Here is a 72,089-nt window from a genome sequence, read left to right as displayed (position 1 = left end):
TTTTTCTTTTCTTTTCTTTCCTTTCCTTTTCTTTTTGAGAAAGAAACAGCATTGGGAACATAACTAATTCCATGCAGGATTTGGACCCATTCCAAAACTCAAGGCTACTCTTCCTTTTCTTTGAGACCAGGTGATTTCTCTAAGTTTTATGCCAACGATACCATATCTTGGGACCTATTGAACAACTGTCCATGAAATTTGGTGCAGGCAATTCCAGAGCACATCAGTGTTAAGTCCGCGTCGTTGGGTTTCCTGGGAGAAGGCGAGGCCTCGCAGCTCTACGACGCCCTTCACACTGGCGCTGTCTTGCCAGTTCTTTGCCGTGTGTGTTCCTATATCCCTTGTGGATGTGAAGGGAAGAAAAAGAATGTGCTTCACTCCCTGATCTACGATCAGTTTTGCACATACTTTCTATTTTTTAGGGATTTATTTTTCTTAGTGCTGGGCTTCATTGCAGAAAGCATTGGGGTGGCTCTCTGATGATTTATTTGTGTAGAAGAGTGAGGTTATTGGTTTTTCCTCATTTATATGTAGGGCCCCTCATGGAGAAATATTTTTGGAAACATTTTTATTTCTCCTCATATTTTTTCCAGTTACGGTGTATTTGCTTGCTCTGGGGGCCGGCTGCCTGTAGCCCTTTGGTGTGCCGAGTTAAAAATTTAAACAATAGGAAGCCTTCGTGGCCCTTATCACAATTTCATTTGTGTAGGTGTCATCTGATTAATACCGGAGGCGTCTCGAGCTGCTTCCTGAGGTGGTATGGCTTTCATGGACGCTGAGGCCGAACATGGATGCTAAGAGGCACTGCATTCCTTCTACACTGTTCTACCCATCTACATTCATGGATGAACTGCACTGTTGACAGGTCTGATTTTCTTTCTGCCACAGTCAGCTCTATTATCCTGCCTCAGGCTTGAACCTGCAGCAGCTGAATCTTGTATTTGCTCTGCCTGGGGCCTTAACCTACTGCTCTTCCCTTCATCCTTTATTTGTTCCTTCCCTGTGCCACCTGTTTGTCTCATCTGGCACTATAAGAAAGCATCCCTCCATCTCCTTATTTCACCTCTAGTATTAAAAAAAAAAAAATCCCAGGTGTCTTTCTTTCACCTTGCGTGTGTTTGAAGCTGCCCCAGCAGCTGTCGAGATGAGTTTTCTTCAGGCACATGAATTCCAAAGCCGATTTCCATTTGTTCTGTAAGAACAGACCTCGCTACAAGACGTCAGAAAGGCACACGAGTACTATGTAAACACTTAAAAGAAAAATTAACAAACAGAAATGGTGATGCGTCCAAAACCGATGACACGGAAAGGCAAAGGCCCTACTAACATTTCCTTTTGAGTAGACTCGAAGCATAGCTCTTACCAAGGCCAACAGATGCCACCTTGCTGCCTTTCTAACGCACAGTCCCCGCACCCCTTGCTCTAGAACCGTGCCGTGCAGTCTGGTAGCCACTCGCCACATGAGGCTACAAGCAATTGAAATGTGGTCGGGGTGGGTTGAGATGTGCCATAATTGGAAACTGCACAGCAGATTTCAAAGACTTAGTATGGAAAAAGATGAATATGGAATATCTCGTTGATAATTTTTTACACTGATTACATGTGAAACGAAAACATTTTGGACATCCGGGTTAAACAAAATATGTTACTTAAAATTAATTTTGGGGGCACCTGGGTGGCTCAGTCAGTTAAGCGCCTGACTTCGGCTCAGGTCATGATCTCACGGTTCATGAGTTCAAGCCCCACATCAGGGTCTGTACTGACAGTGCAAAGCCCACTTCAGATCCTCTGTCCCCCCCTCTCTCTCTGCCCTTTCCCTATTCATGCTTTCTCTCTCTCTCTCTCAAAAATACAGAAACATTAAACATTTTCTAATTCAAAAAATTAAATTTGCCAGTATTTTACTTTTTTCAATGCAGCGAATAGAAAATTTAAAATGACATGGCTTGTATTATATTTCTATTGAACATTGCTGTTCTAAAACTTGGTTAAGAAATGACACCAGATTTTTGTTTTCTACCACTCTGAAAAATAATTTTAAAACACTGACATTGAGGAATATGTGATTCTTTAGTTTCATTTCAAGAGATTTGGCATGATTGAGTCACTAGAATCAGTTTTTATAAAATTTGGACATATTTATAATGAAGTCATTTATTAAAAAGATTGCTTTTCGGGGTGCCTGGGTGGTTCAGTCAATTAGGCGTCTGACTTCGGCTCAGGTCATGATCTCACAGCTTATAAGTTCAAGCCCAAATTGGGCTCTGTGCTGACAGCAGCCTGGAGCCTGCTTCAGATTCTGTGTCTCATCTCTGCCCCTCCCCGCCTCATGATCTCTCTCTCTCTCTCTCTCTCTCTCAAAAATAAATAAACATTTAAAAAAATTTTAAAGATTGCTTTCCACTTTTATGCACTGGTTTTTCCTTAACATTGTCTGGTTTCTTTCCTTAAAACACTGCCTGTCCAACACACTCAATCTGTTTTGAGATTCGTTTAACATTTATGAAGTGCTCCCAGTTTGCACAAGAACTTATAAAATTATATACTCTCTGCCCTCAAGGAGAATATACTCCTAATGAATAAAAACTGGCAAAGTGGAACTTCCTCTGTTTATAGAATTTTAATAGACCAAGTTTTAAGTATTATAACGAAAAAAGGGGCATGATATAGATTATATTTCCATCATGTTTTGTATGTTTTTTGGAAGTGACTTTTCTACAAAGTTTAAACTAAGGGAACACTATGGCTTCATTGCTAAGAAACCCCTAGGCACAAATCACTGAGTTGTGAAGTCCTGAAAGATATTTTTCAGGATTTGAAAAATATTAATAGTGAGCATTTATATAGCACCTTCTACGTACTAGATACTGGTAAATACTTTGCATGTAAGACATCATATAACACAAGAATTCCATGAAGCAGAAACAGTATTCACGCTCACGTTACAGATGGAGAAACTGAAGCATAGAGAGGTCGAGCAAATTTTCCTAGGTCACACAGCTAACAAGCCCGTAGGGAGTAGTGATCAACGCAAGCATTCTGGCTGAAAAGACTGACTTTTAACCCTGTGCCTCACTGTTGCACGGAAGTGATATTGGACAATTCACTATGACAACTACATCCTGATTTTGCCTGCTAAACTTTGAAGGCCACCTGAAGTTTGAGGGACTAAATTTTGCTCTCACTTTGATTTTTATCCCACTACATCCTTTACCACAACTTAATATGTGACAAAATTATTCACCTTAGTTTCACCCTGTTTTCCTTTGCATTAGTACTAACTGACCCTGAAATAACTAAAACACAAGTGAAAAAACAGTGCCAAGATGTGGCCTAGACTATCCATCAAATATCTAGAATCTTGTTTTCTTTTTTTTTTTTTTTTGCAGCTCTTTAGTGAACATAGGCCAAATCTTACTCTTATTCATGGATTTCTATAGAAAATCCATTTGCATATCTGAAGAAGGAATGTGGCTTTTAATGATCTTAATGGAAACTAGAAATATATCATTTTCCTGATAAGTTGTCATTTTGGATGTTCATCTCCCTGGCACCAGAATACAAGCATGTAAATCTATGAGCCACTTGCCTGTCATTAAAGGAACTAATGTGACATTCCCAACTCCTGCAGTCTGTCCCCACACCTGATTTTTGTACTACATGCTGGTTTGAGTTCATTTTTCTCCCCTCTGGATTTTTGTTCTCAAAAGCTAATTTCCAATGTCAGCTCGTAATGATTCATGTAACTCGTGACACAAAAGTGCATTATTTACAGATAACACTCCCTGGTTGATCCAAGGATTCTCTCCAAACAAGCCTCTGAACTACCCTGTGCAATCTTTAGCAATATTCCTGGAACCTTCTGACATTATTCTTAATTAAGGTTTACATGTTAATATTGAACGATAAAATGAGGACCGCATAATAACACATACACACACACAAAACAGAACCAGAGTAATTAGCAGCTATGATATTTCTTCATTGAATTGTATCATTGCACATATGTGTGCTTGGCAATTTATAATTTTTTCAAGTTATTAATTATAGCTTCTGAAGCAGTATCTTTTAAAATACCTCAGGAGCCATCTCCTAAACGTCCCTAGATTTAATGAAAAGCTGGTGATTATTGCCTTAAATAGCAGTAGAGATGCCTCCCCACCTTACTGAAATCAGTTAATCTCTAATTTCTCTTGTCTGTGTGAACAAGCAACTATTATTTCTCACATTTTTCCTGAAGTTCATTACCAATAAATTAACTTGGCTTTGTTTACATATTCCCTACAACTCAGATGGGATTTTTTTTTTCCTTGTCTCTGGGTTGCTTTCTTTTTTTGAAGAAGAAAACAATACCAATATCTTTTATGGTTGAAAACTATTAGGAAAAAATCTAATAGATATATTAGAAATAGAAAAGTTGTTTAAAAATGTGCTAGCAAGTGGGGGAAAAAAACCCAAGGTGTGTGAGACACATAAAAATTACTTTACACATGTCCTTCAAAAAAGTTTAATACATAGTCAGGTCACATTACTGCACATCAAATTCTCTAGGTCTCTGGCTGCCAGTAGCAATTATCTGTAAAAGAACATGTTTTCCCCAGTGACTCGCTATCGGGAATTTTTGAGTATACCTAAGCATAGCCTTGAGCAAAACTCCTACGGGGCATATTTGGAATACAGGATTTCATTTGGATGCAATATCAAGGTTTCAGTGCAATATGTCTATCTATATATTTTTACATCTGTTTTAACATATTGATGTGTTTATCTGTTGGCTTTAATTACATGATATAAGTATATATAAATGTAAATAGTACTCCTGAGCTTCCACTCAACTTTTGTCATGAGGTATACAAATATATTTCCCTTGATGCCTGGATGATTTTATATTATAATGATGCCTCCTGAATTTTCATGATTACTTTGCTAAAAAGGTGTTGAATATTTGCAGATTGCTGAGGCATCAGGTCTCATTCTATCTGACCAGGTCACATTTCATTCGTTTCCAATGATCAGGGGAGTCTCAGCTAGTAAAATCTTTGGTGTCCATCCCGATTCTGTTCCAACTAATGATGATGTCACATTTTAAAGGCAGTTAAAATATGAGGCCGATTTTTTCAAAACATTGCTGTGCCATTTTGCAGAGTCACTGAGAACTGAAAAAATAGGTGTTTTCAACTGATAATTGTGAAGGATTCATATAAGCAAGTTCAGATACTCAGAGGTTTAAATGTATTAATGCCATCCCAGGAGTTTCAGGCATTGACTGTGCGTGCTGTGGTTTGGATCAGGATACCCCTGTAAAGAGATAGCAGTTCCCAGAAATATATTTTTTCTAATATATAAGTCAGTGTTGGGGTGCCTACTGGGTTAGGATTTAGAAAGTAGCAAAAAGGTGTCATTGGCTGGCAAAAAAAAAGGGGGGTGGGTGGGAGGATTTATCTAAGAATCACCTTTAGTGATCAGCCTTTTTCTTAGCAAGCTTTTGAGTAGGGAAGACTTTCTCTACATTTGAGGCTTTGAGCTAGCCCAAATGAAACAATTCACATTTACATCTGTTTTCACATGGCAGTACGTGTCACTCCCTATGTCCCCACCAGCCCACTCAAGGTGGCCTAAAGAGACCACAGTCCCCCCCCCAAGAGCAGCGATAAATATGTTGCCGGATTGGTAAGGCACTTCATTTGTAAATGGCTCACTGATGGAGCCCAGACACTGGTGAGTAGGAGCTGGCTCAGGTGAGCAAACGGGATGAACAGTGATGCTCTAATACTTGAGTTGGGCCACATGTCCACCCAACTTAGCTGATGCGAAATCCAAAAAGGATCTTATCAACCCTTCACCGTGGGGACTTTCCCAAGAGATTTATGAAGGGTGAGAATCTGGAAGGTAGGTTTATAGGTAGCCTGGGATTTATCAAGAATATATCATCTGAGGGCTTCAGGTGATCCTTCTCTAAGAAAAAAGTTTAGAGGCCAGCATTTCCTGTAAACCCACAATAGTTGGGGAAAGCTGGAGAACATCAGTTTTTACCCTAATACATTAGGTTTAATGTTTGCAAGGGCCATGTAAACCATTCGGGATTTTTATAGAGCCATATGCACTTTTATTACTGCAAAAGACAACACTGTTACAGTCATGATAAATAAAATTATTTGCAGGCCTTTGCAGCTTGGCCAATCCAACAGTACTGCATTTTAACTTCTGCGGCCACAAAATGTAAATGAAGTTGAAACGGCAGAAATTTTCATCTTTTCCACTTGTAGTAATTCTCACAGAATCATGAATGCCTTTCTTCCTCCTTCCTGGATCTCTCCAAATAGATCCCATTTATCTGATTGGATTTCTGTCCCATCTTTCTACATATTACAGCTAATTAGTACCCCCTGATGAGAAACAGTCCACTGATGGAAAAAGCAGTTAGATAAGATCTGCATTAACAAATGTAGTTCATTTAATATCATTTGTGCTGCTGCATTATTAATAATACATAATTACCCTGCACAGGCTGGAAGGGGAGAATAAAACTGTTCTTTAATTTCTTGGCCTTTGCAGAGAAACAGTATATTAGAGAGAATAAAACAGTATTGGACTATTGGTTGCCATCTATCATAGAGCTTTATGTGTCACACAATTTCATTAACTTTGGGTCTAGCTACAGTTTCTATATTTCAACACAATCGCAGACTACCCAGAGACAACGACTTTGTGGGATTTTGAACCGTCAGCTTCTTGTTTCAGCATGTGAAATTGGGAGGTCCAACCGATGGCTATCAGAAAGTTGAGATTTTCCGCCTGTCATCGAGAGTATTTGATAGCAGTAGTTAATGAACGCCATTGTGGTCAATAACCAAAGCTCATGAAACCTGATGGAACACGATGGAGGGACCTGACTTCCTTCTCCCCATTCTCCAGAGTTAGCTGGATTAGAAAGATGGTGGCATAAGGCCTGTCTTAAAATAATAAGACAAGCAGTGGTGACAGCATCAGAAGGAGAATAGCCAGCATTGACTGAATGCGTGCTTCACACCAAGTTTCAGGCTAAGCTTTTTATGTGGATTCATTCTCATGATAATCCTATGCTGGGGGTTGTTACCATCTTTATGGAAGAAGTCATCCAAATCTGGCAAGACCTCTCTCACTGTCTTGAAAGAAAAGTCTTTAGAAAAGAGGCCACACTCCCTGCATTTTTCTTTGCTGTTTCATCCTCCCTAGTGAAGCCAAGCCTCTTGAACACGGTTTGCCAGATGGGACAGTGTGAGCACGTGCAGAGCCGTTGTAAGTGTGTTTGTTTGCACAGGTGAAGCAGGCCAGCTATGTAGGCAGCTGGCTCAGGAAACCAAGGATCCTCCAATGTCAGGTCTGGTTTAACCCAAAGGAATGAGGTGTGTTTGTTTTCTCTAATTAAAGTAACACGTAAACCACTCTACTGCATTCATCAGCCCACTTTTTTATTCGTCAAATAGTTCCTGAGCCCCTACGAGAGCAGTCATCTGATAGGGGAATAATTCCTCAAAGGAGGAGTTTGAAATATTATATGGGGATCAGAATATGGTATCAGAAAGCTCCTATGCTGATCTAAATTATAACAATCCAGTGTATTCCAGATACAATGTGGGCACAAAGGAGGGAATGCTCAACTTGGCCCAAGTGGGTCAAAGGAGGTATGACAAAGAGATAATAAACTGATTCTTGCAGAATGAATGCTGGTTTCCAGGTAACCTGGGAAGAACTTGTTTTCTCTCTTTTCAGTGATCTCATTATCATGTTAAACAATAAGCTACAAATACCACGCGGCCTAATAGTTGACTGTATGGAAATTCTGTTGCTTAGTAGAACAAGGTATCTTCCTTCTGAGAATCATGATTACCTATCAATATTTCAATATTGCTTTGAAATATTTTTAAACTGGAAGCAGGGAGGAATGGTTTGTGTATATGCCAACAATCCTGATAAAGAGAGAGAGAGATGGGTAGTATGTGGATTGGTAATGGGATTTATAACATAACTAGTGGAATATTAGTAAAGCAACTTTATCCATGGTGGATTTTTTTTCATGGCACATTCTCAGATGAATCACAATTTTGAAATACAAACGATTGTGTCTTTCCCTCCAAAGACTTTTGTGTCTACAAGGTACTACAGAACAGAATAAAAGCCCTCTGAAAGTTAAGACAGCATCTGTCCCGTCAAAGCAATTAGTTCAGGTTTTAGTGCATCAAAAGTCATTTCATCTGTGATTTTCTGTGTCATCCACTTCCCCTTGCTAAAAAGTGGACACCTGGCTCTCCATTTCAGACTAAAGGCACTGCCACACTCTGCCTGGGGCATTGCACAGAAATTCACTAAATTCACTAAACCATAGCGAAGACTGCCAAGTCTTCACCCAAACTCTTTTCCTTGTGCGAAGGCAGCTGGACTACATTCGCGCTCTTCCCTGAAGTTGGATAGGGCATCTGACTGAGTTCTAGCCAGGTAGCTGTTGAGCGGCAGGGATGTGCCCCCCACCAAGGCTCAGCCCACAAAATCTCCCGCAGGCACGCTCCATTCTCTGTTCGTCCTCTGCCTGGAAGTAAAGTGGAGAACTCTGTGGAGAATGGAGGCTCAATATGGACGGAGCCCGAGCCTGCATCCCTGCTGAGATGAGAGCAGTTCAGGAGCGCACCAAACCAGGAATGCCTATTCTTAATTGTTGCATAAACAAGATATCAACTTCTATTGTGAATTTTTAGCTTGTCATTTGCTTTGGCAGTCGGCCTATGCGAAGACACACAAGCCCTTTGCTTAGATGACCAAAATAAGTAAGATATACAGTGTATGGAGCAGAAGATAACTGAAGACTTCACATGAAGCACTGTGACCATAATGCAGATGAGAGGCAGAGGTGGGTGGCATTGAGTCCTACCATTAGAGGTAGGGGCTAGAGCGGCACTGGTCACCACTCCCATGGGGGGTGTGAGAGGGCACTGAACAACTGCCATGCAGGGGGACTGGAGATTTCTCAATTTAAATGTCACATCCTTTTATAAGGCTTTCCTAATCCCACTCAAGTTGGGTCTCCTGTTATATGCCTCCTTAGAATATTGTACTCTTCCTCCGTGGCACTGTAGACACATAATTAAATAATTGATTTCTTTGTTGTTGTTGAATGACTGTCTTCTTCCCTAGACTATAAACTTTCCTGAAGACTGGGACTACTTCCTGTGTCACTGCATCCACCTTGTCAAGAATTGTGCCCGATACACAGCTGTTTATCAAGTATCCACTCGCTGGCTAGTGCCTCACCGTTTGGTCATTTATTCCAGCTTAGTCTTTCATCTTCCCAATAGACAAGAGATTTCTGTTTGGGAGGTTCCACTCAATGACCTGCAAAAACCCCTGTGATTATCAGAGATGATGATTTCAAGTGCTCATTCCCAATAAACACCCACTCATACACCCATAGAAAACAAATACATATACATAAAATGCTACCACCATAAATGCACACAGATATCCGGCCCCCCAAAGATTTTCCCAGATGCTCTTCAAGAGCCATCCCCTTACCACCTGCACAGCTACCGACATGCATCCCAAAACACACACAAAACAGCCAAAGACACCGAGACCCGAACATACCTCCAAAGACACCCCCCTCTGGTACTGACACATGCTCAGACAAATACATGCACACACGTTAAAAGCATTTAACACCTGTCATTTGGGTGACATTTATTCTATGCCTTTCTACCTCATCCAATAAAAGAGAAATGCATAAATCTAAAATTAAAATAACATTCTCACCTCTATTATCTATTCTGTTTTTGGAGCTGCTTTCCTTAAATCAGTGTCCTCTGTGGGAAGACGTACACGGGGCACAGAGGGGAACAAATGTCTCTCCCAAAGTCTTCCATTATTCTATCATTTACATTGCAAATGTCATCAAAAATGCAAATATATGTGACATCTCTAATTGTTTCCAGATCTTATGCTACAATAAACATTGGCTTGGTTAAATCATATTTCCAAGAATAAAAGAGATGGAGGTTTTGTTGTTGCTGTCCTCTATATTTAAAGGTGCTTAGAGAAGACTACAATAATATTGTTTTTAAAAGTTATCCATCCAAACTAATATATTTAGCACTCAAGGGATACAATATTTAGATTAAAAAATACTATAGACAATGTCACAAGTCCGTTGGCAATCTATGAGGATTATCCATGAGTATTTAGCCTGCTGGGGAAGGAAGAAATCAGAAGATATGAAGTATAACAACAATAATAAACAAGTCACTACAGGGTACCCCCCAGGGTACCCCAGGGTATATAATCGGCTCTGTTTTTTTCTTTCCATCTGGAAGTTTATAGATATGGCTGCCCCACCTCAGAATAGAAATTATTGTTCTGTCCATTCCCTGAGTAGTCCCTGATGCCCAGTCCACAGACAGAATAATATTTAGGAGAACGTGGTCAACCTCTTTCAGATGCTGAGTAGGCAGGTCTTGGCAACATGAGGAGAACCAGCAGTCAATTGTGCCTGGTCTTTTGCCCCACATACCCTCTTTCTTTTTCCCAATGAGTCTCATCCATGCATGTCATAAAGTTGCTAGGATGTAGGCCAGAGCCAGCCTGAATAGGACATAGGTGAATCAGACTGTTGTTCTTTTCATCATTGCTGCAAATTAACACACACGTCCAGCGTTTTATGTAGGGAGACCAGGGACAATGAGCATCGAGGGCAGCACTCAAGCAGGTGGCATGTGAAAGACAAGTGGTGGCCCCACCCTTTTGCTGGTTAGAGTTTGACTATATAAAAGACTCCGTGCTTTATCTGAATATCAGTTTCTGAAGCCACTTTCTCCCCACCTTCTGTGTTTCTCCATTACCATCTAGCAATAGATTTGCTTAGAACTGTGCTTCCCAGTGGGCCTGAGAAAATACATATTTAGAGCAGTGGTAATGCCAAGAGGAAATTATCCACAAACACTCTAGGGAAAAAAACAGGTCTGCACTGACAGAGCTTTCATGAGAATTTGATGAAAGCTATAGATCCTCTCTCCAGAAAAAGAAATGCATATATCAACACGCAAGTATACTTTTGCATTAAATCTCATATGTTTTTTTTATTCTTAGTCAACCCTTCCATAGATTCCAGAACTCAAGTCCCTAGAGTCTGTGTCAACCTGCTCCAGTAGTCAAGCTTACTGCTACACCTTGTGGAAAGAGCATGGGCCTGGCAGCTAGACCGGCTCCACGAGATTAACCAAGTCCGTTAACTTCACTTAACGTTCATCCCGGCATTCCGTAAATAAAGACAATAATAATACCACTACATAGAGTTATTGTTAGTTCTAATAGAACATATCTTTTTCACCACCACATCCCTGCTGTTTTATGACTCACGTGGGGCATATCAGAGGCTCAATGCATGACCTTGAATTACTGAATATGTGTAAACCCCCAAGTATAGTGACTGACATCAACTAGGTACTCAATGTTATTTTCCATGTCTTCATTGCAGAAGCAGGAAATAAATGTTGATTCCCGGGTGCGCTGTGGCTGAAAACCTCATCCCTCTCCTGGGTTGGCCATTCTAGGGCACATTTGAGCAGAAGCAGTTAAAATGAAGGTGTCAGAGGGTTCTTTAAATGACATCATTGTCAGTCATACCGGAATATTTTTTAAATGCTTTCAAATATACCTTCATCTTCCATTTATCCCATTGTCTTGTGAATTCCCCTCATTGAATTAATGGTATTTATCCACTTGAGGGTCATCATTTCAAAGCTTATTCCTGTTTTGAGTCAGCAGACTGGAAATAGACTTGAGAATCAAATTTATAGAGACAGAAAAAGGAATCCTAATTTTATTAGGTTTTAATTAACCAAGAAACAGTGTCAGACATGAGCAACTTGACAATAGAGTATTACATAAGGGAGGTGCCTTCCGGAAAGAGAAGGAAGAGGAGAGCTTGTCCTATCTGGTTGGTGGAAAAGGGAAATGGGAGACACAGAGTCAAAGTGATCTTGGAGAGGCATGGCTTCAGGCTGACGTCTGGTAGTAGAGTGAGGGGAAAGCTGAATCCAGGCAGAGAAGGGGCTTTTATCCCATTCTCAAGGACTGTCCCAGCCGTCCTACTGGCCACCTGCAGCATGGGCAGACAGACAGGGAGTCTGAGTTGGAGAGTGAACCAAGTTGCCCTAGGCTCTCCTGCGGCCTGGGAACAACAACAAAGTAACAATGATAAGGCTTCTTTTGTGCCAAACTGTGTTCTAATTTCTTTACATATTAAGTCATTTAATTTTCAAAGAAAGCTATGAGGGAGTTATTATGATCTTTGTTTTACATATGGGAACACTTAAGCATAGAGAGGTTAAATAACTTGCCACATCCTATTTTCTAGTTTTCTACTAGCTAATACTTACTAAGCATGTACCCTGTGCTTACCAAGCACAATTCTAAACACTTTTCATGTAGTCACTCCTGTAACCCTCATAAGGCTTCTACCCAGAAAGTAGGTATTATGAATAACCCCATTTTACAGAGGAGCAAATGGAGGCACAGTTATGTTAAGCAGCTTGTCTTAGGTTACTAAGCTCGTAAATGGCAGAGTTGGACATCAAACCCATCAAACCCAGGTTGGCTCCAGAGTCCGTGCTGTTAATGAAGGTTTCTTTAATTACTCTGATGAAGGACACAGAACTTAGCTGAAAATCTGGCTGTGGACTTGAGCAACAGAAACCTGTTGAGTGAGTGTCATTTGAGTGACCCTGTGGCCAACGCATACAGACTGGGCCTCTGAAATTGAGACCTGATGAGAGTCAGAGCCAGACCTTAGAGGGTGCACAGAGCCAGAGCGGAGTAAAGTGAGTCCAAGTTGACAAGGAAGGGGACCAAGCTCTCTGAGAGTCTTATCTATGCAAGAAAGCAGACACTGAGTTGTGTCAGCTATTAACTTCAGTGTGGACAGCAGGGTAGAGGCAGAACTACCACACCTCAACAGGCACACTCACCAGGGCACACTTACTAAACTGAGCACCTCCGACTACCACCATAGGAGAGACCAGCCCAAGGACCTGCACAAGGTTAGGAGGGTCCAAGCCCTTTAACCCAATTCTACCAGGTCGCATAAGATTCTACCAGGTCACATCTGAAAAAAAGAGCCGGGACGAAAGCAAATCCGGAAGGCTGAGCATTCACTCCCTCCAGGCTGCGTTCAAACCAAGACCACTTAACCACAAAAAAAAATGAGATATTTCAGACTGGAAAGTTTAAAATAAAGCTATTTTCATCTGCAAGGCACTGGGATGAGAAGCTCATAAGGAAGATTAGATCGGTTTTTGGAAATAAAGGAACTACATTTTCTTTGAACATCTGAGTGCCGTGTGAATGCATGTGAGCTTACAGCTCCAAAGGACTCCAAGAGCCTGTCTAATGAAACACCTGCAGTATATTTATTAACAATTAGGATGAGGAAATGGACAACATACTGATCAAATTTGTGGTTGATGCGAAGCCAAGAGTTACAGTGAATGCATTAGGTGGCAGAATTCGGATCTCAAAAGCTAGCCACCAGTGAGCCACGCCTAGCCAGAACAGATTTTATCTGGATAGAGTTAAACCGAGGTACAAAGAACCAATTGTACAAAAACAATGGCTGAAAAAGAGTGTCCAACTCTTTGAAAGTTCGCCCTATAGAAGATGGATTAGATTATAAGGTCCAAGGGAAGACGAGTAAGAGCCATTTCTTGAGTCCTTACTATGTGCCAGGTGTACATATACACCATCTCACTTAATCCTATGAAGTGCGTAGTAGTATTTCTATTCTACCGCATCAGGAAGCTGTGGTTGAGTTTGACTTCAAAGTCTAGGTTCTTTACACAAAACTGCCTCCCAACATATGGCCAACGAACTTAAGGAGGATTCTAACAGTCAGCACTTTGCCCTGAAACTAAGCTCTGGGAACAAAGTGTGACCAACCCCAGGGGTACTGTGGGTACTTGCCATAAGCAAGACTACTTATTCTGAGACTTCATGAGTCCTATCTCTGGAAATTTGCAGAAGCCATAGTCTCTGTATCAGGTGGCTTTTGCTGCAAACACCCCCCCCCCCCAAATCTGCATCTCACAACAGAAAAACCTTTATCTCACCCAGGGATCTGGGTGCCAGTAGGGTTCTGTTGGCCTCACCTCGCTTCTCATTCTGGGCTGCAAGTTCAGGGAGTAACCGCTAGCTGGGCATGTTGTTCGTGTGAGGGCAGGAGCTCCAAAGCACATGTAAAGCCTCTGTTTCAGATGTGAGCATCTTCGTATTTGCTTGCACTCAGTTCTCCGCCAGAGGAGGCTCTGTGCCCACTCAGTAGCCTGCATTTGAACCGCGGCAGAGTTCAGCCATTCCCCTGGTAGAGGAAAAAATCAGTTCTTATGAATTCTCCATTGCCCATGAATGGTACTACTCCACTGAGACTTTGTTTCCTTTTACTTTTGGCTTGTTCATTTTGTTTTGCTTTTGTTTTACCTGCGAAAGAAACTATCAGAGGAAATGGCAATCTCAGAACAATCTAGAATAAAGGGGTGAGTGAAATGAGGTGAAAGGAAATGTTCCAAATCTCCCCATAGCGTCCATGCTACGATGAGTGTAGATTGTTATGTGATTGCATCTTTGGCTATGGATGCTTATTATTTACGTCTTTAAACTTTGGATACATTTCTCACATATAAGCCCCAGGGCACATTTACAAGCACTGTTGAAAGAAAAAAAAAAAAAAAAAAAAAGATTGAGAAAGCTGTGTTATCTATTTATTCCAGGGAAGATTTACTTCATTTTTTTCTTTATTTCTTTATTTATTTCTTTATTTATTTATTTGATTTATACAGCTGGGTCCAGCACAAGCCCCTGGGCACATTCACATCAATTAAAACCACAGATAGAAGCAGAATGCTGAATACAAACAAAATCAACAATTAATGGACTATCCCCAACTGTAAAGCACTTAGGCAGAAACTTCAAATCATTCCTCCCCACGAAACCCCTTGGGCAGGAGGCTGGGTTAACAGATGGTTAAACAATGTTAAGAGAAGACAATCCAACACGAGTACTGAGTACCGTATGTGGAGGCTGGAAGAAAGACTGTACGTGAAACCCACTGAAGAATTTATCAGCAGAGCTATCGCTTGAATTCATGAACTTGGAGCTGGAGTTGGATGTAGCAGTAGCAGTAATCTGGCAAAAGTGAGCAGTAATCTGGCAAAAGTGAGCAGACAGCACAGTCCTAGCAATAGAAGGAGGAGAGGGAAGAGTCAGACATTAACTAAAATGAACTTAGTGGGACTCTAGCCAATGAGAGTGATCTGGTCAGGATTAGTCGTTCATTACAGACACAATCAAGTTTTTGACTAAGCCACAAGTTAACTTTCCTTAATCACGTGCTACTTCACCTGAGCACCCACGTAGCTGCTATATACTGCAGTGATATCTTTGGACGGGGATGAGAATAAGGCACGCAATTTTCGTTTTTGGTGTTACGCTTTAGTGAAAATTGGTAATATGAGATTAAGAAAAACCTACAATTGTTGTTATTATTTTGAGGTATAACACATATACAATAAATACAAATATCTTAAGTAATAGGGCAACAAATTCTTTACTTATACATTATGGAAATATGGAACATACACATATACATACATATGCATATACAAATGAAAATATGGAACATTTCCAGCATCACCAAAGTCTCCATCAGGCCCCTTCACAGGCAATATTCCACCCCCCAGAGATAATCACTATTCTGATTTCTGTCACCATAAGTTAGTCTTGACTGTTCTCAAACTTCATGTAAATGATATACAGTATGCATTCTTTTGTAGCTGGCTTCTTTCACTCAATATTGTATCTGTGTTAGTTATTCATGTTGTTGCAGGTAGCAATTGTACATATTTTTATTGCTATGGGGTATTATATTGTATGAATACACTGCAATTTATCCATTCAATTATGGATGGACTTTTGGATTGTTTTGTGTTTTGATGATGATGATGAGGAGGAGGAGGAGGAGGGTGGGAAGGAGGATGATAGAGCTGCTATGAACAGAGTAGTGCATTATAGTACATGACTATATAGCACAGGATAGTCTTTGGGCATTTATCTAGGAATGGCATTGTTGGGTCATGAGATAAATGTATGTTCGGTCTCAATATGTATTGCTAAACAATTTTCCTAAGTGGCTGTACCAATTTACCTTTCCATGAAAAATATAAATGTTCAAGTTGCACCACATCCTTGTCAACACTTGGCATCATCAGTCTATTTAAGTGTACCCATCATGGTACATGGTGACATCTCACTGTAGTTTTGATTCGCATTTTCCAGATGATTATTGCACAATCTTTTATAGCCCTGTTGACCTTTTTGATATTCTCGTCTGTGAAGGCTTACTTAATTTTTTTGTCCAGCGCTTTATTGGGTGGTCCGTCCCTGTCTTTAAATTGAATTTGTAGGAATTTATAATACATCATGGATATAAGTTCTAGCTGCGCGGATGTATTGTCAATTTCTTCTCTTTGTGGCTTGCATTTTCACCCTCTTAATGGTGTTTTTGATTAAAAGGAGTCTTAAGTTTTATTGAAGTTCAATTTATCAATCTTTCATTTATATGGTTAGTGAGTTTTGTGTCCTCTTTAAGAAATCAGAGCCTATTCCAAGGTTGTGAGATTCTCCTGTGTTTTCTTCTAGAAACTTTATTGCTTTACCTTTCACATTCAGGTCTATCCATGTCAAATAAATTATTTTTCCATACTGATATCCCATTGCACCCTTCACTGAGAGGTCCATCCTTCCCCTACCAAACTGCAATGGTGTCTTTGTTGTAGAGTAGGTGGCCATATATGTGTGGGTATGTTTCTGCATTCTTTATTCAGTCTCTTTGGTCTATTTGTCCACCTTTGCACAAATACCACATCCCAAGTCTTGATACTTCAATTTTAGATCCACTAATCTTTAAATTTTTTTTAATATTTATTTATTTTTGAAGTACAGAGACACAGCACATGAGCGAGAGAGGGGCAGAGAGAGAGAGCGACACAGAAGCCGAAGCAGACTCCAGGCTCTGAGCTGTCAGCACAGAACCCGACACAGGGCCTGAATTCATGAGGTGTGAGATCTTGACCTGAGCCAAAGTTGGACACTTGACCGACTGAGCCACCCAGGCTCCCCTAACTCCACTAATTTTAATATCTTTATACGATTATCTTTCTCCTTTCTGTGATTTTGTTGGTTTTTCTTTTTTGTCTCTGGATCTGATTCTTGACTGAACCTATCTCTAGAGCCTAACTATTTCTCTTCCATGACTTTATTTCTTTCTCCCTGTTATGTATGGGGGTCCCCAAAGCTACACAGTGTATGTATGATATGGGGCTTACTTGGAAAACACTTAGAAGCAGAAAAGAAGCACACTGCTCCTGAATCCATGTCTGTTCCATAAATACGTTTACATGAAAACAACAAGCCTTCAGTGAAGCAGGGCCTGCCTCAGCCAGCAGGCTGGACTTGCTCCCAGGAGCACAGCAAGACAGAACAAGCTCTGCTCCACACTGTGATACATGTTTATGGGATAGCCTAGGAAGAGCTAAAGAACACCTAGCTTCTCTAAGTGAGATCTCTAACAAAGATAGGGAAGGATCTCCAGGCTCAGAAACATTGCTAAGAAGTGTATGGACCGTTGGGCGCCTGGGTGGCTCAGTCGGTTAAGCGTCCGACTTCAGCTCGGGTCACGATCTCACTGTCCGTGAGTTCGAGCCCCGCGTCGGGCTCTGGGCTGATGGCTCGGAGCCTGGAACCTGCTTCTGATTCTGTGTCTCCCTCTCTCTCTGCCCCTCCCCCATTCATGCTCTGTCTCTCTCAGTCTCAAAAATAAATAAACATTAAAAAGAAAGAAAGAAAGAAAGAAGGAAAGAAAGAAAGAAAGAAAGAAAGAAGTGTATGGACCGAGGGTCAAGGTCTTTATTCTGAGGTCCCTGGGAACAGTTTTGCCTGGCAGGACCACCAACAACCAAATGTCTTTTTTCTGATCAAGCTGAGGCAGCTCTCTGCTAAGCTACCTAAAGGAGGAAGAAAATTTGCCTCCAGACCATCTGGATTTATCTGTCATCACTCCCCACTCCCTACATTCTTTACTGTTTGTTATATTTAAATTTTAGTTAGTTAACATACAATGCAATATCAACTTCAAGAGTAGAATTCGCTGATTCATCACTTACGTAAAACATCCAGTGCTCATCACAAGTGCCCTCCTTAATACCCATCACCCATCTAGCCCATCCCCCACCCACTTCCCTCCGTCAACCCACAGTTGTTCTCCATCACTAACAGTCTCCTGTGGTTTGTTTCCCTCTCTTCTCTTTCCCCCTGATTTCCATATGTTCATCTGTTTTGTTTCATTATTATTATTGTTATTATTATTATTATTATTAAATTATGTTATGCACCAACATTCCTTGAACGCCTACTATGCAGTTGACATGCTACCAAGCTTTCCAGATATAAGGTTACACGATATGGTCACTGCCACGAAAGCATCCACATTCTCATCAACAAGCATAGTATAGAGATCTAATTGCGAGGATAAGCAGTTGCCATTAGGCCCACTCCCTCTTTTAAAGTAAAGCTCAAACTTTCATTATTCTAAGATTTCAAATGTATTTATGGCTTGTACATTTGTAAAATAATTGAAGTGAGTAGTTTTTAAAATTACTTGTTGCATTATATTTGTGTCTGCTAATTTTAAAAGCAGATGTATTTATCACTGCAAAATTTAGAAACACTTTAAATATCCAGTAGGAAGGGAATAGTTAAATAAATTATGGTAAATTAACGAGATGGAATATTAATGTAGCATTAAAAGTGATCATTAAAAAGACCAAGTAACAAAACGGAAAGTGCTCCAAATTGTGTGTATGCAAAAATACCAATATTTATGGACAAAACATGATGAAAATACAAAACGTGTTGCAGTGATAAAATTTTAGCAAAACACAATTGTTTTCTCCTAAAATTTCCTTTAATACTATTATTTTTTTTTTTAATTTTTTTTCAACATTTTTTATTTATTTTTGGGACAGAGAGAGACAGAGCATGAATGGGGGAGGGGCAGAGAGAGAGGGAGACACAGAATCGGAAACAGGCTCCAGGCTCCGAGCCGTCAGCCCAGAGCCTGACGCGGGGCTCGAACTCACGGACCGCGAGATCGTGACCTGGCTGAAGTCGGATGCTTAACCGACTGCGCCACCCAGGCGCCCCAAATACTATTATTTTTATAATAAATTTAAATCTAGGAGAAAAAGAAGCTAGTCTTTATTTCTTTCTCTTTGCCCATATATATTTCCACTGTATATTGATATAGACATAAAATAAGCATTATTTTTTTACTTGTGTGAATATGTATACATGTACGTCAGTTCTCCTCCATTGAAAATAGATCCTATATGGGGCGCCTGGGTGGCTCAGTCGGTTAAGCGGCCAACTTCGGCTCAGGTCACGATCTCGCGGTCCGTGAGTTCGAACCCCGCGCCGGGCTCTATGCTAACAGCTCAGAGCCTGGAGCCCGTTTCAGATTCTGTGTCTCCCTCTCTCTGACCCTCCCCCGTTCATGCTCTGTCTCTCTCTGTCTCAAAAATAAATAAACATTAAAAAAAAAATTAAAAAAAAAAAAAGAAAATAGATCCTATCAAAATGGACACAGGAGCAGTGCCACTCTGGACGAATAGCAAAGGAATTCATCCTGGAGTCTTGAACTTAAGCACTGAAAATTCTCTTTGGTTCTGTGCTTTCCATTCCTAAGAGAGCAGTAGGTAATTGCACCGTTTCTTTTGTACAATAGAAACAAATGTCAAAAGCACATCCACTACCCTGTAGTACCCTGCAAGAACTGTGGCCTCTCTTGCTCCTGAAACCAGGAGCTTGGCTCTCTGGTCGTGCTACGGGAGGAGAGGGCTGGGAGCCGCTGCCCATTCCTGGTGTTCCTCTCACAGGGAGGGAGTGCCACTAGGGTAACCATCCGGCCTCTTTCTGCACCCCCTCACTCCTCTCCAAGAGCAAGCCAGGTGTAGGATCTGAGCATGCAGGATCCCTCTCTCAAAGCCCTGCTTTGCTGTAATTTACAGGATGAGGCTTTGTCTCTGTGGGGTGAGTCTTGCCCAGCCTTGTGCCACTGGGGAATACATGGGTGTCAATCTATTATTCAGGATGAGGCAGCACAGTTCACGGTTGTATTTCACATTTTGCAATATCAGTTTTATCAGTAATAACAATGATATTTTGGTTTCCAATCTCTTTTATTCTTTTGTCTTATTTTGGGTATGCTCAGAATTCAAGCAGGTAAGACGATGCTATTTATTGGGCCCCTTGAGCCTGCTGCCAGTTCCTTTTGGGAAGCTGACTTTGAGATAGAGACTAGTGTACAAGAAGTTTATTAGGGAATGCTATTGGAATATCACCTGTGACAGAAGAGAAGGAAGCCAGATTGGGCAGAGGGAAAACAAGGCCGTCAACCAACTATACGAGGAGCTCAGGCCCTCAGATGGTCCCTTCAGAGTTCTACTTAGTTGGGATGAAGGGGCTGAGCCTTTATGCCTCTGCTTTTCACCACAGACCAATTATTGGATGCTAAGGAAGGGGGGTGACCTTGAGTGAGACTGCTCTCTTCCGCCAAGGACACTGCACTGAGAGGGCTGAGGCCTGAGGCCTTCAAGGAACAGATTTCCCAGAAGCTGGGGGAGACTCATTCTTTCCGCGGGAGATGAGGCTCCAGATTTAGCAGTGTCTGCTACAAAGCCAGTTTCCTGAGTCGTAGGTTCTCTCAAACTAGCCTAATATTCGGCAAACAGTTTTCAAGGTCATGTGGCATACATGTATGTGTATTAACTAAATTCTCTCTGAATATGCATATGTACACGTACGCACATTTTATCTGGATATTACAGAGCCCTTACACTGTTAAAATGAGTTGGCAGAAATGAAACTCTAAGCAAGTCCTCAAACTGCCACTGTGGTTGTATAGTACATTCAGTCGTTCATTGGTTCCACGAGCTTTTACTGAGTGACTGTCAGGTGCTATGTATGAAGATACACGGTGCATAAACCGTTCTGCCTACACCGAGGGTTCAACTCTCAGCTCGAACATTTGTTCCTACCTGAGGCCCTCTCAAAGCCCTGAATTACATTGCCCCTCCGCCAATCTATGTTCCCATATGTGATATACTTCTTCACGCTAATTTAATCATTGATACTTTTAAAATCATCTATGCCTTTGATCATCGTTATCGGAAACTATATCTGCCTTATTCACCACTCTGTTCACAGTGCCCTACAGTGGTTGGCACACAGTAATGAATTAATGAAACCTGTTGAATCAATGAATGAATAAACAAACTGAAGAAATGTGTCCAATACTGTGACAGATCAAAACAGGAAAGCAAGCTGCCTGAGGGGCTCAGAAAATCTTCACAAAGGGAAAGACAATCGAACAAGCTCTCGGCAGCAGTGTAAGAGTCTGCCTGGTGAGTAAGGTGCAGGGCATTTGAGGGAAGAAAAAAGCTCTCAAGGATGCACAATCACATCAAGGTCTAGTAGGTTTAGTGATCAGTTGTTAATTCAGTGTGGCCAGAGCACAGGGTGATGAGGCTGCAGATATTAGATCAGGTTAGGGTCACGAGCTGCATGAATTAAACATTTCCGAAGAGAAAACTGGGAGTCAAATGAATGAGATCACGGGCAGAGTCAGAGCCAGGGGAGCGAAATACACAAAGGCATGAAAAGCACAATGTCCCTCGGCTGATGCTGCAGCCCTCATTTCACATAAGGCAAGCCCCTCAGGACATTTGGCACTAGTTCAGAGCAGAGGGTAGAATAGCAATCTTGGAAAAAATGAAATAGAACACCCTGGTTCTGATGCCCAGCAGCAGATGGCCTATAGGGCCCATGCACCTTTTCTTTCTGAGGCGGGAATCCAGCCATCATCCCCATGAAGATTCCTCTTGCCATTGTCACAGAAAACCATCTTTTTTTCTTTGGTTGGACCAAAATTATTTTCTAAATAAACATGAGCAGATTCAAGAGGTGCTGAGCAAGAAGTCTGTTGGCAGCCAGGTGAGACAAGGACTTGACATGATCCAACCTCTGCACAAGCAGATTCAGCAGAAAGCAAGAAGCTGGCAGGTCACGAAGCTCCCTGGAAGAGTTCTCTGGAGGAGGAATCAAAATAAATAAATAAATAAGTAGATAGATAGCTAGCTAGATAAATAAATGAATAAATAAATAAATAAATAAATAAATAAATAAATCAGGCTTGGGTTCACCGTTAACCAGGTGCAGCAGCCCCAAAGCTGAAGGGCCATCATTAACTCCATTAGCCATGCACACAAAATAAACCCAGGGAGGTAGAGGCAGGCGAAAAAAAGAAACTGGAACACCTGAGGGAACGTGCCAAGTTTCACACACTTTCTGGCCAAACCTTTGACCATGGAGATTGAAAGCTGAATCTGATTTTTCAAAAGTGTTTGTCTAAGACTGCCAGATTAAAAGCCATTAAATTTAGGATAAATTGTGGTTAAATATTTAAAAAATATTTTTAATTTATGATTATAATTAGATGCCTACATATGTGATAGAGATCCAGAGAGATTAACTCCAGTTATCAGAACCGAGTCAAAACAAAACAAAACAAAATTTAGCAAAGTCGTGGTCCTTGATCATCATCTTCCAAATATAATTTTAAGAAATGCATTTTCACTGCCATTTTTAGAAACTCCAATCAATTCCTACCTCTAGGCTTCTGGAGGTTCTTATAGATCTGGCGCCTTCTCTCCTCTTTGCTTGTATGCCCTAGGTTTTATTAGAATAAAATTTGTACTTAATTTTTTTAACATATATTTATTTGAGTCTCCATCCTAATCATTGTTCACACACACAGAATCTGGTTCAATACTCTTATTTTTGGAATTCTAACCAATGAAATGACCTGGGGAGGTACAGGTTTTCAAAGATCTTAGAACTGCCTTTCAAAATAAAATCATACCTTCTCACCGTATTTATAAAACAGAGGAGAGTTGGGTCACTTGGGTGGCTCAGTCGGCAAAGCATCTAACTCTTGATTTCGGCTCAGGTCATGATCTCGCAGTCTGTGAGTTCCAGCCCTGCGTCCAGCTCTGCACTAATGGTTTGGAGCCTGCTTAGGATTCTCTCTCTCCCTCTCTCTCTGCCCCTCCCCTGCTCATATGTGCTCTCTCTGTCTCTCTCTCTCTCTCTCAAAATAAATAAATAACCTTTAAAAAAAAAAAAAGAAAGAAAAGAAAAGAAAAGAAAAGAAAAGAAAAGAAAAGAAAAGAAAAGTAAACTCTTGTTGAAAGCAGGATGGGGAGGTGAGGGGTGAGAGCCAACAGGAGCACTGCTCACTCGGCGTCCCTTTCACTCCAGAAAAGCTTTCAGATCTCTTCGAATTCTCAGACTGGTTTTGTTGAGAAACCAGTCATGTGGCAGACAGAGGCCTGGACTAAGAATCAAAAACACTGGGCTGCAGTCATGGTGTATCACTAGGAAACTGACCTTAACCACTTTTGTAGAGACTCTGGGCTCAGTCTTTCTCAACTAAAATAACAAGAGTAGAAAAAATAAATCAGAAAGCTCAGTCTAAGTAAACAAATCTTAGTATCCTGAGAACCGAAGTTTCATTCATTTGGATGAATTATGCCTCTTTTATTAAAAGCCCAAATGAAAACTTGGGCTTGTCAGAAACTTTCTGTTCTCTGATTAATAAAAGTCTCCCTTTTTTATACTCTAAGATCATTTGAAATGGCACAGTTTTTATCCACAATGGTCTTTCATCGACAGATGAATGGATAAAGAGTGTGAGGTGTGTGTGTGTGTGCGTGATGAAATATTACCTGTCATTTCTTCTTTTTTTATTACCTATCATTTATGACAACATGGATGAATCTGGAGGGCATTTTGCTAAGTGAAATAAGCCAGTCAAAGACGAATACTGTATGATATGACTTATACGTGGAATCTAAAACAACAAAAGTTGAACTCCTAGAAACAGAGCAGAAAAGAAGTTGCAAAGGTCTGGAAGGTGGGTGAAATAGGGAGAGGCTGGTAAAAAGGTGTAAACTTTTGGTAACGTGAATAAGGTCTGAGTATCTAACAAGGTGACTGAAGTTGATAATATCGTGCTGTGTAATTAAAGTTTGCTATGAGATTAGAGCTTAAATGTCAAAAAAAAAAAGAGGGAAAAAGAGGAAAATATGTGAGGTGATGGATATGTTAATTAGCCTCATGGGGGAAATCCTTTCACACTGCATACATGTATCAAATCATCAAATTGTCTACCTTAAATAGCTTACAATTGTATTTGTCAATTATACCTCCATAAAGTTGAAGCTGCATAGTTAGAATCCTATGCCTGAATGTTTTCCAGTTCTCTTAAAATTCCTTCCCTTTCACAGTTTTGCTGTGGAATTACATCTGTCTGTTCTCCTCTCCTGTTAAGATGCCAGTCCTTCTCAGATCCAGGGAACACATCCGCCAGGCCCAACCTCCTCACTCGTGGTTATCACTTTAGGCTGACACACCATGGACACTTTTCCCCCTCAGTTTCAATCACTTCCACTTCATCAACCAATTCCCCCTTGTGGTTCAGAATTAGGTCCAGACTAACAGTTTCTCCATTCCCTTTCTCTCCCCTCCAGGAGTAGGAATTATCAGAAATTGTCGCCTCCTTTAGACATGTGGGCAGCGAAGCCAAAACCCATAATCTTCCTGGGGCTTAAAGTAGCTCACTGACCACCCCTTATCAGTTGAATGGGAATGAAAATTGGCCAATTTCTAACTTCTGAATTCTCATCAGGACAAACCCATTAAAAGCATTAGCATATAGAGTGGGGCTTGCAGGAGTCACTCAGCAGCCTTCCCCTAGCCCTCAAGGATGTACTGATTTGGCTGTCATTCAATGGTCCGGACTGGCCTGTTGCTTCACTTGGAACTTGTTGTGCAACCCCTGGGTGCCTGGCACATTCTTTCTCTTAAATACAGGCGAATGAATGGGGACAAGCAAATCTGTGACGTTTATGAGAGGTCCACAGGTACAAAAGATGGCCATGCCTCCCAGATTTTTCATCACATCTTTATTTCCCTTCATAGTTCCTAATGGAGTCTCCATTTGGATGTCCCCAGTCACTTCAAATACACCATATACAAAATCAACATCATCTTGGTACCGAAATAGTTCGCTTTCCCAAACTCCCATTCACTATTGCTCCTGTTCTCCAGCCTCTGTGGCTGGGGTTACCTAAGACCATTCTCTCCTCCACGACCTTTTAGTTAAAACTCATTCTGCTAATATTATTGGTAATATTTATTATTGGTAAAAATAACTTTGTTATTGGGAATAATTTATTATTGACAATAGGTCATGGGAAAATGTACCCACTTTAAATGTGTTTTTTTTTCTTTTAATTAAAAAAAATTGTGCAAAGCAAAGTACAAGCTAGGGAATTTTGAAGGATTCATGCATTTTGACGGTTTATTTAACTTCTCATGAGTTCCAACACAATCTGAGGGTTAAAGAACTGTAATTAGGGAGGTTGCCTGATAAATGGTTTTTCAGAGAAACAATTTTGAATGTCCATTTGCTAACTGGTTTTTCTTTCTATGCCAAATGCATTAAGAGTTTGTCATATTTTAAACATAATGTAACAGGTACAAATTCCACAAAAAAGTAGACATTAGAGAAGTTTTGACCCTAGTTTTCTTAGAAATTATTAGTAGTTATTATTTTCTCCAAATCGATATCCACAACCTCGTGTGCAAAGCCACAGGGATGGCCTGGCATCTAGTCTGACTGGGGGCTAAGAAAGGAAATAGCATGGAGGCCGGGATCCCCGCTAAGCTTCAGGGTGCTCAAGGAAATCTGTGAGAACCTCTCCCTATATCTTTCCAACAGAAAGCTGAATTATTCTAAATCTCACACTGTGAGAAGGATACAAAATAATGAAGATTTTAAAAATCAACCCAGGAGCAACAGGCAAAGATTACTGCAGAGAAAGAAACCACATAATGGGCCCAAGTGGTTTCCTTGCTTCCTGGTGTCGCTGGGCGAAGCTTTTGGAAGCACAAAGCCTGCTTTGGTTGCTAACATCCCACATTCAGATGCAGAACCATGCACTCCATTGGAGGCAATGCAGATTTAGAGGAGTAAACGGAGGTGCCCAGGGCTTGAGGAAAATGTGGACTTCGTTTTTGAGAGTAATGGGAATGAGAACGGGAGCCATTTGAAGTAGCAGAGACCTGAAAGAATCCTAATTGCCAGGCTCAACCTAAGATTAGAACTAGCAAAATTACTTTCCAGGTTCAAAGAGAGGGTGTCTTCAGGAATTGTCACACAGGGCCAGACCCCACACTGCTGGGCAGATTGTGTTTTAATTTCAGAGCTGTGCCTCTGCACATTTTTTATGCCTGATGAGATCTTAAAGAAAACTCTCCATTTATATGGGCCTTAGTTGTTTTCCTGTTTGTTTTTAATTGTTGTTGTTTGCTTTTTGGTTTGTTTGTTTTTGTGGGGTTTATTTTTTCTTGTTGCTGTTGTTAGCTGTGGGGCAAATTATTTGGTGTTTTTTTTCTGCGATGTGCAGAGAGGATTAATTTGGGGGTTTGGTGTTTTCCTCAGTCACTGTGGCTATTTGGAGGCAGAATAAAAAATTGCAGTATCTGTTCTTCAAAACCTTGGAAATGATCACATTTCTGATGATCTATGGCTTTTTTTCCTACCCCCAGCAGTGATCGCATTCCTGACATCGTAAGCCACACCATTAGAAGAACTGAATCATTTGTTTGTACATTAAATCTGTTCTTCTGAGAAAAGGGGTCACTGTGGACATTAGGTTAGGTGAAGCTGCTTGGGAATAACTTGAGAAAAAAAAATTTTTTTTTTTTTGAGACAGAGAGAGACAGAGCATGAACGGGGGAGGGGCAGAGAGAGAGGGAGACACAGAATCAGAAGCAGGCTCCAGGTTCTGAGCCATCAGCCCAGAGCCCGATGCGGGGCTCGAACTCACGGACCGCGAGATCGTGACCTGGCTGAAGTCGGACGTGTAACTGACTGAGCCACCCAGGTGCCCCATCTTGAGAAAATTTATGAGCGAACCAGAAGAGGTCAGACTGCAGATGGAGAAGATGGGTTCTTGGGTTCTATCATGTTTGTTTTCATTTTGTTTTCTTCTGCTGTTTTGTTTGTTGGGAGTTTTTGTCCCGCAGGTGAAGGTGGTGAAAGATGCAATTGGTTCCCTGCTCATATTCCCTCTACCGAATGGATCCACCGGTCCCAGGCATCTGTGATTATGGTGTACGGTGATTCACAGCGGCCCAGGCCCTAACTTCAAGACTTGTCCTTAGCAGACAAGAACCCCTTCTCACCGAGGAAATTACACTCACACAGCCCTCTTGGCCCCAGCCCCCAGGAGGCAGCCCACAGTGTCTTACTTAGAGCAAGGAGGTGGGAGAGGCTTGTGCTGCCCCTTCTGGACAACTCTGCACAGTTATTAATGCTCCAGAACTCCCTCTTTCAAACAGGTCAGGCTGCCAAGGCCAGACTTGCCCTTTCCCCATCTCTAGCCTCACCCTTTCACAGGTTGTTTGTTTTGTTTTGTTTTGTTTCTTGAAGAACACACTCAATAAATCAAGGGCACAGGAATGTCACAGGCACTGATCCTTGAAAACCCAAATTAAGACAGGTGCTGGGTTGTTTTTGTTTTTCTTTTTCCTTTCTTGCCATAGATTTAATACTCTCTATAATATAGGCAAATCATTTCATGACGATGAGAAACCTAAACCAGATTATTAACTACTTAAGGGCTTACTGCTTTAGGTCCTGTGGGAAATCACTATGAGAGGCAGTTCCAGCCCACAGGGGAATGACATTTGGATGGAAAACCATAACAATGTATAAACAAATTAAATGGTAAAAGTAAATCTTTGAAGATGACACCAGCTATGTCAAGACAGCACATGATTAATCACCAAATGTGGAGACAGTTGCTACAGAATTCGGTACCACCAAAAGTCAGGCGAATTTGGTTCTGTTTTGCTTCCTGTGGGAACGGGCACTAGTTGCTTGCTTTCTCTGGGCCTCAGTTTTATTAGCAAAATGAAGGTTAATGACTGGATAACCCCACAGGCCCTTCTCAGCTCTGTACTGTGTGACCTGGTAAGTGTGCTGCCTGGGGCTAAGGTGGCTTCAGGGACGAAGTCTATGATGTCAGAGAAGGACAGAGTGCATTACAGATAAAGTGAGAACATGTACAAAAGAGCAGAAGTAGGAAAGCAAGTCCATTTGGGCGACTGGCATTACAGCATTTTGGTAGAGCGTCTTGGGGGGGTGGTACCACCAATGGGGGCCAAATGGGAAAAGTATTTAATGCCAAGGTTAAGAAACATAGATCTTGTGCTATAAAATATAACATCATCTCATTAGCAGGGCAAGGATGGCACCCTGCCGACCTTTTCTACACCCTTAAGGCCACCTGCATATACTCTATGCAGGCATAATGTACCATCTGCAGTTTCTGGAAAATACCAAGGCCTATCATGCTCCAAGGCCTTTGCACATGCCATCCATTAGCCAAGAACACAGCCCCCTCCTTACCTCCTTATTAACCCATTTCATTAAGATAGAAAGAAAGAAAGGAAGAAAGAAAGAAAGAAAAGAGAAATCTCCTTTCTTAAAACTCAGTGTAACCACCATGTGCTGTATGAACCCGCCTCCCCCATGGCCACCAGGCACAACTTGTTACTGCCTGCTCAGTAGCCCCCTGGCACTTTGTCTTTATCTATAATACCACTTGCCACATTGTATTGTAATGATCCATTCTCATACTTTCTTTACTCATTAGCAATTCACATGTTCTTTGAGGTTAAAAACTGGGTCCTCTTCCTGTACCATTTCACCCCACTTTCTTCCGCCCCCCACATACGTCGGCTCTAGTGCAGTCCCTGACAAACAGCAGGGAGCTCATAAATCCTATTAGAATGAGTGAATCTGGACCACATAATATCTTGCATGGGCCCTGGGCACTTTTGCCCTCTTGGGTCACTTTTTTCCATTTTTTTTAAATTCTATCTTATAATCATATTGGTATAAAGATGAATATATTAGTATCATCTATTAAAACATTTTCTTTTGTGGCGCCTGGGTGGCTCAGTTGGTTAAGCGTCTGACTTGGGCTCAGGTCATGATCTCACAGGTTGTGGGTTTGAGCCCTGTGTCGGGCTCTGTGCTGACAGCTCAGGGCCTGGAGCCTGTTTTGGATTCTGTGTCTCCCTGTCTCTCTGTCCTCCCCTGCTCACACTGTTTGTCTCTCTCAAAAATAAATATTTTTTAAAAATTTATTAAAAATTTTTTTCTTTTACCTAAGTTAATTTTTTCCTTCTGATTTTAAACTAAAACATTTTTGTGTGCTCCTGAAAATACTGTGGATACCACATACTATGCATACTGAGCCTAACAGATAAGCCACTCCTGAAATAAATGGCCAAATTTTTTAATCAATGAAAGTCATCTTACAAATATTAATCTTTACTTACATATGCTGATTTAGGTTTATTTCATCTGTTCTAAGATATTAAATGTTTGATTATATATTCCTTTGGCTTTATTTTCTTTTCCTTTTTTTTTTTTTTTTTTTTTTTTTGCCACAGTAGTTATTTTTTTAATCATATGTAACATCATGGGAAATCTAATAAAAATGTTCATGTGAAACACTACTCAGTCTGTTTTGGGTAGCAATTTAAAATGAATGGTCAAAATTATCACTAGGAGGGCACCCTACCATTCTTTGAATAGAACAAGAGAAATGTATTAAAAATCAAAAGGGAAAAATTAATTTCATAGTATAACATAAGGAATGATGATTTCAAACAGCACTGTATATTATTAGTTCATAACGACTAGCTACAAAATGTCAAGAAAATTAGATTTCAGATGGTAGATGAGGTTTGTCTCACTGAAAAAGGGGTTTTAATAAATATTAAGCACAGAAGTATTGGGGGATGATGAAGATTCGGTAATTAAGCATTGAACATTCAGTGATCCATTTGACACCAAAGAATTAAAGACACAAAAAATTGGTTAGCTAAATGCAACTGCCAAGGGGGTTGAACTCACTATTTTTGTGCTCTGAAGAATAATAATTCATCTAGTAGCAAATCTTTCTTCCCCACTTACAAGTTAGAAATACTGCATATCAGGATGAAATAGGATTTTTGAGACACAGATTCTTAGAAATGAGGCAGGTCTTTAGCCACCTACTTCCTACTCTGTATAGAAATAACATCTTCAGCATTCCTGGAAGATGTTAGTGATGGCTACGATATTCTCAGAGATGGGAAACCCACTGCCTCACAAAGCAGCCTGTTTGCTGCTATAAGTCTTACTTTTTAAAAAATACCCTGTTCATGTCAAGCAGAAAAATATACTCCTCTCCCCACCAAAAAGTACACAAAGATTAACATTTCACTTATGTGTTATTTTGGGGGAATTATGGATAGAACAGGATTGATTCAGTTTCCAGATTAGCAAACTATACCCTTAGGCACTAAGATACTTTTTTTTTTTTTTTAATCTTAAACAGTTTTTGATTGGCATCTTTCAGGTTGTGTAGAATAGTGGACAGAGTGGAGATTTTTCAATCAGAGAAATCTAAGTTTGAATCCTGGCTCACTTATTAGCACTTGTATGACCTTAAGGAAATGGCTTAAACTCTGGAAGTTTCATTTCCTATCTCCAAAACCTTGAGCACTGAGAGGATTAGAGATAATGGATGTAAAGCACCTAGCATGGTTTTTGCTACAAAGTAAATACTCCAAATATGCCAGCTACACTTTGTTTGTCTCCTTAAACATTTGACATTTTAATGATTTTAATAAATTATGAGCATTTATTATTATAGAGCATTTTGAAATGAGTCACAATGTTTATTATTGCTATAAAAGTATCCTAAACTGCTTTCTCTGGCTTTATGGTTGCTTTTAAAAATACTTCTCTAGCCCTCCTGGCTATCAGATAATTCTGTCCCTGTGTCAGCCTTTCTCATTACCATTTCTGTGTCTCCTCACTTAGTTTTTTCCAGTCTTGGAAACAAACAAATTAACAAACCCAAATTTGTTAGAATTGTGTTTTTTAAAAGTGCCTCCGGGTTCTGCACAGAAAGTCTAAGAAACTCTTAAAGAGTTTAGGATTACCATTTCAGAGCCTACGTTTTAGCTCAAGTGTCTTTGGCTCATATTTTAGCCAATGCCAGAACATTTTCCTACCTCCAGGCTCATGACTGTCTTTCAGAAGGTTGCAACTGTCCGATAACTGACCTGTAGATAAGTACTGAGGATAGAAAGATGGTGGGTGAGTGAATAGATGGATGGATAAATAGATGATAGATAGATGATAGATAGATGATAGATAGATAGATAGATAGATAGATACTTGTCTTATGAGGTACGAACTAAAATTTTCAAATTGTTGCAGTGAAAGATGGTTTAGTCAATCTGTATTCCCAAGGTACTGGAATCACATCTCTATTTTTCATCTGTAAAATGGAGCAAAAAACATTGAATCTGACCTATTTCAAACTGAACTATGAAACAGCATAGGTCATATAGGAAAGATATAAAGAACAGACATGAAGGTGCCTTATAAATACAACTTGTCAATGCTATTATGTATTTTGCACCTATCCTTTAAAAGGTGGATGAGGAATCTATTTGCATTTTTATCTAGTAGAGTAAAAATTAAATATGTTGGCTTTCAGTTATATGGCTCCTTCTTTTCTTGAGATCCCACTGTTATGGTTTCTTTCCAACACCTTTCTTTTTTTTTTTTTTTAAATATTTTATTTATTTTGAAAGAAAGAAAGACAGAGAAAGCAAGTGGGGGAGGGACAGGGAGAGAGGGAAAGAGAGAATCCCAAGCAGGCTCCATGTTCAACATGGAGCCCCATGCAGGGCTCCATCCCATGACTGCAAGATCACACGACCTGAGCCGAGAGGAAGAGTCAGAGGCTTAACCGACTGAGCCACCCAAATACCCACTTCCAACACCTTTCTAAGCAGAGTTCCACGCACAGATCCCGTTTGTGAGCCCTCCCCCTAAACTGTGTTGTGATTTCGTACTGTGATATGCAAAGTGTTTTTTAGCAATGCCATGTCATGCCTGACTTGTTTACTAGTGAGTAAAAATAAAATATCTTTGCTTATTTTTTTCTTCTATGAAGTCTAATAATATTCCATCCAATGATTCTACTAAGTAAAAGGAAAAATTCATATAAAATCATCCTTTGATTAGATCTCCTCTTCTTTTTTTAATGGTGTAGGCGATACCTGAGTGCAAAGACCCTCGTGAAGAAATAAAACGTTGATTTCCACTATCATGTGAAAAGAACAAGTTGAACGAAGTGTAAATATCCCTGTGGGAAGTACTTACCTATTGCTGTGTGACAACTTACCCCCAAATTTAGCAGCTTAAACAACCACAGTTCATTACCTCAGAGCTCTTGTGGGTTGGGAGTCTAGGTGTGGCTGACCTGAGTGCCTGGGGCTCAAGGCGGGTCAAGCTGTTGGCTGCTGCTGCAGTCACGTCAAGATTCAGCTGGCAGTGGAGGACCTGCTCCCAGTCCTGCTCGAGAGGCTGTTGGCAGGAGGCAGAAGTACTTCCTATCCACCCGTGTGGGCCTCTCCACGGGTTGCACACTGTCCTCCCAATCTGGCAACTGGCCAGTAGAGAAAGAGACAGAGAACAAGGGGAGAGAGGCAGATGAGAGTGAGTAGGAGAGATGCCCCAGAGAGTAGTCAGGAAGCAAGTCACAGTCTTTTTGTAACTCAGCCTCAGAAGGGCCTTCCCACTTCTGCCGAGTTATGTGCATTAGAAGGGAATCACCTGGGCGCGCCAGAGCGTCTGACTTCCACACAGGTCATGATCTCGCAGTCCAGGAGTTCGAGCCCAGCGTCAGGCTCTGTGCTGACAGCTCAGTGCTTGGAGCCTGCTTCGGATTCTGTGTTTCCCCCTCCCTCTGCCCCTTCCCCACTCATGCTCTGTCTCTCTCTCCTTCAAAAATAAGTAAACATTAAAAAAAGGGGGGGGGGTAGAATCACTGCATCCTGCCCACATTCGGAGGAGGCAGGAATTACACAAGGGTGAGAATACCAGGAGATGGGACAGGGCAGGGAAGGGGGGGCGGTCACTGAGGGAAATTTTAGAGGCTGCCCTACTGCGGTGGGATAAACTGTCTGGGGTTTATAATTACTCAATTTTTATTTACCTTGAAGGTTTGGCTAGCACATAGCTTTCTTTTTTTTTTTTTTTTTTTTTTAGCTTAGCTAATGATCTTTCAACAGAATGGTGAACTGGGTTCTTGTTGTATTTACTACAGAAACATCCTGGTTAAGCTAACACCAAAAAACATCCCAGCAAACACAGTCTTTTGTTATATACAACCCTCGTGGCATATATCAATTTCCAGTAAAATTATCTGTGTGCATGTCTCCCTCTGTCCGAGGGAGCAGGGCCCTGTGAGCTCAGGGCCGTGATGGAAAAGGGAGCTAACGTTCACTGAGCCCCTTTGAAGGGGCAGGCCCTGTGCTAGATGTGTTTACATAAATTATTTTTAATCTTTACCCAAACCTGCTAAGAAGGCCCTCTTACCCACAATTTATGAGTGAAGAAACTAAGGTTAAGTCACTAGCCCAAGGCCACACAGGTAAAAAATGGCAATGGAGCTGGAATTAAAACCAAGGTTACAGATGTCCAAAGCTCATACTATGTCCACTGATAAACCACACTGTGCCCATGTCATTGTGCCAAGGCCTTAATTGTCCCCAGGAAATATTTAATGAACAAATACCACATTTTGGAAATTTGAAACAGGAGATCACAGACGCCACTACTTCTAAAAGGCTTATGAGCAAAAAATTTAAAAAATAACAAATCAGTAGTAATAAATATGTTGTAGCCTGACATATATCCCCCTCATAATTCATGTGTTGGAGTTCTAACCCTCAGTACCTCAGAATGTGACTGTATTTGGAGATAGGGCCTTCAAAGAAGTAATTAAATTAGAGTGAGATCATTAGGGTTGGCCCTAATCCAACCGGTTTCCCTAATCTAACTTGTTGGCCCTAATCTAACTGGTTTCCCTAGAAGAAGAGAAAACTTGGACGTGCAAAGAGACGGCACACAGAGAAAAGCCCGTGAGAGGACCCAGAGAGAATAGGGCTGCCTCCAAACCAAGAAGAGAGGCCTCGGTAGACAGTAAATCTGCCCACGCCATAGTCTTGGGCCTCTGGCCTCCAGAGCTATGAAAAAATAAATGTCTGTGGTCTAAGCTACCCAGTCTGTGGTATTTGGTTATGGCAATCCTAGCAAACTAATGCTTCACATCTATATACACCTATACACCTTTGCTCACACATTCATATGTACAGGCAAATACACTAACATATAAAAATAGAACATATCAAAGCAGAGACATGTACTATAAACATATTATGTATATGTTTGAAATCCTTAAAATGCAATTTTATACAAGATACTAAGTAACATTTTCCATATCGGGATTTGTGTTAGGTTAGTTAACTAGGTATTACGCTAGATTGCTTTACCTGTCATTTTCCAAGAACTTCTGAGGCGCTCTGGTGGGTGGCAGAGAAGCAGTTAGGGCATGAGCAAAGAGAATTGGACTCAGACAAACTGGCTTTAAGTTTTGGCTCTGTCATTTATTTTCAGCTCTATGACCTTGGGCAATATGCTTAGGCTTTCTAAGCCTGTACTTCCTTATTTTTCCACTTCAGCTAACATTTCTTGAGTATCTACTACAGGCCAGACTGTGCACCGATCGCTTTTGCATAAATCATCTCAATTTGTAAAATGTGATAACAATGCCACCTAGCAGAGCTGCTGTGATGATCAAGTGGGATAATGCGAATGCGAGAGCTTTGCAAACTGCGAGGGCTCGTGCAAATATCAGGGTGTGTCATTTTTCTGTTTTCTACATCAGTGCTTCCAAATGATAAAGCTGTAATTTTGACCTTAGCAACAACTGCTCATCTAGTTTTATTCTCTAGCTAAATGATCCAAAGGTAATCCAGGAGTTATATTAATCATTCCCAAGCTCAGCTTTAAACCTATCACTCCCCTGCTGAATAAACAAATAAACTTCAAAACCCTGAATCATATCCAAAATGCCTGCATAATGTGTGAATTTTAGGCTTTCCATGATCTAGCCTCAACCTACCTCTCCAGCTTTACCTCCCATCATGTATTCTGCATCAGGTTTCCAACAAAGCAAAATGATTAGCCAGCCACCTATTCAAACCCCGAACTTTGCATCCTTATGTCCTGTATGGGGGATTCCCTTCTCTGGTTTGCTATTGCTGATACATACGAAACATTAGCACACAGCCTGGGATGTAGCGTGTTCTCAATAAATGGTACCTGCCGCTATTTTCACTACTGCTGCTACCATCACGCAAATCAGTGAAATATTTCCTCCACTACAAACCTTGCAAGTTACAGATGATTTTGCTCTCCTCTGCATGTCCGGAGCACTATATCTTAAACTTTTGGGGGATTTTAGTCATTTTCTATAATATACTTAAGTTACATATCCATCCATTCAAAATATATGTGTTAAGAACCTACTTTGTGAGAAAACCTATGTTAGAAAGGATACTTGGACAAGATGTGCCTTTGCTAAGAGAGCTTGAAATCTAATGGAGGAAGAAGACAACGAATCGGACATACTCATATTGCACCTGGATCATACAGCCAGCAGCGGTATCTGAACTTGTCTCCCTGTTTCTAGCACCTTTATAGCCCGTCCTCAGCACAACAGCTAGTATACATCAGATGACATTCTCTGCTAACAACCCTGCCATGGATCTCTATTTTACTCATTTTCATTTGCAGGGTCCTGGGGGACCCCATTGCCACCTGACCTTGTGAAACTCTCCTGCTTTCATGCCCTGCTATTGTCTAACCACCCTGGCCTACTTCTTGTCCCTCAACCTGCCAAGCTTGCTCTCACCGTTGGTACTGACCATTCCCTTAGCCTGGAATCTTTTTCCCCAGGTATCTGCTTGGCTAACTTCTCTTTTAAGTCTTTGCTCAAATACCACCTTCTGAAAAAATCCAACTTTGATCACGCTGTTTACCTGACTACGCAGCCCTCTCATTTACCCTGATCTGTTTTTCCTTTGTCTGTTGTATGTACCCCCTTCTGGCCACTGCATACCTAGCTAAATTACTATGTTAATTGCTAACTGTTGGGCTCTCCTCTTTAGCTCTGCGGCAAGGAGCAGGAATATCTTTTTTTTATCCTCAATGTACTTATGGACCTAGAACAGTGTGTAAAACAAAGTAGGAGCCCTATGTTTAGTTTCCTTATTTTTGTACCCTCAGAGTACCTAGTATGGCACAGTACAGCTAGGACACCTTGAATAAGTATTTGTTATTGATTCACCTTTAGTCTCTTTAAATCATACGTCCGGTATTTCCTAGGGCCTTCATTGTTCTATGATCCACTTTTATCTTTTTACATTTCTGCTAGAATATATTTCAAACAGATTGTGTGCTTGCGTGTGTGTGTCAGTATGCGTATATATCAGGATTTCAGGTATTATTTTATGAACATGTGAGGTTTTGTTTTTTGGGTTTTTTTTAATTTTTTTTTTTAACGTTTATTTATTTTTGAGACAGAGAGAGACAGAGCATGAACGGGGGAGGGTCAGAGAGAGAGGGAGACACAGAATCTGAAATAGGCTCCAGGCTTTGGGCTGTCAGCACAGAGCCCGACGCGGGGCTCGAACTCACGAACCGCAAGATCGTGACCTGAGCCGAAGTCGGGCGCTTAACCGACTGAGCCACCCAGGCGCCCCAACATGTGAGGTTTTAAGGAAAAGTTTTGCTTTTAAGTTTTATAGAAGTCATCAAAGTACACACTACATGTTTTTCAGGCCTTTTTTTTTCATACTCAAGGCATTGATGTACATCGTGGGCATTTGTCATTGGTAGAGCAATATATCTAAACACATATTAGAGGGGGAAAAATCAATATAACTCAGCAAATATTTAATGAATATCTACAATGTGAAATATTTTACAGGTTTTACAAAGAGGGAAAGAAACACTTCTACTCCAAAATTGCTTGTAACCTCCTGGGTGAGAGAAATATATGGACAACTCACTATAAGACAAAACCAATATGAAGAAAAATACAAAGTAGTGTGGGGTAACTTGTTAAATTATGCTCATCTGAAAAGAGACATTCATCTTTCTGTGATCTTCAGCCAAACCCCTGCCCTTGGTAAGCTCTGTCCATAAATAGGTTAACAGTCAACAAACCAGAAGTTCCATTAATCAGAATGCCTTGCTCCTCCAACTTGTCCAGTAACAAAGGAGCTGGTGCTCTTTCCTTCTTTTGTGCATCTATGCTACTTTCGAAAGGCAATGTAAGTAATAACCCTGAAGCTAGACTTTAAAGCTGATCACAGTTATTTAGTAACTTGACCCCCCTCTCCCCCATCTCCCCTCCATCCTGATGGATTTAGACAGGGGCTGCTCTGAGTTCCTTTGTAAGAATTTATGCTCAGGAAGACTGATTGACAAGTGGAGCTTTTTCCTTTTCTGGGGGAAAAGAAATTTCCAGGGTCATGCTCCTGGTATTTGCAAAGAGCTCTAAAAGCTCCAGAGAGCGAAAGAGTCAAAATTGACTTCTTGCTGATGATCACAAACTTCATGACAAGGGGAAAAAAAAAAAAAGGGAGATTGAGGCCGCAGTTCCGAATGTCAGGATAACTACCGAGGAGGCCGATTTTGAAACAGGCTTCCAGATAAATAGGAAGTTATATACTCAACTGGAAACCACAGGCATTAGATAGAGGGTGCAGAGGCTGAAGAACTTCCACCCCAATCAAGATGGCATCTGCACGAGCAGCCTGTCAAGAGAGAAGGATGACCCTGAACTGTGTGGGTGGCTTTCTTTAAAAAAGACACAATGCCCATCCGAGTTTACGTGAACTTGTTATTCCTTCAGTATTATACAGTGTGTGTCCTCGTACGTGTTTGAGTTGTTGCGGGAACAAAATTATATTTCTATCACCCATATTCATATGCCTACAAACTGTATCTGTATTCTAATATTCATCCTGATTTATTTATAAGGGCCTGCAAAATTCATGCTTTAGTGAGGAAATGTTTTAGCTCTTCAGATCTCTTTTGTGGTCATTTTCAAAACCGAATGACTGAAAGGTGGGAGTTTCAAGCTCCATTCGCTTCTAGAGAAAAAAAAAAAAAAAGAGTTCTATATACTTTAGATCTTCATTTTTAACAACAAAGTCCTGGATTTTGAATAGAGATATTTTTATCCCCAGGAAATAATCTTCTTTAGAAAAAAAAAAAAAATAGCTGGAAAAAAAAAAAAAAACTAGTTATATTGGTATGTGTTTAAGCCTTTATATTGAGAAGGGAGATTATTAGCATAGTGGTTTGAGAAAATAAGTAGGATTCCTGTTTAATGAAACCCATTTTCATTACTGCTTGGCTTCGTGACTAGATAGCCAAAGGCAGGGAGGGTGTGGAAACTGGTGGTGAATGGAGCTGCTTTAGAGGCTCAGAGAAATGAGCTGATCACCCTGAAGTCACAGGAGACAAAGTGAGAGGACACAGGACCTGCAAAGCCTTGAAGAGAAACTCTGAGAGGATGGCACGAGAAAGAGATTGGCTCCAACATGTGTCCACCATGTGCACGATACCAGGAAAGCTTCTCCGACTCACGCTGCTGAGGAAGCTTCAGATACATTGCCCGTTCCGTGATTTCCTCACTAGCAAACACGACGTAATCACCAGTGAGAATGAAAACCGTCAGATTTCATGCAATACTATTCCCAGAATTCATTTCACCCTGGAACATCGCTAGTTTTACCATCAAAGCTCAGAAGCAAACAAAATAAAACTATGCTCATTTAGCTTTGCACCAAGAAAGCACCAAATGCACAGGAATCGTGAATGGTTAATGAGAATGTATAGAGGCCTAAAAATGGACATTTCGTGTATGAGTGGCCGATTTAGGGAGCAGCCTTTAATGAGGGATGCAAAACATGAATGTAAGATCTGGTTCGTCCCCCAAGAAATAAAGTTCAAATCATTATGGCCAACCGTAAAATGAAGAGTAAATAAATACATACTTCCCATTTGACAGAGGGATATTAAAAGGTTTAATTCAATAATTGACATAAGGGGCATTGAGTTATTCAAATAAATGAGGTTACATAAATGGGAAGAATCATAAACTTTCACATCCATGTGTCATTCCTGATCCTCCGGTCATTAAGCAAGGTCTGTACGGAAGTATTTTCCCCATAAATCATTTTCTGAACATCAAGTTAAAAACCCCAATGCCCTGGAAAACATAAAGAAGAGCCACCCTATATAATTAGTTGAGAATGGAGTTCTGCTAGCCACTCCTCCAGTGCCAACACTGTCATACAGCCTCGAAAACATTCAATCAAGTCATCCAGTTGTTTACAAATCAGAGGCAAACCCAAATACTGCAAGGTTAGTCTGTTCTTCAAATAACTACACTTCTGGCACAATTCCACAGCAAACTAGAAATACAGAGATTCAAGAGGTTCTCTGTTGTTGCTAATCTTTCCACTCCAAATTATGCTGCTGCTCCTGTATTTTCTGCAACATTTGCTCTTTTTCAGGTGGAGTTGACAATTCTGAGGTCACACTGCGTCGTCAATGGCAAGCTGACAGTAGGACATGGCTGTTTGAGCTAAGTTACTAATAAGTGAACCCATGGAGTGCCATTTCATTAGCGAATGTATCATTAAAAGCATCACCTCCATGACTTACTCATTGTTCTTTGCCCAGCCTGGTCCCTGCCTTGAAGCCTTAAAAATAAAGAAACCATGCTAGCCTAGTGAAGGGCTGGGACCAGCTAATTAGTGGCCCCCTTCCTGCATATTCTCTTCTCTCTACGGGCACAGAGCAAGAGCACTTCTCTCCCCACCCACAACTATAGTTATGAATTGATTTGTTTGAAGAAAAGAGGGAGGAGGACAGGAGATAATGAACCAAATAAGAGAAATAAAATCAAGGATCAAGGACAACAGCAGCTTGGGTCCAGCGGCCCAGGATCAATAACTATACTGATGATAGTATAGTTATTGCTTGATCTTATAAGTTGATGTTGGGGTCAATCAGCCCTGGATATAAGCCCATCTCCACCACTTACTGGCTCTGTGACCTCAGGCAAGTTACCTGAGGTTTCTAAACCTTACTTCCCACATTTATAAAATAAGAATAATCAGAATATCTGTCTCCAATGAGACACTTAATGTAAAGCACTTAATGCAAATGCCTAACTACTACTATTAACTTCAATATTTGGCACTGACATCTCTAAAATGACTCAAACATTTCCTCCCCAGGGTGTACTGGGACATCTTACATTCCCCATGCCCTAATGACCTTGTTGTCAGTCTGAATCCAGTCCCCAGACTTTGTGCTCTCCAAACACTTCTTTCTCACAGTACTTACTAATCCATATTATCTCCTGTTCAAAATCATAAATACTTGAGGACAGACACAGCTGAACACAAAGTCACATCTTTCAAGACGGCTTACTAAGAACATTATCTAGGAGGCAAGGCAATTGGGTATGTTATGAAATAGAGAGAAACTTGACCTGGAAAAGCCTTCATTTATTCTTCAACACACACTTATGAAGAACTTCCTGTATGCCACATGCTAAGATAGAGTGGTAAACAAGATACAGATTCCTTACAGTCGTGATAAATGTTTGCAATGCGTCATAGTCTTGAGGCCGTTGGAGGTTCTCCTTGAGGAATGATATATTAGGCAACTATGGCTGCAATGAATGCTGCATAATAAACCACCTTCCAAACTTGGTGGCTTTCAACAGCAAGCACTTCTTATGCTCACTGACAGGTCTGCAGGTTGTCTGGGGCACCTCTGCTTCAGATTCGGGTGCCTGGGATTGGCTACGAGCCTTGGGTCAGATGCATGTCTGCTGCTCTGTGTGCTTCATTCTGGGACCCCAGGTGAAGAAGCAATAACAGCATAGGACTTGGTCTCCTCATGATGAGCAGAGGAACCCAAGTGGGCAGGCCCAACCTCATGAGCATACTTAAGGCCTTTGCTAGTGTCATATCCTCTAATGTTCCAATGGCCTAAAGCAGGGCAGGTGGCCAAGCCTAACATCGATGGAATGGGAAATAGATGCCACCTACTCTAGCTCCCTTGAGAAACAGTCTCTCCTTGAGCAAATTTTAGTCAGGTTCCCCTGAACTCTCTTGTCAACTAGCACCTAACTTTCGGGCTGCTGTGTTCATTTCTGCATTGTCCAATTTTGCAAGAATCCTAAAGCAGTTTAATCAGAATCTCCCATCCTCCACTGTTGACCCTCAGTATCTATCAGGTTCTCAATCTCTTCCATCCCAGGTGATGTTTGATCACCAGCCTTCTTCTCTAGCTCCCCTACCATGTCCCTTGAAGACATGGGCAGTGCACCCCAATGGTTGTAAGGGTATGTCGAGGGACTTTTTCCCATTCCTAAAGAGAATTCTGTGAGCCTTAAAAGGCTATAGAGGAAAATATGACTACATGTTACAAATGGTAGCACTTATTCTCCTTAATTGAAATGTAGGAGTACTGTGGAACAAGGGCAAAAGTAGGATCTGTCTATCTATCATTGTGACAAATGGACAGTTTATCGCCTTGCATTTGCTCAGCACTGCAGGAAAAGGGTAGAAGTTCAGAAAAATCTATTTCCCACAGAGCAATTATCAATTTTAATATTAAATTTTAAAATGATTTTTAATTTATCAACTGGCCCCTGAATTCAGGGTGGGCACTGTCAGATCTCTGCCTTGGATATTAGGCTGATGATGGTTCATATCCAAAGTCCATAGATAATGAACACTTTGTAAATCTGTAGTGCAGTTCTTTCTTCCCACCCCCCACCCCACCCCCCCATTGTAAATTAATTGATCTTTTTTGCCATTAGGGAGATAATCCACTGCTGTACTTTTCTCTCTGTCTCCTTCACTTCTTTTTTTGGTTCAAACACAAAGCAAAACATTCCCAAATACAACCCAATTTTAATTAAAGCTACCCTGGTCCCTGGAAAAGCTGTATCCTCCTGCTTCACTGAGACTTTAAAGTTTCCTGCTTTGATGCAGTGTTGAAAGAGCAATAAAACAGGGGTGAGCAGCTTTAAAGTGAGAGGTCAGAAAAGTATTTGTCTCCTTTTGCCCTTCACTCTCTTGGCAGTAGAACCTTCCTCTGGTCCACAGTTCAGAGTCCAGGAGAAAAATCTGCATTCAGTAAAACCACAGACCAAAGTCAAATCCTGCTCACCAAATCTCACACATGGGAAACGAAGGCTGCTGCCACCCTGCGTGGCCTTGACTTGAGGCACACAATTCAAAAGCGTTTGTGGAGGTCAAACACTGGGATCCAGAGCTGTGCATTTTAGTTAACAAAAACTTAACTTTTCTCCAGTGCTTAAAAAAGCACCAAGGTCCGATCCAGGTTTAAGATGCATAATAAAGCGATTGAAATTCTCTTCACTAATCAGGTGAACTGACTGAGAAATTAATATACTATATTAATTCCTAGTCTTCCACATAACTTCTGAAAGTCTAAATATACCATGACTTCTTTTTTTTTCCCCACCTTTCAGAATTGCTCTAATATCTCTAAAAGCCCATTACACCGTGGGAGAACTGAACAGAGTAATTAGTAGATTATTGTCAAGATTAGTGAATCCAAAGGTAAGCTCCTTATCACAGCTATCTTCTTTGGCAAAAATATTCTTATCATTTTATATGGAAATGAGAACAACCAACTACACAATAAATAGTGGGTATAATTTTCTCCCCAATTTAATGGAACCTAATGGGCCTACAGCTCCATGAAGGTAAGTGCAACGTCTGCTATAGTCACTGCATCATCTTCGACACTTTGCACAATGCCTGGCGCGTGAGAGGCATCAAAATATTCCATGAATGAATAGATCAATATTTAAGTGTATACATACATGAAGGAATATGTAAATGACTGCCAAGCCAGCACAAGACTGTTGAATAACACAAAATAACCCAAATCAGAAGAAAGGAGAGAAAACCTGGTTGTCTGGTAAAAGGTGTGATATTTTTCCCCAAAGGAAAAATTTCAAGGCCACTTTTTTCCCCCCCAGGGAAAGAAAAGATCAATGCCAGCAGCCCAGCAGTCGCCAGAAGCCCCACAGAGTATGCAAACCTGATGGAGGAGAGAAAATTGAGGTGAGGAAATAGATTTCACTTTTGAGCTTTAAAGTAGTCATTATAAGCAATAGGGAAGAAATAATTATTTTTTAAATGATAAGCACTACCTGGACAATGTGACACTCTTCTATTTAAATGGAACTTTGTGAAATGTGTCTATTTGGTGGGGACATGGTTCTCCTGCCCTGAGTGCCTTAAGGAGTCTGTCAGCGTGAAAAATAATTTTAAGAGTCAAAACACATCAAGCAATAAGTTGTTGGTCACTGTCGCCATTTTCCTAAAGAGCATGATAGAAAGACCTCTTCGCTCCCATCAGATGACAATAACATCCATGATTTGGAGAAAATGATTCTGATTCCCTTTATGCAAAACTAAAGAGTAAAGCCTTTTCCAGGTCATGACTTCGGTGGCGTGTTTTATTTTGTGATTTTTTTTTTTCTTTCTGATAACTTACCACCTCTTCAATTACAGAAAGAAAAATAACCAAGAGATTGCATCAAATGGGACTCAGCTTTGGGAATTAGAATCTGTCCTTCTCTTCCTGGGCGTAAAATTCGGCCCCTGCCTTTTAACTGGCTCCTTTCATCCACCTATCCTCAGCCCCACATCTCCCCAGCCCACAGGGTCATTTCAGCACCTAGTTCACAAAACACCTACAAAGGGGACCAGGAAAAATCGTCTCTTGCCCAATGTGTCTTTTCAGCTTTGCCACCCCTTTACACGAATTCTAACAAACTGCAGCAGCAGACAGGAGCTATCAGCAGTCCCTGTCTAGCCGATCCGAAGCAATCAGAGAGGAGTCCCCATAAAAAAAAGGCAGAACAAGTATAGCAGATAAAAGGACTGACCTATTTTCTCTTGAAATCTACTGACCCTTGTTTACCAGATTCTTAGTCTTCAATAGAGTTGACGTTAGGCTTTGTAATGCATGATGGCCCTTAAGCACCAAACAATTGGAGCTGTTTAACATGGAAGAAGAATTGTCACCAAAGAGACACCTGGAAATTGTGTGAGGTTTGCCCGTTCACATCAGAGCCAAGGTTCTGGAAATGAACCTTAGTTCCAGACAAGGGGGTTGGTGATTAAGTATAAGTGGCCTTGGAAGTAAATACTAACTCTTCAATTTTATTTTTAAAAGTCCAAAGCAACTAAAGATCTACAGGAGAACAAAGGGCCAAAGGAAGCCTCAGTTCAGCAGAATACTCAGGGCCTAGGCATCCTGATAAATATGGAGTGGAAGCTTTTGTGCATTTCTGGAAATAAGCCATTAATATGTAATTATGTAAACACATATATGTGCAAATAGATAGATGGATAGATAGGTGATAGATAGATAAATAGATAGATTTTGTTCTGTTCTCAATCCCTAAGATTTATTTTTCTTAAGAAGCTGGCTTAGCAGCAAGACCAAGTTTGTTTCCTTTGCCTTCAAATACTTCATGTCAGCTCATAAATGTACAAATCAGTCAAATATCTAAACTAACAGCATTTCATCAGTCTTACTTTGCCCTTAATAATTCATCCCTCTTATGTTTACTCTAATACTTCTGCAGCATAAATATGCATGATATGAGGCTGTGTATGTTCAAGCACTTTCATGGATAGACTAACAGCGGGGGACTTTTGACCTTGGTCTGAAGAGGGAAAAGTTACTGCAATAACTAATGACAGAAATGACAGTCTCACACTTTAAATTAAAGAGGAAAGGGGAGAAAAACATTCCCAAGGGAGAATTCCTTAACAGCAATTTAGATTTCAGCCTAAGAGGTGCTTTTTGTAAATTTCATTTGAAAACAGTTGCTTTTCCTGCACCAGATTTAACAAGGATAATACCCATCCTCTTGCCAAAATCTCACAGAGATGTTGTGAGAAATAATAAAAGAATGTCTGTGGAGCCTCTGAGCTACTTGGAATAAAGATGCTAATAAATACAAAGGCTTCTTATTAATTATAGTAAATATCCTTGCAGGGGAGAAGAAAAGCCACAATAAAAGTGAGATTTGGGTGAAATCTACTAACTCCTAATCCAATTATTTTTGATGTTTTGGTTATTTTTTTTCTGACTCCCTTAAATTTGTAAGGAGTGTATATTAAATATTTAACAGCTTATTTTCTCCTTGTTCAGAGGTTTTTGGTCCTCCCCATCCTGATATCTTGGCAAATAATCCCAGGTATTAACAAGGACCAATTTAGGATCTTGGATGGCTGGCAATTCAGCTTCTCCACTGCAATCAAAAAACCATAAAAACATAGATTTGTTGCCTTTGTTGTGCATCACATGTTTTCAATCTCAAAGGGATTTTTCCAGATGTTTCAGCCAGTCTTGTTGGTATGTTTGAAAACTCTGGTCTGTTTTCTGAGTCCATTTCCCCTAAAATACACAAACTCAAATGCTCAGGCCGAATTGAACTCAATCATCCTTCTTTACCATCTTTCAATGAAGCATTCTGTTCTGTCATTAGGTGAAAGGAAGAACAATACCTTCAAGATCTCACTTGCAGATATAATATTATGAGAAACTTGACACAGATTTATGTACCAGCTTGTAATGGCACAATTAGGATCTTTATCTGTGCCGGGAAACATAGGCCAAAAGGCATTTTTCATTTTCTGAACAAGTACCAACCAAACTTGGAAGGCTGTTGAAGCTAAATGAGAAAGACATGGGGTGCTTTGGTAAGTTTTACTTAGTGATGCTATTCCTGGGCCCAGAGAATGACAGACTCAGAAAATGCCATTTGTCCTAGCAGGGATTCGAAAACTATGCTGCAGGTATTACTTATGTTGGTAGGGTCACAATTAACATACCAGATGTGCAAAGAAAAAGGAACTTCATTATTTTCTACAAGTGATAGAATCTTTCTTATAAGCTCTCCCCCTGCTGGGTAGCTGCTGATGGGGGTGAAGGGTGGGTAGAAATAGGCTTTGACTTTAAATCTGCCTATTAATGACATTTTAGCTCCTCCTGGTTACATAGTTTTTTGGGGATAATTTTTAGTAGATTCAAAGCTCGATCCCTAATGAAACTGCTTCTTCCTTTCCCCTCTTTCATCAGATGGTGCTTTGGATATAGAGGATGAGTTGGAGCCGTCATGATCGGGGGATGCAGAGTTCTCGGTTTCATGGCAGATGTCCATGATAGGCTGACAGACTTAGCCTTTGAGTGTGCCCTGGCTGGACATCCGATTGTGCTCACTTTTGAAATGAACAGCTGTAAATCAGCAAAATTCTTGGACAACTAGGCCATCTCCCTTGATGACTGTTTCCAAAATTGGATCTCACTAGCCCAACTGGAGGTTTGTGACCTACCTGTGGTAACCACCCAGATCCAGATCAGTTACTCAGAACAGGTTTTAAATTTGTTTCCTTAGCCCCACCTTTTCTCCTTCTACATCCCATAGGACAGAAAGCACAATCCCTTCCTCCATAACCAGAATATCTCTTTCATCATTGACTTAGCTCAGGCTGCTGTAACAAATTACCATAGCCTGGGTGGCTAAGATAACAAATATTTATTTTACATAGTTGGGAAGTCTGGGAAGCCCAAGATCAAGGTGGTGGTTGATCTGGTCCCTGGTGAGAGCCATTTCCTTGGTTTGCAGATAGCCATCTTCTCATGGTGTCTTCATGTGGCAGATAGAGAGAGAGAGAGAGAGAGAGAGAGAGAATGGAAGCAAGCTCTCTCATGTTTCTTCTTAAAAGGGCACTAATTCCATCATTAAGGCTCCACCCTTATGACCTAACTACCTCTCAAAGGCCCCTTCTCCAAATACCAGCACATTGGAGATTTGGGTTTCAATATAGGAATGGGGTGGGGGTGAGGTGTACATATTCCATTCTTAGCAATCACAGTTTTGATTTCTTTATTCCGGGTGGTACATTCCCTAACTGATACTTTCCCAGGGATCATACCATTCGTGCTCAGCCTTGGAGGTAGAAGACTTCAAGGGAAGAAGATTTAAAGGGCAATAAAATATGTAGGTTAATATTTTTACAATATTATCCCTACTACAGAGCACCAAAATTAAAAGACTTTTTTTAACGGTGCAAAGTTAAGAAATTAGCAGTGTCTGCATGTGTGAAAAGGCACGCATGTGTCTGTGTGTGCATGCACATGTGTGTGCGTGTGAATGGTTCTCTGTGTCTGTGTGTGTATGTAGACACGTGAGGTAGGGGTCTGTAAAGACTCATAGGGAATGCAGTAATCGCAACCTATGAGGGCAAGACCCTGTTGAATTATTCCAACCTTCACCATGTCAGAACTTACAGAGTATTTCATCACCTGCCATAGGTAATGGTGCTTTGAAAATAGACATGAGCTGTCAGCCCAAAACACACTCCCCTCTAGGAACCTGAATATTTCCTCCAGGAGGTATCAGGAAAATGTCAAATCATTGGAGACTGCCTTTCCAACCCCAGCTGGCCTTGACCTGGGATAAAATGCATGTTTCCTGAAAACACCTCATAATTTAGACTCTATGACAGAGGTCCCTTCTGGATTTTCCACACAATATTTATTCTGCTCTCTCAGACTTCCTCATGGAGAATAGACATAGTGCCTCTACTCCATTCTATGGATTAGGCTGATGTTTAGACAATCTTTTGTTTTCCCTCTGGAATAAAGTAAGTGTATGTTTCTCTCCCAAATAATATCCCAGAAGTTATTTTTAAATAGACTCAACCTTATGATGAAATAAGGTAAGTAAAGAGGAAGTCAAGTAAATGAAATTTTTTAGGGAAAATTCCATCTGGTAAATAATTATTTGCCATAAACTCTGGAGGAGTAAGTTGACCTAACATGGCAATCATCACACCTCACTTACAACCAATCTCTTTTTACAGCTGAGAGTGCCGTGTGTTGGCAGCTTTCAGTTATGCACATATTATTTATGAGTTTTAGCCACATAAAACTTGCAAGTAATCTGCTTTCCTCATAACCTCTCTATTGCTGATAATTGAGAGATGAGTGTAATTGAATTAAACTTTATTGATTCATGCATTGATCTTTTTTTTTTTTGTCAAGGATATATATAATTTATTCTATAAATTAATTTATTCTTTGCTTGAAAAATCTTCAGATTGAAGTTACTCTTCTAAGTAGTGTTGTACAAAGAGCTGTGAGTTGGGAAGTTATAACTAGTTTTAAAGCCTGGCTCACTGTGAGCTTTCTATATGTGATCATCTATATAATGGAAATAATAATACAGAGAAATTAGGAGGGCTAAGTGAAATTAAGCTCTAGTAACTAACAGACCATTCTTGTCACATTTAGAATGCTCTTTCTCTCTCTCCCTCTCTTTCTGCCCCTCTCCTGCTTATGTGCTCTCTTAAAAAAAAATTTAAAAATGTATATATGCACCTTTATCTTGTAAAGATATATCATTTGTACTAACATAGATAAAAAGGAAACATATTTGTTTGCTTATTTGGGGTCTTCTTGACATAATTTATAGAAACCTAGTTCAAATTAGCTTAAACAGAAAAAAAAGATAATTGTTCAAATTTTTGGATATGGCTGGAGTCAGGCCCCCGAACATTGTCATCAGTGATCCTTCTCTTTATCTCCCTCCCTTCATCCATCCAACCATCTCCTGGTTCTAATTTCTCTTTGTACATGATAAGTTCTTTGCACCTGGTGGCAAAAATAGTCCCCAGTAAATTAACTCAAAGCTTCTGTCATCTTTACAGTTTATTGCAAAGAGAAGGGCTTCTTCCCTAACAAATTCAGCAAAATTCCTGAGGATGACTCTGATTGGCTATGTCTGGGTCATGTGCCCACTTATGGAACAATCACAAGAGCAGAGGAGAGTAACCTGATTGGCCCAGGTTGAGTCACATGCCTGCCACCATGGCAGAGGAGGCAACAGCTTGTGACCAACATCTTCACCAGGTTGGAAGGGACAATTGGTGAGAGAAAAAGATGGTGAACAGACAACATAATGATCTATTATAACATGAAATAACAAGCATGAAGCATTTTGGAGGTAGGCCAGGGGAGTGTATGAGGCCTTAATGCTGGTTCACCTTGCAAGAGTGTCACCTCTGCTAAAGAACGAGTGAGAATTATCCCTAGAACCTACATATACTTACAATCTTATTCCAGCTCAAAGGAAACGAACCCCTCAAAATTTAAACCCAAACTACAAGCTCATGCCAAAATAGATTTTTAACTCTTTAGAAAAATGACATAAAAAATTCAGAGAAATCTTACCTGGAAGAAATCTTTATGAAACACATTTGGGCATCTAAAGGAGCTAAGAGGCAAGTTAAGTCCTCTGGTACACAAAACCAATGCATGAATACTTCAACCATGGGAATTTCTTCACTGGTCACTTAAAGATCCAGATAGAAAATACTAAGCCTTGATGGGAATTCTGCATTTTAAGGGAATTGTGAGGAAGTTAAGACAGTTCAAACTGGAAAATAGAGATTTACAGAATATAAATGCAGTGAGAGATTAAGAAAATATGGATCATTTAATGAATGAAAAAGAAAAAAAAGTGATCTCTTCATTTTCCTTTTGATTCCCCCAGAGCCCATGTAACAGATTAATTGTAAAAAGATGCTTTAAGCAACCATCAAACAACATGAAGCTGCTGTGTGACAGGAATTGTGCTAGGGGCTGAGGCATTGTCTTGCCCTCAAGGGAGTCACTGTTTTGTGGGGAAGAAAGCCCCTTCAGCCGATATTTTAAATAGAGGTTTTTTAAAAGGTGCTGCTCAACCACATAGTGTGAATTTAAGAGGTCACACCTGCAACTCTCCTAGTAATTAGGTTCCTCCCTAATGCCTGAAAACCACCATTACAGGTCAATTCATCTGGGTTAGAGATTTACATTTTATTTTTTTTTAATTTTTTTTAACGTTTATTTATTTTTTGAGGCAGAGAGAGACAGAGCGTGAACAGGGGAGGGTCAGAGAGAGGGAGACACAGAAACTGAAACAGGCTCCAGGCTCTGAGCTGTCAGCACAGAGCCCGACGCGGGGCTTGAACTCACGGACCGCAAGATCATGACCTGAGTCGAAGTCGGCCGCTTAACCGATTGAGCCACCCAGGTGCCCCAGAGAGATTTACATTTTAAATATCCCTGGTAAGAATATCACTTTAATCAGGGTTGTCAGTTGTTCATATTTCATGTGATTTAATCAATCAAATCATTCCCTGCTAATAAGCACCTCAAATCAGTAAACTCGGGAAATTGATTTTGGGGTTTTGTGTGTGTATGTGGGGGGGGGGTGGGTCTTGAAGAGCAAAGGTAATGGAAGAAGGAAATACTGGACATGCAGGATTAGGAAACCCTCAAAATCTGACTTCCTCTAAAAGACCAATTTAGACTCAAGCTGACCCAAGATAGCTGTGTTTACTCCTTCAATACACTGATGCACTATATCAGGGCATTTAGGAATTCTTACTGCTGTACATTGCACAATTGAATAATTATGTCTTATTTGGCTGGCTCTAGGCTCAATGGGAAGAAATGAAATTAATTTCCCCCAGCACACCTCCTGTCTCCCCCACTAGGGTGCCAGGTTTTTGGGTCCTCAAGGTTTGGGGGGAATTTGTCAGGTAGAGATGGACCTCAGCAGACAATCACTAACAGACCTATGCATACCAACTGAGACCATTACACTGAATTTGTCTGAAGAACTTAACCCTCCATACCAGATAGGGCTTGGTTCTCCAGGCCCTGAAAATAAGATGGGATTTGCAGGTTTTAAGAGAATGTGGGGACCTCAAACCACATCTGAGTAGACTTCACAGGTTGAGTTAGGCGCACCACAGGGAGGCACCCTGGATTGAGAGCCAGGACCTTCTTGCATCTTCCGGATCTGTGTAAACAGTAGGATTCCAATGCATCAGAAGGAAGAAGAAGGAAGGAAGGAAGGAAGGAAGGAAGGAAGCAAGGAAGGAAGGAAAACCATGCACAGTAATTGATAGAAGACATCTCATCAATCCTCATGGATGGTGATTAACCAGATGTAATCTGATTTTGATAAAGAAATGAAGCAGTATTTGTACACAGGATGGCATGGAATAATGCAATTCTAATTACAGAACCACCTAGAAGTTATTTCAGTAGGGGAGATACAAGATCAAAAGGAAAGATGTTGAAAGGAAAGCACGACATGAATAGTAGTTGACTCTCTGATGTCTGTTATAAAACCTTATCTATCAGTAATTGGATTAGGAATAGGCATCTGACTTCATATGGCCAATGAAAATGAGGGGAGGCCTGATGAAAATTCTGGGGAAAGGACTCCTCATTCCTAATAAAGAGACACTAAAAAATGTCCTCTGGACATCGTATATTCAGATAAGTCTGCTAGAACTGCTGCATCCATATTGCCACCAGTCCAAGGACAGTCAGCACACGGAAGAGTCATGGCTAAGAGAATGACCGAGAAATGGAGCTGGAACCCTGACAGGCCACATACAGAACCTCTCATAGATGAGATGCTGCTTCAGCTTTCTGTCATTTGCTGCCGAGAACATTTGATGTACATGGTATGACTGTTTTGATGGGATCGTTTTGCACTTAGCACAGCTAGTTCATTAGGCTTCACCCAGGTCGGTGTCTTACTGCATGGTGTGATAGTCCCTCTTACCCCCACTCCAACTGTTCTCTACCCTATAGCAAAGTGCCATCACTCTAAAAGAATCCAATCAGACTCTATCTCTGCTTAACCACATCTACAGCTTTTTCATTTCGTAGAGGGAAAACTGTCAGTCTCCCCTCACTCCATCCCATGCACTCAGCACACCATTCCAGCCATTCCTATTTTCCCCAACACATTGCCCCTCTTTATGTCTTTGGACCATTTATATGAATGTCATGCTGCCTAAAATGCCCTTCCTCATCTTTTCTGTCTATAAATGATCTTTCCATCCATACCTACCTCTGTGAATCCTTTCCCTGACTTCTGTTTCCCCTGTGTTTCGTAGCAACTGTATCTTATCTACTAGGACCTTTTCATATATTTGTTCAAATATAGCAATGCTCCCTAATTGCCTGTACGCCCCTTGAGATCATCTCTGCCACCTCAGCACCAAGTTCAGTTCTAGACCTGTAATAGGCCTTCAATTAGTGGGATGAATAAGTGAATGAATGAACAAATAAGTTCAACTCCCCAGGATTTAGAAAAGTTGAGAACAAATTCTATACTATCTGGAGTCCTTCTGCTGAGTAAACAACTACTTCCCACATCTCTTGAGGGTATCACAGCTAACCAGTGCTCTAATACTCACAGCCCATACGGTGATTTATTTCACCACCTTAAGCTATATTCCTGATTGCTGCTTAGCCAAAAGCCTGGATCACTCTGGTGGGCATGACATTTTTATACTGTGTTTTAAATGTGAATATGAAAACTGACTTCCAGCCACAACAGGGTTATTTGTGATGGTTGCTTAACACACGTATGACATTGTGCTAAGAAATCTAAATTAGAAGCATTTTAGGTAGTGACACAGGGACCAAAACAAGTATCTGGTATATTTTTAATGAACTAGCTCCTAAATGTATTTATTTATCGATCAGACACGAAGCATGTGTTTGTGTTATTTAACACACACATATATATGTAAAATATATATGTATAGGTGTGTAAAATGGTATAATTAATAACTTCTATGCGTGTATTTGTCAATATGAATACATGTTGAGAGAATAAATGTACACGGAAAGAGGAAATAGGCGAGAACACAGAATAATGTACCTAGGCCTTCTTTTGATGCAATTTTTCTCAACGGCTCTGCCTCAGTTACTTGCCATTAGGACACAAACCATGGCATTTGGGGTTTTGACAAAGCTTCTCTGGTCTCTGGCAGTTTGGAAAGTTGGCTGCAAATGCAGGTTTTCTAAGTGGCTGCTTGTGATGCCATGCTGGTGGCATCAGTGCCTGGGAAATACCAATTGCTAAATGCTTCCCCTATTTTATTTTCTAAATTTCATAGCCTGATAGCAGTCAGGCTGCAGGCATTGTATTCTGAAAGGATTACTGCACTTCCTGGGAAGTTAAAGTCACTCAGCTTTGGCCCCTATGGCTTGGGACACCAACCGAGACATGCTGCAATCACACAGCTGCAATAGACTGTCTCTCGTGGCTTATTGCTTAATGATATTCCCAACATCAGATCTCCCTTCTATTATGTAGACTCTTTGCCACCAACTCCCTTTTGCTTTTTTTAAGCCTTTTTCCATTTTTGTATTTACCTTATTTATCTTACCTTCACACTTCCCTGACCTGATTACCCTTAGACATAATCAGCTCCTGTTTTCCTTTATGTATCAGTGGCTGCCGCTTGATATTATGGAGTTATTTTAATATCGTAACGGAAAATGATAAAGGCCAATCAATTACTTTGTATTATCTATCGTGTTCCATAGGGATTGATTTTCCTCTATGTAATCATGTTTGCAGCCATAAAAACAAAGATTAAAAAGGGGTTTCTTTCTATTTTTCATGTTCAAAGGAGTCGTCTTAGTGTCCCTGCTTCATAATGTTGCAGTGAAGAGAGCCAAATCTCATCTAGAGGAGTGGAGCCCCTAGGAGGTGGCCAGAGCCACGGGCAGGACTCAGCGCTGGCCCTTGGACTTTGTCCCATACCTTGAGTATTTATTTTCCCTGGTGCTCTTTAGAAAAATCTGGCATCACATTTATTATCTAATAAACGGCAATTCTGTGTCGGCTGCATGTTTTTTGCATATCATAGGAGGTTTGCGCATTGTCATTTTGCCTTCTCCTCGCCACATAAACTGCTTAAAATCTCCCACGTCAAATAACCTAGAAATGTACAGATAATGAATCTTCCCCAGTACCGCTGGGCCATTCACTCACTTAAATTTCAGTTGCCCGCTGAGGCTCCCAGTCCTTGAGAATAAATATACATTAGATGCAAGCAGGGCGCACGCAAACGCCAGGAGACAATACAAAGTGGGCAAGGCAGCTTGCAGGAGAGACCTGCAGAAGACTCCCTATCTCTCCAGCAGGGAGATTCTCTGAGCCAGGAATGGGCTTCGGAGAGATGGCCGACAGAGACTGAGTCCTCCAATCACTAGCCTTGCACGCCCGGAGACTGGGGGGCTGGGGGGCAGCTCCAATCGGCAGCCGCAGACACTGTGAGAACACCCCTCCACAGCCCAGCTCCGCCACCAGAGCTGCCCTCCCTGTAATTCCCGGGACCAAATGGGTCGTTTGTCTTTTGTTTGGTGTAAACATCCATACGGAAACCCTGCCAGTAGGAAAGCTTTGAGACTCCACGGTTTTGTCTGACTTCACTTTTATTGCTCCAATGTTCTGGACTCTCTTTGCCCTCCTCTTGCACCTAGATTGACTCTTTTCCCTGAAATAAGCAAATAGCACATATTAAAAATCATTCCAGATTGGGGTTGGGGGGAAGGTTATGGGGCGAGGATCAGGGTTTGTGACGCTAACATTCCCCTGCAGCATCCACACGCATCCTGATGCCCGTGCAATCTCGGAGAAGGTTGGTGTCTCTGGGGCAGCAACGAGAGGCTCCCTGGGGACTGGGTTCAGCTGGGCTTCTCCTCTCCAGAGGCCTATGAGATTCCTCTCCCCGGGGCCCTGGGTTCGGGAAATCATTGCTTCTGACAGTTGCCACAGCTCAGACTGTGTGCCCTTTAGGATATGGTGTGGGTGTTATTTTGCTCCTGCTGTTGTGAAAACATGTGCATAACAGAAGGGAGACAACGTGCTATGTACCTGTGTGTTTTGGAAGGTGGCTGACATAACTGTGTTCCGTTCAGCCCCTTCCTGAAGTGTCTGACTTATGCTTAGCCCTTCCCAGTCCTTGACCCTGTGTCCTCTGTTGCAGCTGCCTCATCCACAGAGTCCCTCAGGGGCAGCAGTTGCCTTATGAGCAAACAAGCCTGAGGAAGGGAGGAAGGCCCACTGCAAAGCCCGCCCTCCTCACAACAAAGCCCCAAGCTCCTGTTGGTTCATTTGGTTAAAACAAAGTCTCCACCTGCCTCCTGCAGCACCCTCCCTTTGAGAGTTCATGCTCAGAGCCACCGAGTCATTTTTATTATAGAACAAACAGTGGCTTAAATAGGTTGTCTCTGAACGGTCATTACCTCCCGCTCCACCTCCACCTGCCCCAAGCCTCCTGGGGTGGGGGCCAGCCTCACAGCTGCTGCCAGGCCTGCCCACTGCCCGCCCGCCCTCCGACATAAGCCCGAGTTCCAGCACTGACAGACTTGCTGCAGTGGGAGTCGTCGAATGATCTGGAACTTTTAAGAAAGCATTCCAAACGTGTTGTGGCACACTTAGCACTGGGAGGGCAGGGCAGCCGTGGGAACGGGGTCAGCTTTCTTCCTCAGGGAAATTACTCAAATCGGCTTTTAAATTTATAGTCTGTGTTGTGATAATAAATAAAAATATACCTCCCAAAGTCAGCGTTTCTTTCGCCGAAGAGGTCCTCTGGGGTTGGTCCCTCCACTGCTACTCTCTGTTTTGACAGAAAACCGAAGAGTAGTTTTCTAGGAAATGCTCAGGAACTGGTGCCTCTGCTCTCCCTCGGCTTGCCTCCCTGGGCCGCTCGCCTGCCATCAGCTTGCTTCCTCCGCAGGAGCCGTTTCCATCGCTGACACCCTGCCCCCCTCCCCAGCCCACGTCCACGGTGGTTCCTCCTTCTCCAGTTTTCTCCAGCCGGAGCAGAGAGGCCCTCCCGAAGCAAAGGCAGTTTCGCTCTGTCGGTAACAGCACACTGATGTCTAATAACAAAGCGTTGCTCGGTGCTTCTCAGCCTATTACCCAAGTTGTCCCCGGCCTCCTCCCCAAGGCACCCCACTCCAGCCCACACCTGTTTGCAGCACAGCCCGGAAAGGTGACAGGCAAAATGAAGTTTAAACACTTAAAATCTAGGGTTCCAGGTTTGGGTACAGTTACGTAATCTACGGTCATCCTATTGTAGAATCAGGGTTCTGGGTGAGATTTTGGAGTTGCACTGACAGGTGGGGGATTCTTCCTGTTTTCTGAAAATAATTGTGATGCATTGAAGAGGAGACGTTGTTTCTTCCTAACGCATCTCATGAATTGTGTCCAAATATAAGGACAACAGACTAGTTTTTGAAATACCGACATCTGTCTTAATTTACTGGCCTCTGCATTATGATTCTAATTGCACTTGATATAACCTATTGTTGGATTCCCTCAGGGTCTTGGAAAAACTAGTGAAAACAATGTGGAATGGATTCCTTGTGTGAAATCCACAGACTTCTCCCCCCTCCGTTTTTTCCTTTGCCTTATATTAAATTAGAATTTATAACACTCCATAGCCCATATGAAAAGCATTTCAAGTAATATGGATGAAATTATCTTCTGAAACTAATTTCTCACATAAAAATTGAACTGGCTGACCATTCTTGTAAGCAGCTGACAGGTAAAGGATCGTCAGCGAGTCAACTCCAGTTTGGGAATATTCGTCACATTAAGTATATTATTTGGGCAAATAATCCAAGTCATTGATAAAAAGCATTTTAAAGGTATGTGTATCTGAAATCTCCTTTTGCACCGATCTTAAATTTCAGGGCATGGCATTATACGATATTCCTGGGGGTATCTGCCACTCTTTAGTGTTGTAATAAAAATAAAACTTGAAGTCCATCTCTGTAGATTTAAAAGACAAATGCAGGTCTCTTGCTCATAACACATTTATTATTGGGGAAAATGATTTGTCCATTATCTTCCTTAATAACAGTTAAGATTTTCTGTGCTTACAATGGGCTTGGTGCTGTATTAAGGAATTTTAGGCATTATCTCTTTGATCCTCACATTGGCCTTTTCGGGTAGCCTTGTTACCCTCATTTTACAGGTAAGGAAACCGAAGAGGTGAAGAATCACACCCGAGGGGAAGTGGCAGCCGCGAATTGAACTGCATATCACAGAAGCATTATTAAAACAGGAAGACCCAAAAAGGATTTTTGTTGCTGAGGACTGTTTTTAACGGAGGCAGAATTTAGCGACCGTAGAATAGCTCACGTTTGAACAGTTAGAGAAGGTCCCAGAGGAAAGAGTCGGGTCTGCAAGGAAAGTAAACTTTTATGACTGTGTTGTTTCAGAAGACTTGGCAGAACTAGTTACTCACAGCTCGCCTGTATCGCTCTGTTACTTAATCAGTATTACACAGCGCCACTTAATCCTTTTTATGGCTTAGCTTGTCTTGTAATGTTGTTGTACTGCTGATAAACCCATTCACAGAAATAATGTACCTGTAAAAAAATCGACACCGGGCTCAGTTTTTAAAGTAAGGACGCTTTATTTGTGAAAGTTTCCATTATATCACAGCATTCGTTACCACACAGACACTAACAACAGGATTACCTGGTAAAGACTCAAGACAGAAGAAACCATTTTTAAAACAAGTATTTATTGCACAGCCCTGTGAGATTCTCATTACAGGGCATGAGTCCTCTTGGACCATGGGTTAAAAGCATCCAGATTAAGCTTTTATCGTGACATACATCAAGTTCTTCAACAGTTAAAAGCAGAGTATAATTTTTTTTTTAAGTGGAAAAGCATCTCAGTCCTGAAAACTTGCACAGATTTCCTTTTTTCGGCTAATAAAAGGCAAAATTTATTATAACCTCCTCCATAAAAACTTTCTGCAGTCAAATATACAGAATAGCTAGCAGTTTTAATTTCACGAAAATACCCATGCTTAAATTGAAGGATTTTTAATGTACTACAGTGACAGCATCATTCTGCTTCCTTTGAGAATCAATTAGCAACTAAACAACATTACAGACTCTGTAATGATACATGTCTGTGGTATTTCCCCAAATTACCTGGAGCAAGGTAAAAATGGCACGAAAGCTTTGGTCACCAGGGAAATCATGAAAGGATATACCACACCTTCATAAAGTTATTCAGGAAAAATACATAAAGAAAAAAACATTAGTGGCTGAGGCTATACAGCAGCTGTTTCAAATAATAAAATATCATTTGCATCTCTGCTGAGGGTTTTGATTTCATCGGCTGGTTGTGTCCCATGCATTTTTCCTGAACTCACTGCTCAGTTTTTGAGCTTAGCCAGTTACGATTAAACCATCAAGTAGGTACACTTGTTTGTTTCGGATATACGAGAGACAGTAAAGCTTCATTTCAAATAGAGATGCCCAAGAGGAAAAGATTAGAAAGTGCTGTGCAAAGCTGTGAAACACTGACTGGCAATTTAAATTGGAGTCAGACAATTCCGCGTGAATAGGAAAAAAAGAAAACCCTCACATACACAGTGTGTGCAGTGGAGGGGGTGAGGGACGGTGAAATAGGTTTTATTTTTAGAAGACTTTGCTAAGTTCTTTATAAGCATCTCAATCTTTGTTAAAAAGAAACAGCAGATATGCACATTTTCCTTAGGGGAGCATCTTTTTTTTCATATAAAATTTTAGTAGTTGGCTGCCTAGAGTGAGGCTTCTTGTAACAGAATATACCAATTGTATTTTTTATGGTTCCTTATTTATAGTGAAACAGCCGTTTTAATAAAATGATTCACTTAGATTATTTTACTGCTTTTCATTATGGATCTTCATATTTTTTCATTTGTTCTTGTCTTTCTCCTAGTTCAAATTAAGATGTTTGACTCTGCAATTAGTCCCAAATGCGTTTGATTTTTGAAGTGCTGTGTTCTTTCAAAAAACCTGTTCAAATATCCTCCTACAAGTATGAGTTTCAAAATCAATACAAGCCATTTGCTCATATAAGGCATCGCTGGACTGTGTTAAACGTTACTCAAAGCAAATATCTATTTATTGGGAGTGAGGGAAGGTAAAGAAAACAGTACACAGAAAAGAACAAACTGTCCTTGCCCCTTCCAAATTATAGGAGCAATATTGATACCTACCTAATGCCCTTTTTCACAGTGGCAAGGCGTTTTGCTTTTATTTGTTCTGTCGGAGGGATAGAGGTGGCTTTTGTTTTGTATTTGATACAACATACCCTAAAGTTTATTCTGTGAAAGCCTTTTTCATGTGGTATGTGTCAGCCTTTATCTTCAATCATGAAGGAGATACATTGTATTCAACAATGTAACTAATGTTAAGGAAAATTCTTAGGATTAAATATCTAGACTCCAGTAAATCCAGTTGAAAGCAACAGAGTTTACACTTGTGGAGATGAGGATGATAAAATGTATCACATCATATGAACGCTGTTTTCATGCCGTTAACAATTTAGGAGCATTGTGAGAGTCGACTGAATATTTATGGTTCTAGAAAAAATTTCTATTGTATCAACAGAAATTATTTCTCATGTTATTTCAAATGCAAGATCAAAATCAACGTTGACCACAACTGATGTTATTAATGTAAAACCTACTAAAATTTTTTTGAAACTAGGGAACTTAGTTAAAGAGCACATTGTCTTTGTTCTGAATGTATCTTATTGCTGAACGTTCCATGTATTGCTTTGACAACATTCAGGGCACCTAAAGGATTGTACATAAAGCAAGAGATTCCAATGAGAAAATATATGCAAAAGTAAATGTTGCTTTTATTATTAATACATATTCTCACAGAGCATGTAGCTTAAAATGTAAAAATACACATACACAAGCACACACACTCACAGCCTCTCCTTTACCTAATTTGCTGAGTTAATGTTCCTTCTCAGAAAATATATACTTTGAATAAGATGGATTAAATATGTTGGTTGGATTTTAGAATGCAATAAAATAATTACATTAAAAATGACCGTATTTGAGGGGAAAATAGCTACGTTGGGCTAATTTATTATTATTACTCGTTGCATTTAAAGAAACTTGGACTAGAGATCAAAGTGCAGTTTGATTTGTTTGAAAATTGTAAATGACCCATTCCCAGATTTCCAGCCCCATAAAGTTAGAACGCAGCCTGAGTACTCTGCGCTCTAATCAAGAAGGAAGGGGCTTCAGCTTCAAATGTCAATGCCGTAAACATGTTAAATCTGGAAAATATTTTCGAAGCAAGCAACCATGTGTAAAATTTACCGAACTTGTCATGAAAGGGCTGCAGCTGCAAACCTGCAAACTTCCTACTTCCATGAAGACTCCAGATGTTGAGACGAGGAAGCGAGGTTTTCACGTTGGCTTCCCAGCTGTTGCAACTCGGACTTTGCCTGCTGCTATCGTCACAGTCAGCTTTTCACCAGGTAAAGGGACAGTGACCATTTAAGGCCGGCAAAGAAAATCGTGGGCTTCCTTCAGCAAGTGCTCCATATCATTTACTCCGACACTGCCAGCCCAACATTCCACCATAGATTAAGGTTTGCGATCCATCCAGCTGCCCGGATAAACTAAGTTAGTTTAACAAAAGCTTCCAAAATGCAGAGGGAAAATCATCAGCTAATTATAAAATTGAGCATTTGTCATGTGCTCCTGGCAAAGAGGATTCCCATTAAGTTACACTCATGCATCATTCCACGAAAACTTTTTTAAAACCATGTTTGGTGCCTATAACTAAAAACATCTTGGGATAAATTTAAAACTTTGCTTTACTACAGAAATACAAAATCTGCCAGATATCATCATAAACAAAGACAATTTGATGAATTTTTAAAAATTACGAACACTTCTTTTAACACCACTACCATTATATGTAATATTTACAATATGCAATCTTCTTTTATAATGTAAAGTGTTTTTAAAATGAAATCTGCACTTAAATGCCAATATCCTCTCCTTCTGGCTTCTCACTTTATGACACTAACATAGGATCTCATTCACCAAGCCAATTGAAATTTTAATAAAAGAAAGCAGGAGTTTCTAATAAACTCCTGCAGTGAGCTGATAATACTAAACATCTTTAGCAGCATGGTGTTTTTTATTATTATTTTAGCTGTATATTAATATGCTAGTATTTGTAAACTCCCCAGTGCCACTAGATTTATTTCAGAAGCCTTCACTCCATTCTTCTATGGTGAAAAGTTTATCTGACAAAGAAAAATTCTTTTTCAGTGGTTTTCCATCCAACAACTACTTGACAGGAAAATATATGGCTGACAAATGTGTTGTGACTATGCGCTCGGCCCTGGAGGCAAGAGTGACTGATTTCACTTATGTGGTGCCGGTTCTGGACTAACCAGGAAAACTGGCATAATCCACAACTGAAAGGGAAGCAGTGTTGGGCTTTTGCTTTACCAAGATATACTGACCTCCATCTTTCACACTATACCTCCTAGATAACCGTATCTTCCATCGTATCCCCTCAATACCTCCACCCGCCCTCCTTCCCCGGCCCCCCACCCAACTTCCCAGGGAGACCACCATCACTCTTCTATCTTAGCAAAAGGAACTGTGGCTGTATAAAGAGTCCACTTAAAACATAATATACAAGGATCCATGTTTACAATGTAGTTTGGAGTGTGGAACTCAAATAAAACCATGGGGGATATTCTTTTATGGTGCTGGGTATGATGTGGAACTGTTACCATCAATAGGCAATGAACTTCAGCATACATTGTATGGAATAAGAGTCGGCATTTAGACAGTGTTTATTGTGTGTCAGGAGCTGTTCTGGGCGCTTTACATATATGAGCCTATGTGATCCTTTCCACAGTCTGTAGGGTAGATACTGTTATTGTTTCCACCTTATAGACAGTAAAATGAGTGGAGGCACGGAGTCCAGCTATTCATCACTCTGCCTCTGTAAACTACCTTGAATTAAAATTGAAACTGTCTTAACAACTGAGTTTCACCGGGGCCGCTCCTATGGATTACACCTGTTCCACTGCTGCTTCTCCCATAGACTCTAAGGAAGCAGGGTATCTCTGGTCTTCTTAGTCTTAAATTTAGGGAGAGAAATGAATCCTCTCACCCTATATCAATGCTACACCTCCCAATATGATTAGGTAAAAACAGCAGAAAAACAATTATTGTTGGTGCCTTTAACACAAAGTGGAAAGGAAGACAGGAGCAGCCCCGCTGTGCTGGCCCTCATGGGCCTTTGTGAGTTAAAGTCCAGAAGATGCATGGCTTGATAAGCAGGGGATCCTTACAAAACATTTTATGTTTTATTATTTTTTTTTACTTTTTTAAAGTTTATTTATTTTGGGGGAGAGAGAGAGCACGTGAGCAGGGTAGAGGCAGAGAGAGAGAGGGAGAGAGAGAATCCCAAGCAGGCTGTGCACTGTCAGTGCCAAACCCAATGCAGGGGCTTGAACTCACAAACCCTGAGGCCATAACCCGAGCCAAAATCAAGACACGGACACTTAACCGGCTGAGCCCGCAGACGCTCCCCCCTTACACAAAATTTAGAAGGTACCCTTTCATTCAGGCTGTCAGAGCCCAGGGAGAAGGGTTGGTGAAAAGACCACCATTCTCAGTGAGCATCCTATACAGGGCTGTGCTGGTCCAACGTGGAAAAAACATATGGGTCCCTGTGGCCCAGCTTGGAGAAGCCTGATGATAAAAGCACACATTTCAGAAAAGGAGAACTTTGTTTCTTCCCGAGCCAGGAAACCGAATTGGCTTAACGAGATAATGGCAGCCCCAGCGGCTGAGGTTGGGGGACGGTTTAAGCAGATACACAAAATGCATCCGAGCGGACCCCAAAAATCACAGGTCTATTTTTTCCCCAAACTGCCTCGTTTCCATCATAAGGCCATGTGTTGGTTTTGAGCAGGCTGCAGAGATCAGCACCACGCCATTTCTGGAATTGCAACTCAAAGGTGCTCACATCAGATTATTGACCAGTATGGCTCCTAATAGTCCATCATATACTGCCCATTAAGTGTTCTGGAACTGGAACTGGTTTCTACAAGCAGGCTACCAGAAGCTGTAGGCACATTTGAAAAAAAATCAGGTAACATTTGGTGATAGAAATACCATATATCTTTGTTTAGAAGTAGTGGCTTCTATTAAATTTAATTACTTCCCCTGTGGCTTTAAATCAAGGGCAGCTTCTGTTAAATTTAATTACTTTCCCCTGCGGTTTACATGGCAAAGGTGTCATTGCTACTTGCCGAGTGCTTCTGGCCAAAGGAAAAGCTTGGGTATGATTTGCTCCATTACACCAATGCCTTCCCTCATAATTTTACTTTCTCCCTCTCTCCAACATTTTTGTGGACATGTTATTCATGAAATCTGCCTTTGGTATCATGAAAATTATTCAATTAGTAGCACGTGATTGACAGCTGAAATCTGAAGAAAAAAAAAAGTTTTAAGAAATTTCAAACCGAATATAGCCTGGATTTATTTTCCCACTTTACTGGACAAATGTTTAGTTTTTGTCACACAACAGCATGTTAGAAGTAGGCAGCATCCGCATAAAGGTGCACTTTCCTAAATTTTCTGAGTAAGGCAGTTATTACTGCTTTTATTTTCTTAGTTGCATGCCCAAGCTAACAATTTTTCCTACTGATTATGTCAATACCAATTCCAATTGTCCTCCTGCCCCCTAATTGTCAAAGTGCACATTCAGTTGTAGCTACTTAGGAACGTAGGCCTTTTATTGAATTGCCATTGGAATTATTCACAGAAGTGAATTCCTAAAAGTTTGCTTCTCTCAAGATGAAGTGGATCTTCATTAACATTCTGAAAATGAAATGCAGCTTCATAAAAAAATAAGGCAGCTTTCAGACCATTTTAGAATTTCAGAGAAATTTTGCATTATCTTTCCCATGATTCTATGCTGATGTCAGGCTGTATTTCAACTGAAATGACAATGAAATCATTTCAATTCCATGCAATGTGCAAAAAAACAGTCAATTTTTCACTTGGCAAGCTGAAGTCTAAAGTAATTAAGCACTGCTGTGTGGGAGGCAGCTTCCTGCTCTGAAGTCAGCCTGAGATAATTACCATATTAAAGTCAAAACATCATGTGCCGCACTGATAGATAGATGGATGGAGAGATTGGGCATCTATTAAATGATCCATTTTGTTATGCTTCCTGGGAAATGTGCCATTGATGCCAATTAAGAAATATATATTCCAAGTGAGTATTTCTAAGTGACAAAACTTCTATCCGGTAAATTGAATTTATTATTTACTGATCATGAAGTACTTAAAGTCATAAAATCTAGATAGAGAGCAACCTATGACGAGAATTACATGCTCTGACTCGGTTTACAAACCCCTCATTACCCAATTGCCACGTTAGCATAAAGTTCTTTGTGATAACATTTCTGGCCAAGGCACTAAGTTATTTCTGTCTTGAAAACTCAAACCGGAATAATAATAATAGGATATTGCAGATAAAATGTGTGCATTTGGAAATTCCAAAGGCACAAACAACTTTAAGTGAAAAACTCATGTTTTATGTGTTTAAAGGAAGGTAAATGAAATACACTTCAAAGAGTAATCTTTCTGAAATATCTTTAAATCTCTGCTCATGGCATTGAAAAATGAAATGACCCCCCCAACATTCAAGTTGGAGAGTAATTTATTAACACAACACGGCTGAATGCACCGCGGCAAGATTAAATTGTGTTAAAATCCTTAGCACTCTCATTTATTAAAAGTTAATAATTTATTAATATTCTTTCTCCAGTGACCAAACATATGGTATTATTTATGCTTTTATAATGATACTTGGTTAAGAATACACTTAATAGAGCTTTTGGGTCTGCGATTTAAATCTGCCCCTATTTATCAGTTTTCATTCCATTACAGCAGACAATAAAACAGTTTATTTTCGTGTAAATATTAGTGAAAGAAGAAGAGAATACGTTGGCTCTCTGAAAGAAGAGGGCATCTCCAAGTCAGGATCTTTTTTTTGAGTAAAAAAGAATAGGCACCTCTATGCTGCAGTGAAGGTTATGTTTGATCTTCTCTAACTACTTTCTATGGGATTTATTCGCCACCATTTCCACTAGCTTATTGATACCATAAAGGATGGAGAACTAAAGCAATATCCCTTTAAAATCAGGGACAAGAACTTTGAGGATCAAAACTAATATTTCTCTTGTTGACAAAAAAAAAAAGTAGACTTTAAAATATAAAAATTCACCCATATAAAGATTAAATGATAATTATTTTCCCAAGGAGGTAATCTAAAGAATCAATAGGCTGCCTTAATATCAGATTCTGTCCATGCCCTCTGGCACATCACTTGATCAGGGGTCCCAGTGAGTCAGGCAGTCATTTGAGCAAGGCTGGCATCTCTAAATTCCAGGCTGTTCTGATAGACAGTTTCAGGCCTTTGGTTCTGTGTGTTTCAACAGAAATCCTAAAATGAATGCAATTTTAAATTACCTTGTATGGGGGACAAGGAAAAATGGAGTTTTTATTAGGGCTGGTTTCTGTGCCCTGGGATTCAAAGGGAAGTTCACTACCTGACTTACTGACCTCCTCCTCGCATTTCTAGCAACACCATTCTCTTTAAGTGAATGGAAAGATCGAGAAAAAATAATAGTAATGGAGAGTAGGAAAGGATAAATATTTCCTTTGATTCTGTGTATGTGTATAAGTATTTATAAAGGCATATGCATGCATATATACACAGGTATCTATGCAATAAACACTTCCCATTTTAAACCAATTTTAAACCAAAAAGGAAAACCATCTGAATTAGTGAAAAATGAAAATTAAGATGTTTTCTTTTGTTTGTAATAGGACTTACTTCCTAGTGAACTATGAAATTTTATTTTGTTTCTACTTTCAAAATTTTCTAAAATGAAGACATACACAGTTGAAAAACTATATTCCACTTTTCCAAGTTCTTTTTTTTTTTTTAATTTAGCAAGAACTATTTAGTCATTTTGTAATACCGTCCAAAACAGAATGAAGCATATAGGCTTCAGGGTGGGGGAGACCACTTTGAAGCAGACAGTACTGCTAGAAACCAGAACAGGGGCACGAGGTCTCCTCTGAGGATGTCAGTCGTCTGGGAGTGGGAAGCCAGCCCAGGCCAGTGGAAGGGCACTGCAGGTTTATCCGGCCACTTGGGCTCCATTTTGTAGATGCAAATAAACGAATGTATTTAGAATGGTCAGAGGGAGGGCCTGCGAGTGAGAAGACCGAGAGGTCTATTCTGACCCTGCCATGGAATCATTTCGTAAATTGGGACAGTTTAGAACTCCACTCTTCTTTTTCCCCCATCTGCAAAATGGGGGCAGTAATATGCCCAGCTTACCCCTTAGCAAAGCAGAATTAGCAAACGGTCTGAGAAAGAGCGCGTCAACATTCAGGACATGATTCGTTCTGAGAGAATTTCAAGTTCTTCATTGTGAATTCTAGCATCGTTTTCAGCTGCCAAAATCCAGGTGCTATTTAGAGAATTCAACCTCAAACACTGCATTTATTTTCTGTCCGTTAAATGTCCATGGTTTTGAGGGTTTTCTCACCATATTAACTGCAACAGTGAAATTAGATTGTTCGGCTTCAGTTTATAGCCCATTTCATTCTTTAATTTCTGTGTTCAGGGATGATGAGTTTGGGTTTGCGTTCACAGTGTTCCAGAAAAATCACAGATAAAATGGGTTTTCATTGAGAATATTTAAACTTCATGAAAAAAAAAAATCTGGCTTTCCCTACTGCGCTGGAGTATTGTGAATAGAAGTAGAATAATACACGTGAAAGCAGTTTAGGCTTTCCTAAGAACAGAGTCCCGGCTCTTATCCCCACTCCCCAACACACACTTTTGTACAACGGAAACCGAGTTAAAGCTACTTTACGAATTCTGTTTTGATATATTTCAGTTATGTATTGGAAAGCATATTTTTAAGATAGCTCTCCTAACATGCTAAAAAAATGAAATAGATTAATTCTATCTCAAACTCCTAAATCAAATAAACAAGACATCAGTGCATGTAACCTTTCATTCACACTTCATCCACCACCTCATTCTTTACTCTCTTGCACTTCACCCATGGTAATCTTCTTTCTCTCAACAAATGTCATATCCAGTAACTCAATCATACATCTTAATCAAAAGCAGTAAGTATAACACCCGACATGAAAGAGCACCTACATAAACATAGTCTTTTGTGCCTTCAAGTCTCTCATACTGACACTGTTAACACAAGACAGCACTTCTCATCACTAGAAACACCCCCCCTGAATTCGTTAAGCGTTCAACACTTTCTCTAACATCATGGAACGACAGCCAGCAGCGGTGGCATCTGATTTTAAAGCACGCTGGCACTAAAGAAGTTTAGGCTTCGGAACTGAGAAGAGGTGAGGGAGTGCTCCTTCTAATACCAAGATAGTTCCCCCAAGTTACTAGAATCATCACCTGACCCTTAAATATTATTTTTACGTCTGATTTGTCCAATCACTCCTGGCGAATCACGTGATAAAAGGGATTTTCTTCTGTCTTCAAATTTCAAGCCAAGGCAGAGAAACACGATTTTTTGAAGGGATGTGCTAATGGGACTTTCATCAGATGGAATTTCCTGCCTTTTTCATCAACACCATCACCTTGGAAAATATGACCACTTTTACCATGTACCTGGGCAGAGTAAGAAATGTAGTCATTCTCTTCCCTCTCATATTTTTACAATTTGATTTGCTTTCTAATATTGTGGGAATAACACCTTAATAGTCAAGAGGGTACAGGCAGAAGAGAGAACTAACATATGTTGAGCCCCTAGTACAGAGCTGACGTCCTGATGGATGTATCTCATGACAGTACTCACAACTCTGTCAGGCCAGTATTGTTTCTCCCCATTGTTTACAATGAAGAAAAAGTATTAAGCAAATTAGGAGTTAAGCAAGCAGGTCACAAGCTGGCAAACGAGAGTGCCAGGCTGGATTACATACAGTAGGCTCTCCAGGAATATTTGTGAGGATCGGCATAAATCTGTATCTATATATGTTCTACTTGGTGGCAGAGATTCTCTAAGTTTAGGGTTAAAAGTCCTAATTTTTAACACTAAATGGCTCAAGACTATGCTTTTCAGTTATTGTGGACAGTGCCCTTCCATATTACCTTCCAAAAACTAAAAGTTAGAGATTGTTTACCCCCATCATACAGGTGAGGAAATTGAGGTTCGGAAAAACTATAGTCATACAGCTAGTTAGTGTCAAAACCATGTGAAAAAAAAAAACACATGGTACCACCAACCAATAAATTTACCATTGAATTTGTTGTAATGAACAAATGATGTTTGTAATGAATCTGTACAATATTTTTCCCAACCTTCATATCTCATAGCAATGATTACTGACTTGAATGATTCTTGGATCTGGTCCTGGCTATGCCATTTATCGCAGATACTCAGTTTTCTCATACAGAAATGCGGAATAGAGTATCGATTTCCACTTTGGCTTACCATGAATTCCAGGCATCAGTACCTGGAACAAAACAAGTCCTCAAGAAATTCTTACTGAATAAATACATGGAATGACTACTTCATAGGCAGTTATATGAACAGCACTTGTTCTAAGTAGATCTGAGGAATGATAACCCCAACTCTCAAGGCCTTGGGTTTTTGTTTTGGGTTTTTTTTTCCCATTGAAAATACAACTTCCAAAATATTTATTTATAGAAAGCAGCTGCCTTTTAAAGTTGTCCAAGACTGTACATTTGTATAATTTATCTTTTAATGGTTCACTCGGGTTGATTTTTACACTAGTCTTTATTGTACTTGAAGCCAGTAATTGTCTTCTTACTATAGTCAATGCAAAGATGTAGGTCAGGGGTCAACAAACTTTTTCTGTAAATGGCCAGATAATAAATAAATTAGCCTTGTGGGCCATATGGTCCTTGTTAAAACTACTCAACTGAGCCACTGGAGTACAAAGTCAGCAAGACAATATGTAGACAAATGAATGGGCTGAGCTGGGTGTCAATAAAAATTTATTTTATTTTATTTCATTTTAAGTTTATTTATTTATTTTGTGAGAGAGGGAGAGCACGAGTGGGGAAGGGACAGAGAGGGTGCACGTGAGAAAATCTCAAGCAGGCTCCGTGCTGTTAGTGCAGAGCTCAATGTGGGGCTTCGACACCCGTGAGATCATGACCTGAGCCGAAATCAAGAGTCGGATGCTCTAACTGACTGAGTCACCCAGGCACCCCAATAAAAATTTATTTTAGAAAATAGATGGCAAGTCAGATTTGGGGCTGTACAGTTTGTCAATCCCTGATCTAATATCTAAGTGACCACCAGAGAGCGGTATGTCATCATTATCATGTTATCTCAGGGGCTTTGTACATAGTTAGTGCTCAGTACTAATTTGAGGAGTTATAAGTTGTGCTAGGCACTATATTATGCACCCTACAGAACATAAAGGAAAAGAAGACGGTGGCCTTGATTGCTTATGCTCAACAGCACACCTGAGAAAAGAGTTTTTCAAGAAATAAACCCAGAGGGCTAATTGGTCCACAGCAGTCCCTTGATAATGTTAACACCAGGCAGCAGAAAATGTTATAATAGAATGTTCCTTTTAGGTTCAGGGGCACATGTGTTAACCTACAACATATTCAAGTTTCTGCAGTAATAAACTATGAGATTTAACATCACCCCAATGATAAAATGAGAAGCACAGGTGAGTAATCCTTGTCAAGTCGAATGTATCAGGAAAAGCTTTTAGTAGGAGCTGATTTTAGAGCTGGTTTTTGAGAGCAGAGTATGTAGAGGGGAAGAGAAAAGAAAAGGCATCCCAGGTGGGAGGGAAAACATGCAAAGCCATAGAACAAAGCAAAGCAAAAGACAAGTAGATTAGCTTACATGAAACGGTTGGTAAATAACAAGACACAATATCAAAGATTTGCACAAGACCTTGTTCGCTCAAAGTTACTCTTTTTTGTACACATTATTTAGCTTAAGAACTAGAACCATAGTCTAACAAAAAGTTCCGAGAAGCTAGCCCTGTGGAATGAGATGATTTGTGGAAATGGTTCTTCCTAACCATGTTTGCCAAAGGTGAATTTTATTATATGATGGATAGTAGATTCATGGCAACAAAGGAGCTAAATTCACAAAGAAATTTCCCATTGCTACACTAGCTTTAACCAATCAAATTCCATTTAACAAGGGGTGCCTGAGTGGCTCAGTTGGTTAAGCATCTGACTACCGCTCAGGTCACGATCTCATGGCTGGTGAGTTCGACCCCAGGTCGGGCTCTGTGCTGACACCTCGGAGACTGGAGCCTGCTTTGGATTCTCTGTCTCCCTCTCTCTTTGTGCATCCCCTGCTCATGCTCTCTCTTTCTCTCTCTCTCAGAAATGAATAAACATTAAATTTTTTTTTAATTCCACCACATAAAATTTCACATAAGCAGAGGAGTATCCCAAGTATAATTATAGGCCCAAGCACAACAAGAATGTCCTCACCAGCAATGCTGAATTACCTTCATTCTATAGTCCACATAGGTTCGTCACATGGCTGCCCCTTGTACAGTCTTGAACTGACGGCTACAGGCAGCATCTACCAAAATGCAGGTGGCTTTCATGGGCAGATAAACTTCTGTAGCCAAACTTCTTTTTCTTATTTTCACTTCTATAGATAGCAAAATTCATTTTTAAGCCAAGGGGCAAAATAGGTAACCTATATGCTCCCTCCCCAGGAAGGCCTCCTGTTTGCCCTGGGGTTAGAGTTTTGACCTTTCCTCATGAAAAGCTGTTCTCAAGGCTGGGAATATTCAAATATCTCTCAGGGCAAGGCAATACAGGAGGCTCAGAGGTGTGGACTCTCTTCGCCATTCATCCTGGAAAAACAAGTGTTAGGGTAGAAGGAGGGAAGAGGCCTTGGTTCAAAGATTTGTTTAAGAATTTTTTAGTTAAAAAAAAAAAAGAATTTTTTAGTTAAAAAAAAAAAGAATTTTTTAGTTAAAAGAAAACTTTGGTGCCTGGAGAGTGCCTTGCGGCACATTTCATTTTCCTAACGCTTCAAGTTGGCTACATTTCTAGTTTTATGGAGTCACCAACTTTGCATAATTCAAACAAGAAAATGGAAAAAAAAAAGACTTTATCAGTGGGAATTAAAATTAAAAAGCAGAGCAGAGAAACAAAAACAAATGGACAATAGTAAGCCCTATAATTTTATATGGCAACGAAGTATCTCCAAGATTCTCTGTGGTCCCGTAATCCACCTAATCTACATAACCTGCAGCTTTAAAAACCAAAGTAACCCGTTACCTGGGATGCTTGAACAAGTGCATTGAAAACACTTCTCAGACTGACATTAATTACAATTAGTAAATTTCTTCTTCTTCTTCTTCTTCTTCTTCTTCTTCTTCTTCTTCTTCTTCTTCTTCTTTTTCTTCGTCTTCTTCTTCTTTTTCAAACACAAGCCTTTTCCTGGAAGACCGAGATGGAATTTGTCTTTGATGGGAAGAAGAGAAGCGAGAGTTTCAACGGGGCAAAGGCGCCAAGAGGCAGCACTAAGTCTCATCTCTCACACAAGATGTGCAGCGTGCATTCTTGAAGACAGAGTGACATCTAAAGGGATTTTGAAATAGCCAGGGCTGCTACATGGCAGCAATACTGACAAAGTCAAGGGCATGTCATATTTTGGAAAACTGATGAGTTTTCAGGTTTCCTGTGCTTGATTGTCCCAAGTAACCATGAAAAGAGGATCAAATTCCGATTTTAATGACATGCCTCAGGGTGCCCTCAGGACAACTGCCATTTTTATCTTAGATTCTGCAGGTCCTCGGTGAACAAAAGGGGGAAAAATCAGCTTTGAATAGATTCCTTACGCTCTTGTCAAAAGTAATCCAACTCTGAATATCTATATCCCAAAATATCATCATGCGGGCAGTTTTTATTAACCTAAAGAATTAATAGAGCAGAATATTTAAAATGGGGTTTCAGTTATTGATTCTCCAATTAGATCTTGTGTTCCCTAGGT

General features: G+C 40.5%; 2 long non-coding RNA genes across 2 annotated transcripts; one reads left to right on the top strand and one right to left on the bottom strand.

Moving 5' to 3' along the window:
- Positions 1 to 15,213: 15,213 nt before the first annotated feature.
- Positions 15,214 to 55,947, bottom strand: LOC131504484 (uncharacterized). The gene is made up of 3 exons (XR_009258011.1): positions 55,766 to 55,947; positions 32,598 to 32,783; positions 15,214 to 15,250 (listed from the first exon to the last, which is right to left on the bottom strand). It is a non-coding gene; the product is annotated as an uncharacterized LOC131504484 (long non-coding RNA).
- On the top strand, positions 49,208 to 54,069 carry LOC131504483 (uncharacterized). Its single transcript, XR_009258010.1, has 2 exons — positions 49,208 to 49,346; positions 53,836 to 54,069. It is a non-coding gene; the product is annotated as an uncharacterized LOC131504483 (long non-coding RNA).
- Positions 55,948 to 72,089: the final 16,142 nt, after the last annotated feature.

The sequence above is a fragment of the Neofelis nebulosa genome, chromosome 2 (genome assembly GCF_028018385.1).
Source record: "Neofelis nebulosa isolate mNeoNeb1 chromosome 2, mNeoNeb1.pri, whole genome shotgun sequence".
NCBI lineage: Eukaryota > Metazoa > Chordata > Mammalia > Carnivora > Felidae > Neofelis > Neofelis nebulosa.
This window is presented reverse-complemented; position numbering and strand designations above follow the sequence as displayed.